Source organism: Nipponia nippon, unplaced genomic scaffold (assembly GCF_047370975.1).
Source record: "Nipponia nippon isolate SJK-2023a ecotype South Korea unplaced genomic scaffold, ASM4737097v1 scaffold_4, whole genome shotgun sequence".
Lineage (NCBI taxonomy): Eukaryota > Metazoa > Chordata > Aves > Pelecaniformes > Threskiornithidae > Nipponia > Nipponia nippon.
Window position 1 is genome coordinate 107,533,926 of NW_028262358.1, and position 72,089 is coordinate 107,606,014.

The window sequence follows — 72,089 nt, forward strand, 5'->3', positions numbered from 1 at the left end:
TGCTATTTAATAGGTGTCATAAGAGGAGAAAACTCTGTTGGTATTTGACATTAATGAAAAATTCCACTTTAAGAATCTGACATAAAATAATCACTTCCTTACCCTAGGAGACAGGAGTGCATGTGGGCTTTGTATCGCACAGTGATGTTGCTACTGAACCATAGCACTGGAGACTGTTCTTCAGCACTCAGATTTGTTGGACACAAAGTCACACCAGGGCAGTACAGTCCTGATTGCTACAAGACATAGAAAAAGAAGAAAACAAGAATCATGAACAGAAAGACATTGACCTAAATCTGAACAACTTTGTATTGTAGTTCCCCGGATCCTTATGTTTGCATATAAACACACACATGTTTACGGGTATGTCCGTGTAAACCCACAGACCTGCTCTGAGGTTTGGCAATATTTTGCAGGTGAATAAACACTTCAGATTTTTTGCCTTAAGGAAACAGTGTACAAGTTGATATATAGCTAAATTATCTGACTATAATTAGGGTAATATGTAAATGGGTAAATGTCGACATAATAAGTAACTATTCTCTCGCTAGTACATGCATAGTACATATTGATCAAGCAGTTCTAAAAGTAGGCAAGTTGTTAATTTGGTTTTTTTCTTTCTTAATGTCTTGCTTTTGCCTACAGAATTACAGCCCTATTGCACTCTTCTGAAGAGTAAGATGATAGTATGCCTTTTGGAATAGAGTGATGTTAATGTTGCCTTTAAAGGCTTTAAAGTTACACCTTTGTTATCATGTTTTCAACACATTTTAAATGCTGACTTTAAATGCTGCTCCAGCACGCATGTAAAATAAAGAAATTATAGAATTTATAGTTTAAATGTGATGAGTCTGCCAAATTTTCTGTAATTAGTTTGGGGAAGATTTATGGTGATGTGCAGAAAACCATCATCTAATAGTACACAGTGGGCCTTACCCTCACCTTGTTACTTCCAGTCTCAGAATGATGCTGGTGGACTAGTATCTATGATATAACACAGACTACAGTAACATCTGCATTTCTCAGCCCAGATTCACTTATTTCTTCCCCACAGTTGTAAAAAGGCAGGAAAAAAGTAGTTCTGGAAACATCTTTCTCTTTTTTTTTTACTCATTCCTAGAGCTCACTTAATATCAAAAGTTGAGTGATTCCTGGTGTTTTAACAATCCCAGTATAGGATTTAATAGCAGTAAGCTCTTACAGAAGACAAAGGATAACCTCTGTCTTATAGTATCTGAGTAACGACACCACTTAAAATCAAGATTCACTTTCTGGAAAGTGGAGAGTCTGTTCAAGAATTCAGTTTACTTGTCAGTTCAATATAAAGTACAGTATTTTAGCTGCCAATACAAGTTATGTTTTGTGTGGGGACATAGATAACACAAGATATTGTAGCAGACACTAATTAAAATAAACTCCAAGGGCAGTTTTTTTCCAATGTCTTGTGCTATAATTCATTGAAAAAATGACTGAATTTGGATAAATAGATAAAGGATCTGTCTCTCTGAGGTCAGCTGAAAGATTTATATTAAATCAGTGTCTTCACTAATTTTGAACATTGCCTAAAACAATCTTCCTGCGTGATATTTACAGGACCTGATAATACTATATAAGATACTGAGCTGTGAGGTTCTCATTTTCATTTTTGTGGAAACTGAACAGAGATGTTCAGAAGAATCCAGTCCTGCCAGTCCAGATAAAGACCAGCAGATGGATACATGAACAAACGATGTGTTTCTGAAGTGCATTTGGGTGCAGAATGTTATAACCCTTCACAGAGCAGAAATGAAACTTAAGAGCACCCAACACTTAAAAACAGAAAAGCCATCCTTTTGTCACAGATCCAGTAATTAACTATTAATTTTTAAACTTTGAAAATTCAGAAAATTTATTGCAATGCTTTCCATTAAAAGCAGTTTTTTGGCTTATTTTTCACATCCTATAGCACAGCAACACGAATATGAGCCAATACATTTAATTACCCTTGAAGAGCAACCTCTGGTAATAGAAATTATTCCTACCCTCAGATACTTTTCCCTTGACTTCATTTGGGCTAATGCACATATGACAAAATCCCAGTGTGCCACTCCCTTGAATTTCCTTAACATCTGACCTCACGCAGCTGTTAAGAGATATTTGCCACTGCTGTGCATGTTGCCATGCACTGTCTCTATAGTCAGCATATATTTATCCTAAATACTTGAATTTACAAATAAGCTAGAAATGAATGCCTTGCATCAGCTTTAAGTTTATAATGCAGTGACCCATTCTACCACTATGTAATAACAGGTCCCACTGTGAGAATTAAAACAAATCACCCTACAGAATATGCCATTAGATACATTCATGCCTCATCAGTAACTGAATTGTCTTTTATGATATATTTCAAAGAAAGGTATATAACTTTAGCTTGGTTTCCCCAAAGCACAGAATGATTTATAACAAATCTGCCATCTTCTTGATTTACTATGAAAATGAAATATGGATGAAATGAAATAAAAACTCTAATTATGAATAAAAAAGCTGTTGGCCACTAAATAAGACACAAGTGTGTAGATAATTTTGAACGAATAAAAATTGATCTAAAATGAAACTAAGTTCCCAGACACCACTGCAGCTATTATTTCTTAGCTCTTCTATTTTGAACAAACTAGAATTAGCAACAAATAATTGGAAAAATGAATTCTGCTAGCTCATATTACATGCTGATCATTTTACCTAATTTGTGAACTTTTTTTACAATGTATTAGATCTCAACCCATCAAGTGACATTACCACGACTGTCAGAATGGCACAGTTTCCCCCAAGCCTAATCCCGTCTCTACCAGCAGTGCTGTGCATGTAGCAACAGTGCTACAAGAGTAGCAACAGTACTGTCAACTTGTCGGTGCTTTTTAAGAGGGGTGAAACTATTTCTCTGCCAGATCTTTACATTCTCGCTGCTGGGAGCACTTGGAATTAAAGTGTTGCAAGTGAACAACGTTTTCATTTGTATATTTAGTAAGCTGCTTCCAAACTCTTTCGCTGTTCCCGAGTGAGTAGGACACTTATGGTTGAGATTCATCTCATTAACTTTAGACATCTGCAGTGTAGACATCTACATCTGAACTAGCCACTTGAGGCTTACTTTGTAGTCAACAGAGAGATATAAACACTTTTAAAAGGGGATTCAGCTGACCTATTTGAGTCACTTGGTAGCAGGGCACCCATTAAAATAACCAGTTCACGATTAGGTGAGTACATTCAGGTGTCTACGCTTGGTCAGATGAATCCCACTGAGAGTTCAAGACCTATATCTAGGTGCTTTTGTAAATTGGTCAGTGGGGAGAAAAAGTGATGTTTTGCTCCCCTGTATCCTGTAACTTGCAAACTCAAGCTGTGCACTGTATCTTTTGGCCTTTTTTTTTTGTTTGCCTGAAATGCATACCATGCCAGTAAGTAATCAGGTATGTGCTCAATAGAATGGTTCCTGGAGCGAGCCAAGGATAAGTTTGCCTCTTTTCACAGGACAGTATCGAAGCCTGGCAGTATTTTCCTGGCCTGTCTCTGCTGTTCCATGAGGTGGTGCCTGAGAGCTGTCCCATTTACAGACAAGCAAGTACAGGCTGGAGTCACACCCATATTTCCTACACTCTGGATGCTCTTGGCAACATGTAACATGCATGCTATGAACTCCCAGGGCATATCCCTTCCAACTCTTGCCCTAGCTCATCTGTCTCATACACAGCTCATGTCCCTACTGTCCTACATAAGAGACCTGCCTGACTCTCACCACTGCTCTCCAAAGCCTTGTACTGCAGGAAAAGGGGAGAAGAAGGCCAGAACCAGGATAAATATGTTTGCTTTTAATTGGAGTTATCGAATCACATAATCCACAACCAATGTCACTACCTGTCTCCCCTGTAATGGCTCTACTGGATATGACAGGCCTCTTAAAAAAACCCTCTCACCGAAGAAAAATGGCATTAAAGTCTTTGTCTTTAATTAGGCTTTCCCCATTGGATTGGATTTCCTTGCCTTTCTGTGTACAAAGCCACACTGCAAAGACTGAAAGGGAAGTAAGTCAAAACTGTGACACTTTTCCCCTTTCACATCTGTGCATCTCTTGCTCTTCCTAAAAAAAACAAACTAATGGGTAGTCTAATGCTGTCAATGACCTAGCTAATAACTGGATTTACATTTCTGTACCTTTAGATGGATTCATTTAATTATTTTTAAAACTCTGATTCTTACTGCAGATAAGCCATCAGTGTGCTTAACAGGATATTAAATGTAGAAAGCAAGTGTAGAATAGCAGGTTCATTACACAACACTTATTCCAAATGTGGAAGCTGAACACCAGATGCCGTTTTGCATAATAAAAGCAGTCAATGATTAGCCCTTAGAGGTCTGTGATCCCTGAATAATAACCCATTTTTCAACCTTGTCTGTTATTTTTCTCTGTTCCCCTAAATTTTCAGCTTTAGGACTAGTCCATTTTAATAATCACATAAACCAAATGTGACTTGTAATTCTTAATACTGTTTTAAAATTAAGTGTGATTTTCCTGAATTTATGCAAAAGGGAAAAAAAAATTCTCCAGCAAACAACCATTTAGAGGAAAAATGAAAACCTGGGACACACCAAAACCATAGAAGACAGGAATAAAGCCTCTAAGTGAAAGAAAAACGCTTGGATGTTGGGCCATCCCAGCTGGTATAAATCCAGAGGGAGTTAAGAATACACAATCAGTGTCAGGCTCTCCTGACACTGAATTCCTGGCTTTGAGTCCCAGTGAAGAAAAATGGAGAATCCAGTTCTTTATCTCCAGGGAAGATGCTATAATCATTATCCTCCCTGAGCTCAAAAAGGGGAGTTTAGGCATATGGGCTACTGATTTCTTTGAAGAATGGTGGCTTTCTAATCTGTTTCGTCAGCTCTGAGTTTGGGAGTGGGTAATAGCAGACATGGTATGATCAAATCTGGATGATTTGGCTTTTAGCACTTATATCAGCTGCTGAACCTACCCAGGTCCCTCTGCTGTTAGTGGATGCTTCTTCCACAGCAGACCTTTATTTGACTCTTCTTCTGTATGAGGACAAAAGTGAGACTCCCCACCACAGGTGGGGAAATGGTGCCTCTTCAAAAAGAGGAAAGCAATAGAATGAGTGCAAGGGAAAATTGTCACAGAGGTTAAAAAAACCCCAACCTTCAGGACTTGGAAATTGCTGGGATACCTCTGTAAAGAACTTTTATTTTAAAGTCAATATGTCTTGTTTGCCATTTCTAATGAGCACTGCTCATTTCAGACTGATGCCATGCAAGATGAACATTGTACAAACAAAGACAGCAGAGCACAAACTCATGGCCCAGGAGGACCCTATTATGTTATCCTTTCAAGCTTCTGCAATTACAGGAACTAAAGGTTCAGTGCAATTATGGACAAATAGAAACATACTGCAACAACAGATTTGGTACAATCATCTGAAAGCCAATAAGTATTTTTGTTTTAGTGACAGTTATCTGTAGTCTGTTGTGTCTGCAAGCTGGTGGCAAGACACTAGAACAAACTTACCAGCCCATCTGGTGCCTGGAATGAAGTATTTCTGTGCTTCATGTTATTACAGCCAAGGCTGAAAGCAAGAAAACCTCCTGTGGTTCAGATGATGCTTCCATGTGAGGTCAAGAGAGTTGTCGAGCTGATAGGAGTTGTAATAACATTTTAATGGCTGATGGTCATTTCTTACATATATTTTGTGTGTATGTGTGTGTGTGTGTATATATATATATACACACACAATCAATATATAAGTGAAAAATAAATCCAGGGTGGCTGACTTGAGAAGGAAATCACCTTTGCAGGAGGAAATTCAGCAAAAAATGTTTTATAAAGAAATCTTTTTATTTTGCTATTCCCTTGCTTGGGATGACTTATTCTGAAGGTACTGTAGTAGAATAATTGACTAAAGTCTGAGTTTTCAGCTGACACTAGACTTTTGCTGAATTCGTTCACACTGTGCTTTCCCTCTAAAACACTTTTCCAGTACCTTTGTTTCAGTAGCACACAAACATTTATATACTTTTAAATTGGCAACTAGATATTAGGGCCTGTAATGAAAATATTTCAGATATTAGCAGTAACACAAAACATAATTATTAGTTTAATAGCACTGTCTATAATTTACACAATTTCAGAGATTTTCCTGTATGTTTTCAGTACAAATTAATAGCAATTCTCTCTCAGAATAAATCACAATTAAACCTGATCTTGGTGTAAATTGCAGTGAAAAAAAAATGGAAAAGAAGGCTACAGAGGAGTACAAGGGCTGAAACAACATATTATCTTATGCTTAATGTCATAAAAATATGTTGATTCTATTTGGTTGGTTGGTTGGTTGGTTTTTTTCATTTCATGTTAAAGCTTTTGTTTTGACAGGTAGCACCAGGTGGCACTGTTACATAAACATCTAAATTTTTTTTTTTTTTTAGCAGGAGAACAAGGTTCAAGTGTTGGGAAGACATGCTTTAACCAGGGGGCTGGTGCTAGGCTCTATGGAGGGAGAAGCTGCAGCAGGCAGCAGAGAATTTTGCTTTGTACCCACACTTCCCTTTCATTACAATTTTTATATTCAGTTAATATATTGTGCAGATTTATCCCCAGGCAAAAATAGGGAAGTCAAGATTTCCAGAAAGTAGCATTTCCAGTATGCTGTTTGTAAGTAACCCTGTTCAAGGACTTGTGCATGGCTAAACAAAATAAGATTTACTTAATGTTTATGCAGTTACTTCATAACAGTATTCTACATTAGTAGCCAGTTTTTCCAAAGCCCCAGGTATTTGCTAGTGCTTGACAGAAAGATGAGAAATGGAATACAGGTATAGAAAGAACCAGCGGCATTGGGATTAGGAGATTAATTCTGTCGCTTGGAGTTATGAGAGCACCACAATATTTTGTAGTACTGGGTACTGTGACTGAGTGCTTTCAGCTTCCCGTTTCTGAGGATTGTCACAGCTTTGGTTTTGCCACTTGCACTTACATCACTTTTAACACAGGCTTCAGTCAGTAAAAATAAGTAAAAGTTCCTTTAAAAAAATTCAATAAAAATATCAACTTTCCTAATGTTGGATAAAACAGGGGACAAAGTAATAGATATCTACTAATATTTACCTCTCCCACAAGTATAGCAAGAAAAGCTTCTCTTTCCGTTATCTGTTTCATACAACCTTCAGGTGCTTTTCTAGCTAGGAACTCAATTCTTATGCAAATTTTCCATCTTAGAGAGGACCCCAGTCTGGGAAAGCAGGCTTATCTTTACATCCTGTTCCTTTTCTTTTTTTTTCTTTTTTTTTTTTTCCTTTTTTTTTCCTTTTTTCATTTTTCTCTCCAGGCAGTTATATTTTTATCTTGTCTTAATAGATGTTAGTTTCATAACTATTGTCTGCATCCAACCTTTGACTCCTAACTGCCCAGCTCTATCAGCAAGTCATCAAGGTTGGATACTATTTTAATCTTATGCAGAGCATTTCAAATCCTGTGTTGAATTTCCTCACATGCAGAACTTTGCTTTTATTCAATACCTACAACTTGGCACAACAAGTTATGCAGCTGTGGATTTTACATACTCATTACTGGCTCCTGTATTGAGATTGCAATATTTATTGTTTTGACTTGGTAATGACTTTGAGGTGCCAAGACTAACTGTGTCTTTGGTTAAACTATGACAAGAATTCTATGCCTCAAATGTAAAAAAGGTATGTTGTCTGCCATGTACCCATATACTCTTTACTTTTTATATGCTTTAATAAAGCCTACTAAAATTTCAAAACATCTACCTTGCGATTCACATTTTTTCATGAAATATTAGAATAATGAACATCGTAGGAAGTCAAATAATACAAGACAAGTAACCAAATGACATGACCTGTCACTTGAGTCAACCATTAACCAAAATGACAGCTCAGAAAAGGGAAGGGTGGAGGTATCTCAGCTAACAGCCAAGGTGTCTCTGAGATACTGGTACATACAGGGTAATGAGGATTAAATGAATAACATGTGGGAATGGGAGACAGAAAACTAGGTTGGTAAAATTTGTCCCCCTTCCTGGATTATGTGAGATTCATCAGCTTTAAGGAAATGATCTAAAAATGTGAGGGCTGTTCAAGACAGAGAAAATACAGTCAGCCAGTGGATCAGGATCACTTTTCATGCCTATCAGTAGAACGGAGGTGTGGCTTCATTGAACTCTAGATTTACAACTGCCTTATTAAAACCTAGAAGTTGGGGTAGTGGGGCATACCTGAGACTAGATAATCATTGCAAGAAAAAGTGTGGTGTTTAAAATACCTTCTAGTTGTTTATAACAGCCTCTCTGTCTGAGTTTATTGATCTGGAGGCAAAGCCAGTGGAAAAAACTATGTGAACATTTCTCAGATGCCTTATAATCCACCAGTAAAAATAAAACCTGGTGTGTCCTGGTTTCGTCTGGGATAGAGTTAATTTTCTTCCTAGTAGCTGGTATAGTGCTGTGTTTTGGATTATGTTTTAGTTGTTGCTAAGCAGTGCTTACACTAGTCAAGGACTTTTCAGCTTCCCATGCTCTGCCGGGTGCACAAGAAGCTGGGAGGGGGCACAGCCAGGACAGCTGACCCCAACTGGCCAAAGGCCATATGACATCATGCTCAGTATATAAACTGGGGGAGTTGGCTGGGGGGCAGCGATTTCTGCTTGGGGATAGGCTGGGCATCAGTCAGAGGGTGCTGAGCAATTGCATTGTGCGTCACCTGTTTGTATAAATATTTTTTTTTACTACTACTACTACTGTTACTACTATATTCCTTTATTTTATTTCAATTATTAAACTGTTCTTATCTCAACCCACAAGTTTTCTCACTTTGTACCCTTCCAATTCTCTCCCCCATCCCACCAGGGCGGGGGAGTGAGTGAGCGGCTGTGTGGTGCTTTGTTGCTGGCTAGGGTTAAACCACGACACTGGTATTAAGGTTAAATGGAAATCCAAAGTAGGATTCATGGGAGTCTTGCAGTTAATTTGTTAAAGTTTTTGGGAAATGCTGTGTTTCCTGAAAGAATCTAGGACCTGATGAAATGTATGGCAGCCAAAGACAATAATGGAGGCAAATTGGGGAACACAAAAAAAAAAGCAAAAAGGGGGAAAGAATAATCACAGTTAATGATTCCAGCAAGAATCCCAGTCCAGGAAACTGAATATCTCATATTCCTTCCCCCAGCTTCAGACCAAGGTTTCTGAGAACTTGTCTACTTGTCAAACATAATCACCCCATTAAAATATAAATAGGCATCATCACTGTTTGCCACACTGGAAAAACATCAATATCATTAAAAGTCTCTTTTCTAATATCCATCATAGCAATGCAGCAGAAAAAGTGAAATAATATTGCAGCTATTCAGTCTTCTTTCCCTTTGCCCAAAGCTGGAATTCACTTTAGGAACTCGTTTGTCAATATTTTGATTAATTTGATCATGGTGCAGGAAGTCTATATTTGTACATAAATTCATTAAAAGTTGGATCAAATAAAACAACAGATTAATATCAGAATCTTCCCTTTTCAGAGTTGGTGTATTACGCAGTTACACAGCATGCTGGAGCAGAGTTGAGCAAGTGCATGATGGGACCTATGGGTGGCTGTCCTTGATCACCCTGCTGATTTGCCCTTTCCTGATGCATCTCCGATCAGGCAGAATAGGCAAAACTGTGAAATAAGCTGCTATTTTTTGATTGTTGAGTCTGCTGGCCTATCTCCTGGATCATATCACAGAAGCTATTATATACTATTACTATAATACTGTTGAAAGTATTAAGTCACTGGGAGGGAAAGCTGCACTGGAAGTGTGTTGCACTGGTAAGTGTCACTAGTCAAGAGGAAGAATAACCATTTCCTGCAGTATCAGTTATTCCTTAGAGCTCTCTCAACCATGCTTAGCACATAAAATCTGACAAGATTAGAACCTCAGGTGGTATGGCTTCAGGCAAAGGAGAAATTCGGTTACCTGTCAGTAGTAATAATAAAGAGATGAGTGAAACCACCACAACGCTGTCTCTGTCTTTCCCCTGGATTACATCTCTTTAACATGCCCTTATTGAGCAGTTATTCGCTGTGTCTACTGATGAAAGAAAAAGCTAATGTTGTGCAAAGAAAAAGCAAGCCTTAAATCTATTTTATGGGTTGACTAAGTTTCTCTGAATATTTTTATGACATTATTACTTTTCTGTTTGCTCTCTTTTAAACTGAGCTATAAAAAAGTAACAGCTTCCAATGTCATTAGCAGATATGCGATACTCAAATGCATTCCTTACTTTTCTTTTGAGTAACTTCCATCTTATGAGGTAAATTAAAGATTTCAGCTGAACCATAGAAATGGCCTACTCCAGCTGCCACTGAAATCAGTCTCATTATCTTCAGGTATTCCTACATCAATATCTATTTCCTTTTAATAGAAACTGTAGACTACTTATTTGTCACGGCTATGCTGAAAGGCTACAGCTAAGCCCTATTGCTTAACCACCTACACCATCATTTTCCAAGAAAACACATATAATGAAAGGAATCTAAATATATTCTTTGATACCTATATTAATACTATAGATTTTAAACTCCATTTGCAGTGTGTTTTCAGATTAAATTATTTTTGTTTTTCCCAAGTAAATCCTCTCAGAATGTTCTGATTTTTACCCAGTTGGCCGCAAAACACATCATTTCCCGTCAAATGGATTGGGTCTTTTTGTTTGAAATAAGAATAATGGAAAGCAGATTTTCTCCTGTAGGTGGCTCAATTATCCTAAAAAGAAAAATCAGAATTCCCAATCCTTTAGGATGACAGTATTTTCATGTTATAGAGTTTGTTGTGAATTTTTGGTTTTGTTGTATGCCTTTAATACAGCAATGACTGACAGGCAGAGAACTAAAAAATGCAATGGCCATATGACTGCTACAGTACATTTACAACCCTTTGAAATGAAGGTTGTTTTGCAAAAACTAGGGAGAAAGACTTCAAGCTAGAGATCCATTTAACATGTCCCTACAGGAGGTGAAAGGATTCCTCCAGGTGGAATTTGACATATACCCAGTCAAGTATTTAAATGGTAAGTCTGGTGACTTGCATAGCAAATACACAAAGATAAATAGGGCACATCTTTGATGTAGGCCTTAAAAAAAAAAAAGACAGATTGTGGGCCACTTAACCAGATGCCACAGGGTCTACGCAGGGCCTCTGTAATCTTGTTTTTGTAACTGCTGCATCTATTAAAAACGAACAGAGGCCAGAATGCTTGTAAATGAGAACATCATCTTCTCAACACAGCCTCATTTTTGGAAGCTTTCCATTTGTTTATTAGTGAGTGATATCCCCCAGTCATAGTACATTAACATTTTACCAAGGAATTTTTAAATTTCAGTTTAAAATCTCCTTTTTTCTTTCTGGTTGGATCCCAGCTAGATATTTATGTTATTTCTTCTCCCTGAAGTACACAGTGAACTCTGTGATTCTGTGACATTGTGTCAGGTGTAAAAATGTGAGTCGTTTGTACAGCATTTTGAATGGTAGAACTTCTAATAATGTTAGATGAATATACGTGGGAAATCCTGTTGAGACTCAGAGTAACATTACAATAAGTACCTGTGCTATGCAAAGCCTTGGCTAAAGCACAGCTTCAAATGTGTTGAATTGTGTCAAAACAGTTTTGAAACTGTGTTAAACTGATTTATATAAGCTAGCAGAATTCTAAAATACACCTGGTTTTTCTTGTTGGCCATGTGGGTTAATCTTCCCATTCTTGCTCAGGATGAGCAATAACCTTGTTCACAGTGGGTACTTATGAACTGTAGTGTGACTCAATGTCAATAGGAGTACTGGAGTTCTATGCATAGATGTTTTCAAATACCAGTCGTAAAGATTGCTATTTTAAGTATATCTCTGAATGAGAATTACAGAATAAGCTATTTCAGGTGCACATGCATATGTATTTATTCATGTATTTTGCTTCTGGCCTGTCCTAACTCTCAGATTGCTTCAAGCCCTATCCTCTGGCTGAGGTCAGCATGATGACACTTTATTCATTCATCTGTCTTCAGGTCTTACCTACTATCAGTGTAAAACATACAGGACAAGAGTCTTTATATATATTTCTGCACACATCTTTTTACTTCTGTACCCTGGCATATAGTCTAAGGCATAACCTCTATCCAGAGATTCTTCCACGCAAGCTGATATTTTTAAAAATATACAGAAAATTTGAACTATTCAGTTAAAGAAATACCTGCTGTGGTGGGTTGACCTTGGCTGGCTGCCAGATGCCCACCCAGCAGCTCTCTCACTTTCCCTCCTCAACAGGACAGAAGGAGAAAATAAAGTGGAAAATCTCATGGTCAAGATAAAGACAGGGAGATCACTTGCCAATTACCATCATGGTCAGAACAGATTTGACTTGGGGAAAATTAATTTCATTTGTTGCCAATTAAAATAGATTTAGATAGTGAGAGACAAAGTAAAATTAAAACACCACCTTCCTCCCTTTTTTTCCTCAAGGCTCAGCTTCACTCCTTCATTCCCATCTCCTCTACTCCTGCCCAGAGCAGCACAGGCAGAAGGGGAATGGTGGGCTGGGTCAGTCCATAACAGCTCTTCTCTGCCGCTCCTTCCCTCTCACACATTTCCCCTGCTCCAGCGTGGGCTCTCCATGGACCGCAGTTCCTTCAGGGCATACCCACCTGATCCGGCATGGACCTCTCCATGGGCTGCAGCATGGATATCTGCTCCACCGTCATCCCTTCAGAGGCTGCAGGGGAATCTCTGCCCTGGCACCTGGAGCACCTCCTCCCCTTCCTTCTTCTCTCACCTTGGGTTGCTCAGGGCTGATTCTCACATTTTTTTTTCCTTGCTCCTATCTGCTAAGCAGCGTTTTGCCCTTTCTTAAATACATTTTCCCCAAGGCACCACCACCATGACTACGGGGCTCAGCCGTGCCCTGTGATGGGTCAGTTGGAGCCGGTTGGAGCTGGCTAGAACCGGCTGTGTCTGGCATAGGGCAGCCCAGCCTCTCCTCACACAGGCCTCCCCTGCAGCCCCTGCTGCCAGCGCCTGGCACCTGCACCCAGTATGCCTGCAAATACAAAATAGTGTTGTCATTTTTTCTTCTGACATTAAGGCCCCCATCTCCAAAAAACTTCTGTGAAATAAGGTTGTTTAAATACATCTATATATCTCCTAAAAGCTAGTCCGTTTACGTTTGGAAAACCCAACACATAGCCTGTGAAAAGGTTGCTAGTTTTGCATGCAGTTTATAGACCCAAGTGAATGTTCATCAGACCACCGTGGAGAGTTACCAGCAATTATTTGTCAGCTGAAACATTGGCTGCCTTGCTCAGCTGCTCTAGCATGGTCTTGGCATGGGTTCCTCTGTCATTATTCATTAGACATAACACTAGATTACATCATCCAGAGTGGATTTTTTCCCAAAATATGACTTAAACTGTAACATCTATCAGTTTTGCCATTTATTTTTCACCATGGGAGTGGAAGGGACTTTTCCATTCCCAAAGTTGTACAAAAGATTGACTCACTGCACCATTTATGTGTGACAGCTGCTTCTCAAAAGAGTTTGCATGAGACTTTCATCACTAACTTAAGCCCATGATTCATGTTTTGTGGAAGCCCAGTCATCAACTAAGAACCCCAAATGATGCTTCAACTTTCCAGCATATGAGGTAAGTCCAGTTGCTCACTTGATGGCATCTTGGAATACAAAATGCAGCTAAAGGAATTGCATCTTTAGCCAACGGATAAAAATATATTTTTTTTAATATCTGAAGTTTGACTGATAGTATCTTCAAGAAAGAAAATGAAAATTTAAAAAAGCCCATGGCAGAAGCAGTAATCACTGAGAATCTGACTTAATCCATAGCTACTTGGAGAATTAAAGAAATCATATGGTCTGAAGATGAGGAGAATAACTGGTTGCTTTTAAATGAAATCTAGTGCTCCAGAAGACACCAAGACCCATACCCAGTAACTGACATAAGTGCGTAATCATCACAGAAAAATCCACAGACATCAGGTAATCACACTCGCTCCCTGAAAAATCTCTAGATAAATGAAGGTGTGTGTGACTGTGATTCACAGCAGCCAGCATGCACAGCCAGGGATCACCTGAGCTAACCAGTAAGAAAGACTGAAGGAGGGTGTCTACAGTAATGCCACCCAGAACCTTTATGTCAGAAACTGAGCTGCAGGCAGCTTAATGATTAAATAACACTTGAGTTGGGATGCAAAAGTTCTAAATTTGAACCTAAAGAAGCTTAAACCAGACTGTGTTCCAACAGTTCACTATAAAAGTATAACTCAAGACTTTATACTACTTCTCTCTATTGATTACATGGGGAATCACTCCTGTCAACCACAGAAACAGATGATTTGAGATGGCATGTACATTAGTATTTTGGAGCCCATTAGCTGCATAATTTTGAAGCAAATCCCCCAATAGTGTCTGCTTACTGCATATGTGTTTGGTACGCAGTAACTCAATTCTTTCCAGAGGAAACTAAATCGGAAACTGCTTGAAGTGCACACCAAACAGATTGCAAATCCTCATAAATGTCTGATCCACTGTTTGGTCTTCTGGGTAGTTTCAAATCACACATGTGATGGAGACGCTACATTCAGGTCACTACACTAAACCTCATCTAGGTAAAACCTCCAAGACACATACAGTGTAAATGAAGAAAGGTGACTCAGCACTGACTGTTTTGGTCTACTAGTGTAATCCTGTTGCTCAAAAATACTTTTTATTGGAAGTTTATAGGTCAAGTCCCCTTGGCCCTCTTGAACTGTGTTGCCATAGGAGGATAAAGATGAAATTTGTCAGACTTCGTAGGTGGTCTAACAGCATTCTCTAAATCCTCATTTTTGAATCTAATCCATAATGACTAACATTCAATAGGCCGTTGCTCACAGATACAGTAAACTGCAGTGATGTTGAGGGCATTAGCTAATAAGGTGAGTGGGGAACAGGGCAGACTCTTTTGGTTTGTTCCTACTGAAAAAGAAGAAGAAAATACCAGAAACAAACTGCTACACAGTCTAAATCCACCTCTTTTTTATTCCTAAATGTGGGGTTTCATTTCTTTGCTGCAAGCATTTCACCCATGCCTTCATAGGTAAAAATGTTTGTGTCTTTTTATAAATTATTTGATGAATAAAGTGTTTTCCTAATGAAAGGCAAAAATAACAAGGAATGTCTTATTTTCAGACTCTTTCTAACAAAATCTAAAGAAAAAAAAAGGAATCCAGGGGAAAGCTCCTATCTAGCATATCCAGCCTTAAGTTTTCCCTATGTTAAAGAACGACCCATCAAAAGTTTAGCTGAAAGATTTCCAAATGTTATCTAAGTAGACAGGTGTTATTCAAATATTATCCATATACAATGTCCTGTGTGGCCAAGAATGACATAGCAACTAGGGCAGGACAGCCTATTTTTTCTGACCATTCTTTTGCTTCGTAAGTGGGAACACAAATTAGTGCTAATTTTTAACAGTAGCTCTTGTAATCTGAACATCTGTTTAATTGGTCTGAACTAAAACTGTTGTGCATTTGTGGAGACTCTTGAAGTATTCTTTATACTGCAGCAACTTTCAGGCACTTCACATCTACGCCTGTGATATATTTCCAACTGCTTCAATTCCTCTTGTTTTTCATTTATGTTACAAAGATAATAAGACTCTTTACACTTTTAAAGGCTCTAAAAATGTTTTGAGGTGTTCATATTTTCCCTTTATATATTATTATTATTTTTATTGTTTGTTGCTTTCTGACTGTCCTCTCATCACTGTACTATACAGCAAAAAAACCCTGAAGTGATATGCTTTGAACAGCTTATACAGTAAATGAGGTAGAGAAATCAGCAGGGATGGTACTACAGGAGAATTAATAGCTACAATTTCTTGCTTGAATTGTTGTGTTAATGCTGAATTTCTCCCCAGGACTGGATTTGACCCTTTTTGTGGTCAACTTGGCTATGTTTTTATGTATCTGCCATTGTGGTTGGAGCCTAAGGTCAGCCACGGATCTCTGTATAACTTCATCTAACAAAGCTTAGCTGGTCCAAATACATTTGTCATCCTAGTCACAGGGAGGGTCTTTCTGCTTGTGTCCATTACCAAGGCATTCCGCATTTCTTCTCTTTTTGTTGTACGTATAGGAAGGACCATTGCAGGAAATCACAGGGGAAAGCCAGCCTGGCAGGATTGCTTTCAGATTATGACTGGATTTTTGGCTGTCAGCTCAGGGCTAGATCTCATCTTCTGATGATAGTGAGAGAGGTGCTGTTTCATTTTAACATACTGCCCTGCTGAGTCTTGACGTGTTTCCTCCCAGAAGGGTATTCGGTCTCCCTAGCCAGTCTCCTTTAACAATCTCCTGTGGAAACACACTTCCCAGGAAAAAAAAAAAAATCAACTTTAATTTACTTTCTTTCTCATTATCCCATAGCATTCACATACATGCCAATCATACCAGTTGCATAAATGGCTTACTAACCTTTACTTACCCTAAGTTTGAGCACAGCCCTGGCTTCGTTTCTTTGCCATTTGGGTCAGCAGGCAGTTAGTGATTTCTCTCAATGCCTGTTGTAGCCCAGCTGTCTCCTGCCCTTTGGCGTGCAAACGCTTTACCTCTCCTCCCCAGAGCTTCCACAGGCCACCGTGCCCTGGGCAGTGCTTCTCTTTCAATTGACCATGCTGCTTGGGGAGTCGTGTCAGAGCTTCAAAAAGCTTCCCACAGCTTTATCATAGCGACGCTACTGCTTGGCTTGGCTTTCTCCAACTGGCTGCTTCACAGCTCCATTTCTGCAGCTGTCCATGCCCTACTGAGGCACAGCTTGCAGCCTTCTCTTCCTCTAGGTCGTCTGCTTTGTGATACTGCTCCCAGCTGTGTTTTTCTTCTTCTGACGGCTGAGGTCACAGGAAAAAGCATTCTTTTTAGATGCAGTTGTATCTATTTAATGTCTTCAAGTGAATACACAGTTAACCCCTCTGAAAATACAGTGTGCAAGTAATTGAAATTCTGCTTCATTCTTTGGAATAATTGTGCAAAAGTTTAGTTACAGTGCAGCTCTTCTACTGTTGCAGGGAGAAAGCACTCTGAACAAAACTCTGGCATAAGGCATGAAGTGTGACAGTCGGCAGTGATCCCAGTATGGAATCTAAAAGAAGAGGATTTCTTCTGCCTTTGTATTAAAGATCTAGGCGCTACTTAAGACAGTAAGATTTATATTAAGATAAGATTTTTAGTTTTTCCTTGTTTCTGCTACATCCTTAAAGGCAGTTCTGCATTCACTTTCAGTTTCACTCCTTACCAAATTAAATTTAATAATTTAAATACTGATCAGTAGCAAAGCATTTGTGTATAAAATCAGCATATTTGTTCTCAAATGTTTGTCATAGGTGGATGAATGTGGCTTTGTAGCATGGAATTTTAAATTGTCTTTGACCTAGTTGGACTGTGGCCCAGTTCATTTTGAGTACAGCTAGACTAAACTTTTGGTTTATTAAAACAAACAAACACAACCCAGAAAAAAATATTTTAGTTATTTCTACTGAGATCTCCTCTTCTCTATATAATGTGTCGCGTCATGTATGTGCAGTAATATTATAAATTCATGTATCACAATATGCATTATGGTGTGACCACATGGTGGACGTGGAGTATTACCTTCAATTTCAAACCAAGGATTAAGTTTATGCTGTTTCCTGGGCTACTGCTAAATAAAACCACAGCTAAGATGTGAGTTTTAGAATTACATGAGATGATAGTCTTTACTGTTAAATTTTTAACGTCTTCCCTGGCACGGCTTTGGCCTCTGCTAACTAGCAAGCACTCTTGCAGGAGATGCAAGGCATGATTCAGGGTAGGCAGTCTGGACAAAGGCGATCTGTCTTTTATCTGACGTGGGTCTCCAGCACCAGCAGACTTTGTACCTTCAGACACTTGTGACTGTCCATGTGAAATAGCTATAAAAACACCATTTGGATGGGCTGTCCACAGCTTTCAAAGCATTTCAGATCCTTTAAAATGAAAAAAAAAAAAAAACCAACAACCAAACAAAACCAAACCCACAAAGAATGCTATTTTCCCATAGTAGTAGAAGTTTACTGTCAGGTACCTGTTCACTGTGGATGAGACTAATGTGACACAAAGGTATGAGTGATACTGTCACAAACAAGTTGTTATAGAGACAGAATATTATCAAGAAATAAAGTAAAAGGTAAACAGATACTAATTTTACTTCTATTTTTCCTTTTCAAGAATATTTAAGCACAGTCAATTGCATGTTAAAAATATTGTAGTTAATGGAAGAAAATACCATATAAGAAGGGAGTTTATGCACAAGTAAGGTGGTGACTGAAGGACAAAGAACTATTGTGCAAGTCACAGTAATCCCTCTTGCCTTGCAATTGGAAACCTGGCCAGAGGTTGTGAACAAGAAGCTACTTGTCCTATATGTAGTGTATATTGTTTTGTTACTTGGTCTTATTTAATATGGCAACAAATCACTTCTCTTATGAAAGGAAATGTTGGGATTTATTGATTATTACTCCCCATCTACCTACAATTATTACTGTGACAGTCTGAGGACAGCACTTGCCTTATATCTCTTTGGCAAGCCCAGCAATTACCAGTTAGTCGTTGTGTTCTTAAACTCAGAGGCTATGTTGGGCATCCTACCTGGCTGTGTAAACAAAGCTTATGGTCTCCATATCTTCATAACCCATTACCTTGTGCAATCATTTACATCAGTATAAAGTTGTAGAAAAGTATCAGAGGTTCTTCTATATATTTTGTTGTGGCTGCATTAACCATCTGAGGTAGAAGAAAACTGCATTTGCTCCATAGTAAGAAAGCTTATACTAGATTGTAATTAGTGTGTTCTATTTTAAGACTCAAAACCAAACAATACTCAAAAGCAAAGAAAACAAAGCTAAATTAAATACCTAGCCGAAACACTGTTATATTGATTTCAAGGACGGATAATTATAGCAGAAATGTATTTAGAAGGTTCTTGTTCATCATTTTTTTCCATCCACGTATGAAGGCACTGCACAAATCATGGTTCTATATAACATTTTTTATTATCATTTTACCAGCTGGGAAATGTCACAGAATGGTGAAAAGGCTTGCTTTTGTTACACTGAGTCACAACCTCTGAGTTATAGTTGTCAGCTGCTTCTCCCAGATCTGCTTCTACAGAACTGCTGCTTGCTCCACTATTCCCTGTCTTACTTGTGCAGTTATTCTTGCAGAAGTAGTACAAGGTTTTCATTTGTACATGTGAAACTTCATCCTGGTTTCTGCACCCTTTCTACAATATTTCAGGGTAGATGAAATTCTAACCTGGCAACCCTTCCCAATTTGACTTATCATGTTTCACGTAATGTAATATTTGTAGTCTCTACTCAATCATCTAATAAAAATAATGAATAATACCAGACCTACCTTAGACCCATTTGACACATCTGTCTGGTTGGAAAAGTGGACCACTGATAACTGCTCTCCAAGTATTTTTCTCCCAACACCTGTGCATTCACTTTACGGTAAATTCTTTTCTAAACTATGTTTTGTCTGTTCTTATGCGTGTATCATCTGAAACAGTGTAAAGCCTGAGACAGTAATGTATGACATCTGCTGTTTCTCTCCTGTCCGCAAGACGTGCTACCCTGTCATAAAAGTAAATCAGCTTGTTCTGATATGATATGCTTTTGACAAGACCACCCTGGATGCTATTCACCTCCTTGTGGTCTTTTAGTAACTTACTTTTTTTTTCTCTGTTGAAAAGTTCCTGACTTCTTCCAGGAACTGAAGTTAGGATAACTGGTCTACAGTTTCCTGGCCTGCCAGTCTTTGGAATTTCTTCTGTCTTCCACAATCTCTCAGAAAAAATATTACTAATGGCTCTGAAGTTACTTCAGCCAGTCCTCTAAGTATACTAGAATGAATATCCTCAGGTGATCCCATTATGAAATGATTCAGTTTATCTAAGATTTGAATTTGTTCTTTTCTCATTTTACCCTGAATTGTCACCCTACTTTAGCTTCATATAATGCAATAGAGGCACAATGTGGGTGAGAGTGAAAGAACAGATTTCTGAAGGCTAGATTCTGCCAATTTTAAATCTGCTTAGTTTTTTACCCATGCAACATTGTTCCTTAATTCAGTGTGACTGCTTGCAGAGTAAGGGAAACACCTCTGAAAGAGATGGAAGGACAAGGACAGTGACACAGATGGCACACACTGAGGTGTACCAAGCCAAGCATATCTGTACAGAAGGAGTCATTTTTACACATGGATATAGAGACACACACATAAAAGAGTGGGGAGAAAAAGTGATCACATACACAAGAACAAAAAAACCCAGGTGGAAGGACAGAACAGTGTGTGCAAATCTACACAACTATAGCTTACTTTGTGCCATCTGGGTATTTGCAGAACTTAGTTTGTACTGCTGGGTATTTGCAGAACTACCAATAACAACACAATTTCTTTGAACCTCACCCTCAGGGAGACAGAAGCTTAATCTTACCTGAATTTAGGCATTTTTTAATGCAAACATTCATCCTTAACACAGTCCTCTTAAGCTTCCTTTTAGACGGTGGGGGGAAATACTTATGGCACTGGTGATGTGCTTCTGCTTTAGCCATCTATGTTCAGGTGGGAAGAATCATGTTCTAAAGCTGTTCATTTCTCTCCACTGACTGTAAAGGGAGCATAGACAACTGGCTTGGATGAGGATATCCATAGTTCATCAAATTAATCCCACTCTTTGCTAAAGTTCCATTATTGCTAATAGTTCCATCAAGCCTCACATTCCTCTTGCATATGGCAAGTGTCCATCTAAACACATTGCACTTTTAGTGTTAGCTTCAAGGAAGAGGAGGCTGAGGCTTCCTGTCCTGAGCAACTGGTTGGCCAGATAGAGGACAAATCTGCTCCTCCTTCTGTAGGAGAGGATTAAAGGCCTGTGCTCCTTATACACTCCAAACACGCGCATGCGCATGCACGCACGTGTGCACCTCTGTGTATATGTATATGCATACTTCTTAGTTATGTTTAAAGAATTACTTTTCTCAAACTTGCGTACATATACACTGTTCTTAGCAACAGAAAGGAAGTCCTCACTTTCCCTCTTTATGTATAAGAGCTTCTGCTTCCATCAAGCCTCCTGTCAACACAAGAGAACAGAGTATATGTAAACCTCAGCTTCGGAAGTCAGAACTATTTTCTCCCACTTTGACTTTTTCCGCACTGTCAGATGTTCCTCACTTCATTTTACATGGATTCAATATCCTTGAAGTTTTACTGGGAATTTACGGTTTTAAACATAGATTCAGGCTTAGTCAAATCCCTTCCAAAACAAACATGATAAACAATCATATTAACGTTTTTTGGGGGGGAAATTTCCTTTATTCCCCACTCCCCTCAATTTCTTCATATTCAACCAAAATTTGGCCCAGATTAATCATATAATATCATAGGTTTTGATGAAATTTTCTACTTGTAACAAACAAGTTACATAACAAAATATTCTTAGTGTCTCTTCTGTTATAGATCTTTCATATAGCTCTTGTAACATCGTATGACTTTGAAATAGATGAAATTTGCCTCTTGCTTCAAATAAGCTTAAAAATATTAACAAACGCATTTGTTGCTCACGTCATTAAACACACTCTGTAAGTCTTATTAAACCAAAGGAAGATATCTCAAAATCAAATACCTGCTCTTCAAATTCACTAAATAGCAACAGAATTGCAGAGCTTCCCTCACTTCAGTCTTAAAGTCTAACATGAAACATCTCTTTAAAAAAGTATTCCTGACACCAAGAAAATCTACTTCATATAAGCATGCTTTTAATAACATTAAGTGAAACCTTCTCCATGTTCAACTTCAATGCATTAGAATCAAGAGTAATGCCACTTTTAATTAAACTAGGTATTGCAAAGGATCTGTGCTCTCTTACATTTATTCTTATAATCTTATTTCATATTTTACCCACTGAAGTATGTTTATTAATAGTACTACAGAGATTTTGGCAGCAGGGCTTCTTAGATCTTCTAATAACCTTTTGAGCCTAAGATTGCTTCCTTTCATACTCAACCAAATCCTCTACCTTTAAGGAATGTTTCACTTTATTCAAAGCCTTTCTTTTTTCTTTGACTACCCTTTAATAATTCTTCTGCTAAAAAGGACTGATGAATTGCTTTGCTCCCCACACAATCTAGAAATAACCAAAACAGGCCACAGATGTACCCAGAGAAAAAGCTTCTTTGTATTGTCAGTGACAGTTTCCATAAATTCCTTAAAATAGAGAGAATAAAAGGAGATCCAGACAACCTTTTGAACTCTATTTTTGTCTACTGCTGTATCAATTTAGAAGGCAGCTGTAGATGAATAAACATTGGAAAATGGTCACTCCACCTCTAGTAAAATCAATTTTATACTGTAAAGCCAACCTCTAACATTTACTTCCAACTTTCTGCAAACTTATGTCTTGTCAATGTTTGAGCATTTAGCAGTAAAACTGTTAAAACTGCTCCCTACCCACCATTTCAAGTGGATCGTATTATAACCATCTATTACTTTTTCTCCTCAGAACCTTTTTTCCTGTGGATAGTTTTGCTCACAACCAAGATTTGTGTATTAACTTCTTATCATGAAGTTATGAAATGTTTTTATATGTTTAGAGCTAAGTTTATCCTGTGTGTAAATGACATTTAGTTGGTAAGGATTTGCCCTCTTAATAGACAGCTTCTCAATTTAAGTTTGTTTCAATGTAATCATACTATAATTTCAATAATTTTTAATATTCAATTTGAACAATCTAATCAATAGATATATTTCATAGAATCATAGAATCATAGAATCGCTAAGGTTGGAAGAGACTCAATATCATCGAGTCCAACTGTTAACCTATCACTGCCAAGTCCACCACTAAACCATGTCCTCAAGCACCACGTCTACCCGGCTTTTAAATACCTCCAGGGATGGAGACTCAACCACTTCCCTCAGCAGCCTGTTCCAATGCCTGACTACCCTTTCCTTGAAGAAGTTTTCCCTAATATCTAACCTAAACCTCCCCTGGTGCAGCTTGAGGACGTTTCCTCTCATCCTATCCCTTGTTACTTGGGAGAAGAGACCGACCCCCACCTCGCTACAACCTCCTTTCAGGTAGTTGCAGAGAGCAATAAGGTCTCCCCTCAGCCTCCTCTTCTCCAGGCTAAGCAACCCCAGTTCCCTCAGCCGCTCCTCATAAGACTTGTGCTCTAGACCATTCACCAGCTTCATTTCCGTTCTTTGGACACGCTCCAGCACCTCGATGTCCTTCTTGGAGTGAGGGGCCCAAAACTGAACACAGTACTCGAGGTGCGGCCTCACCAATGCCGAGTACAGGGGCACTGTCACCTCCCTGGTCCTGCTGGCCACACTATTCCTGATACAAGCCAGGATGCCATTGGCCCTCTTGGCCACCTGAGCACACTGCTGGCTCATGTTCAAGCGGCTGTCAACCAACACCCCCAGGTCCTTTTCAGCCAGGCAGCTCTCCAGCCACTCCTCCCCAAGCCTGTAGTGTTGCATGGGGGTGTTGTGACTGAAGTGCAGGACCTTACACTTAAACTTGTTGAATCTCATGCAGTTGGCCCTGGCCCATAGATCCAGCCTGTCCAGGTCCCTCTGTAGGGCCTTCCTACCCTCCAGCACATCAACACTTCCACCCAACTTGGTGTCATTTGCAAACTTACTGAGGGTGCACTTGATCCCCTCATCCAGATCATTGATAATGATATTGACCAGGACCGGCCCCAGTACTGAGCCCTGGGGAACACCACTCGTGACCGGCCGCCAACTGGATTTGACTCCATTCACCACCACTCTCTGGGCTTGGCCGTCCAGCCAGTTTTTAACCCAGCATAGAGTGCACCCATCCAAGCCGTGTGCAGCCAGCTTCTCCAGGAGAATGCTGTGGGAGACAGTGTCAAAGGCCTTACTAAAGTCCAAGTAGACAACATCCACAGCCTTCCCCTCATCCACTAAGCAGGTCACCTTGTCATAGAAGGAGACCGAGTTAGTGAAGCAGGACCTGCCTTCTATAAACCCATGCTGGCTGAGCCTGATCCCCCGGTTGTCCTGCACGTGCCGTGTAATGGCACCCAAGATGATCTGCTCCGTGACCTTTCCCGGCACTGAGGTCAGGCTGACAGGCCTGTAGTTCCCTGGATCCTCCTTCCGACCCTTCTTGTAGAGGGGCATCACATTTGTAGCAATTATTGAAAGTATTGACTTGTTGGTTTCAATTTACTTATAACAATACATTTATTAGAAGTATTTTAATACTTTAAATACTTTAAATACTTTAAATACTTTAAAATCCTAGTCACTTACTTCCCACTATAAAAATTCTAGGTTTAGATTCCACACCCAGACTCTCCATTCCCACCTGCATTGCCCAAACCAGTCAAGACCAATCGTAATGCTCTTCTTCACTCCCCTGCATTTTTGATGAATACCAGCCAGGTTGTCTTTCAGCACTTCTCTAGACCATGTAAATCCTGCCCTTCCCTCTCCCCAGGAAGAAGCAAGGACAGCAGTAGTCCAGTACGGCCTCTACCTTCTAGAGGTGCACTCTGTCCCAACTCTGGGCAATTCATGGCAGGAGGAAAAGTTTCCTTGCATTTTGTACCTGTTAGTCTTCACACAGGAAAACAGGGACTGAAGATAAAACTAATCACTTCTATGCTTCGGAAAATCCATGATGCTACTATTACAGGAAAGAGAGAAAGAGAGAAAGAAAGAGAGGAAGGAAGGAAGAACAGAAGGGAGGGAGGAAAAGAGGGAAGAAGGGAGGAAGGGAGGAAGGGAGGAAGGAAGGAAGGAAGGAAGGAAGGAAGGAAGGAAGGAAGGAAGGAAGGAAGGAAGGAAGGAAGGAAGGAAAAGAAAGAAAGAAAGAAAGAAAGAAAGAAAGAAAGAAAGAAAGAAAGAAAGAAAGAAAGAAAGAAAGAAAGAAAGAAAGAAAGAAAGAAAGAAAGAAAGAAAGAAAGAAAAAAAGAAAGAAAGAAAGAAAGAAAGAAAAAGAAAGAAGTGATTCATGACTACACTCTAATTCTTAAGTAACAATAAATGCTGGAATGAGTTGAAGATTTCTTTCCTTTTCCTTTTGCAGAGAGAATCCTTAGGTGGAAGAAAGCCAGCATAACTGTATTTCACCACCCTGTTACCATCCTTCCCTGTAGGAAGGAAAGGAGCTTCTGAGATGTATTTCCTGGGCAAGCAGAAGGACCCCTTGGTGTCTTAGACTGCCAAGATAAACTTATGATCAGGTGACCTAAACTGATGATCAACCCAACCTCTTGTTGACCCCAAAACACACTATCATAAAGTTTGTTTAAAGCCATATTTGTCTTCCCCTATGACCCTGCTGTAGACCATAATGACTACAGCATTCAAAATTCAAAAGCTTTAAGACCACCACCCTCTGAATATGTTAAGAGACCAAATGTAGTTCTCTATATTCCTGAAAGCAATACAGAGAAGGAATTATTTCTACAAAATGCCAATCTAAATTCTGTTAGGCATTATAATCTCAAACAATGAAATGAAGAACTCAAACGAACAAAGCCACGAGCAACCTGGCCTGATTTCAAAGCTGGCCCTGCTTTGAGCACTGGTTTGGACTAGAAGACATTCAAAGGCCCCTTTCAACATACATTATTCTATGACTCCATGATTCTATAGCCTAAACATTTATATACTAGTATGCAGAAATGTCTTGCACTAACCATAGCTTAGGAGCATCATCTCTGGATTTTATGTCCTTAAATCTCTATTAAGAAATGGCTCATACAGTTACTCTCTGTTTTACAGTGACATCATAAATCATCTTTCCTCCTCTTTCAAATCCAACCATGCCCTGACTCCTGGGAGGACAAGAAAAAGAAATAAAACCTATTTCAAAGGAAAACAAAGCACAACAGTGTTGCATGAAGTGGGAATATCTGTCTTCTCACTTTCCGGGGTTTAAAAATATCAGTCTGCTGCTCCTTCACAGACAAACTGAGCAAATTTTCCATTCTCTCAAAATTATTTCTGTGCTTATGTGGCATGATATCGTTCTCCTGTGTATCCTAATGGCTTTTCTCATGAGACATAACACTGAGGTCCAGGCTTTAGCTAAAGTGGAAGAGACACTTATTCAGCTTCCAAACAACTGAGTAATGACTCCCTGAAGGAATCATTCAAGGATAGTTTCAGCATGAACCCACCTGTTGGTCATGTTGTATATGTTTCTGAGCTCACCAGACATGAAGATCTCAGTTTCTGTAGTTGATATCTCCTCTAAGTAAATACAGATAGTTTTTGTTTTTTGGGGGTTTTTTGTTTGGTTGGTTTGGGTTTTTTTTTAAGTTTTGTAACAAGACATGCTAAATAAACAGGATCTCAGAATATAGCTAATTTTAGGCCATTAAAAAGTGCATTTGTTTTTATGCTAGTAATACAGTCATATCTTTTACAGGAAATTAGATTCTTGTTCCCTCAAATTTTCTTTACCATTTACTCATTATTTGAAATCCTCATTCTCAGAGTAGCTGTGTTACAAAAGGATCTAGAAAGGTACTGATACACACACTCAGGATTTTTAGCTGTAGCTTCTGGGGAGTAAAACAGAATGGAAAAACATCCTGAAGTACGTTTTAAATACAAAAAGGTTTTCAAAGATAAGAATGGAGAGCACAGAAGTCACAAAAATATTATGTCTGCCACCAGCTGCTCAGATGTCTTAAAATCTCTGGAGCTCTTAACTTCAGGACTTGGAAAAGCCAGCCCAGTCTCAAGTTATTGCTGCTAAATACAGAAAGGCAATATTACCCAGCTTCAGGACACAGAGAGTCAAGGATCAGCTCCTTTCTAAGCCATGGATCTGTTGTGTCACTTTCCAGCTTTTTGTGTCTCTATATACCTTCCAACCCTTTGTCCTTTTTTACTGTTGGCTTGTCAGTGCCAAGATGATAACCTGCTGTCATTCTTCTCAGTGACTGGCCATAGTAGAGTACTGATTTTGGCTGGGATTTCTAGGCACCTCTGTAATACAAATGATAGTAATACTGCTGTGTGAATATGTTCCGCATGTGCAGAAATGTCCCGAATCCAGCTTTTTTATGCTACTGCTCCAGTACCAGTTGAGCAAGATCTGAGCATAGAGCAGAGGATAATAAAAGGAAAAAAACAACTCAGGAAACAAGCAGTGTGCATACAATATACCATAACTGTCATATTATGCTGGCTTAGGAAGAGAGAATGAAGAGCTTGAATTTAATTCAGGAAATGATAAAGGAACCAGTAGAGGCAACGTAAGAGTGAATGGATGCAAAAATAAAATCATAAAAAGTAAGTGATTTTTTGCAGCAAAGTAGAATGGCGACTTTCCAAGCAAATACCATTGACAAACGCCAAGGCCATTTCTTATGGCATGCAGCATTAACTGGGCAAAGAAATTTTATTTGGCCTTAATATTCATAGTGTGTAAGTAAGAAATGTTAGACAAGCTTCTGATGGTGGCGGAAATCTCCAGGAAGGAAAAAACGGCTGTATTTCTGGATTCCTCCCCTTCTTATGTGCTTTATATTCCATGTGAAACAAGGAACATGCAAATTTGATTATTTGTATGACAGTCGAGTGGATTTAATGGTAACATGACACCAACATTACAGTCTTAAAACCTTTAATGAGTGACTTCACAGTATAATAAACCTGTGAATTAACGAGTCGTTCTTACTTTTGATTTCTGCAGTGAGGGTAGCTGAGAACAGCTTCTACAAATTACTGATATCTTAGCCCGTCAGGACTTGTCTACATGGGAAATTAGTTCTCAGGAAGTCCAGGTGATAATTTACTGGAAACTAGCTACACTGAGCTATTCTCTGCACCTGTGCCTGGGTATTCATGCAGTGTGCGACATGTAAGGCATCTCTGTTTTCAAAGAAGGATAAGGTAATTCGCAGAAAAATCCATCATACTATGCTAGTTTAGAAGATGGGAATGAAAAGATACATCAAACTAGCCAGAAGGAGTGAGCTATAGTCTGGAAACCATGCAATTGTTTTAGAGATAAAGTGCATCCATTTACTAGGAAAGCTTTTTAGCTTGGCCATAACCTGCACTAACACCTCTGTTTAACATTTGGAATGGAAATGGCTTGTTTGTAGCCAGTTCAGATTATGGACAAAAGAATAAATCTTCATCTGCATCAGTCCTTGTAAATGTACCCTCAGAGTTCATTAAGGGCAATCACAGGAGGCAGAGGAAAGGAAAGGTAACAAGACAGAGTAGCTAAAATACTATAAATTCACTTCTAGTGGTATAGACAAATCCAAATTTATTCTTAAATGCAGCAGAGTCCGGAGTCTATGCTTACTGTTGCAGCTGTTGTTTGTTATAGTAGTTAAGGATTTAAATGCCACTTTATCATTGTTACACGAGATGAATTCATAAACTGTTTAACCACAGGCATCAGTGCATCCAGCAGTCTAGTAATATTAAATCATCATATTTAACTCTTCTGATAAATTAAAGAAAAAAATAATAAAATAAATGTTCTTTTGTTTCAACTATGAGGAAACCAGTTGAAGACATCTATGGACTAAAACTCGTATATAATTTCATAATGCAGATTTAGGATCAAACTCATGTCTTAACTCAGTGCAAACACTGCTCTTTTGATGTCCTGTTGTCTTTGATGCTTGGGAAATGAGATTCAGAAGACAAAGAATGGAGACATTTACACTGATTGAAAAAAAGGCAGAAACCACAAAACGAGAATAAAACACAAGCAATTGGAAGAATCTAAATGACAAACACAAAAGATGAAAATGCAAATATGAGATCTACTCAGATCTACTCAGCTCTTTCCTGTGTAGAAGGGATTTATTTAGATAGTATGTTGTTACACGCAAAGAAGTTATATATTGGTTAATAGAAAATTGCTCTATTTAGTTCCAAGACTATCAGCATTGCTGACACATAAACAATAGATCATTGCAAATGTATATATGAACCTTCATAAATTGTGTATTTCGAATATGCATTCACTCTTTTAAGCAGATAGTAATACTGTATACCTCACTGTATATCATACCTGAGTACGTACAGAAATAAAATAGAGTCATAATTAAGAGACATGTGGCTACACCAGGCAGAAACAGAAAGTAATTTTTGTTCTATAAAGAAATCTAAAATAATTTTTTACTAAATGTTATTTTAAAAATTGGGGTAGGAGAGAAATTGAAGTTTTTATTTCATTTAAAATATTTATAGTGTCTTTGAAAATAGTATTTCCAGTTATAAGTGGAGACTTTTGTTCCAAAAGCTGAAATAAAAACTGTTGCCATTTAATAAAATAAAAAAATCCAAAATTATTTTTAAGTTCTTCCTCCAGCAAATATGTTTATATGGCATTTTCATAGTAAAAATTATTTCAACTAAAAAATTGTACTCTAGTACACTGACGTGAGATAGTATTGCTGAAGATGAGACTTTTAAAAGCTGTGAATTTTAGCTAGATTAAACATGAGATACTTGTGTTCACTTTCAGGGCCCATCATGCTTTTCTTCATAATGCTTGCTATCCTATGTCTGGTATCAAAAATGTAATTTCCAACCAACTTATTTTGATTCAAGACAGAATTTCAAAATTCTTCATAACTTTCCTTGTGCTTCAGAAAATACTCTGTAAATATCTTTAAAGGAATCTCACTTTCCTGTTATTTAAATTTTACAAATTACCGTAGCTTTTTTGATATCAGCCAGTGTGACACTTGTGTCACACGTCAATGAAATATTGCTCCTTAATCGATGTTCCCGATTTGTGCATGTGCTGAATTTCTGACATTATAATCACTGTAATTAAAAATAATTAATTATAACAATTGTAATAAATACCAATATAAAATAATTTAAATTAAAATAATTATAACAATAAAACTAGTGGATAAAAGTAATTCTATTTGACATTATTTTGTAACCTTATAAATGGATAGGAGCCATAAAATCAGGTCTACTAATTCAGGATCCTTCAGATTCATACTGACAAAAAGAATTCCCAAAACCAAAATCACACACAAATCATAAATTGTTAATCTCTTGGGTCAAAAACTGTTAGAGAGGAAAGAGGTAAAGCTCTTCATAGATCAGCCTGTGAGCTTGCAATTAGAAATATGGAGGGAAAACCAAAAGAAAGTCTATAGTGATGATTGTTTCATATCACAGGTGTTTGCATTTCTGTGGTGAGGAAAGAGATTCCTACATAGTGGGTATACGTTTGCATACATAATCAAGAAAAAGAAAACCTGCTATATAAATTTATGCATGTTGCTCTGGATGCTATTATTAGTACAAGTGTGGGACTTAGGTCATTCATCTCCACTGCCTTATGCCTAAATAATAATTCTAGATAATGGCTGAGGGGACATCCTAGGGGCTTGGGATCAAAGAACATGGAATCATAATGGAGTTTTCAGAAATCAGAGTGGGATTTAAGTGAGACATACCTGCCAAGGCTCATATATTTTTGGTGGTACTTAGTGCAGGCATCTGTGCCTCAAATACCAGGCATCCTATTGAAACAAATACGTGGCTTTCATCTGCTAAGAATAACTGTTGGAGTCAGTTATTTTCTTCCCTTATTTTTCATTTGCTGATAACTCAGCAAATACAGAAATTTCACTGAGAGAACAACAAAACACTTTGCTTCCCTAGAAGTGTGGGTCAGTGATATAAGTAACTACAGTTGGTTTGGTTTTTTTTATTATTCAGTGTTGCCTAACAAACATGTAAGATACCATTATCCTTCCTATAGTAAACTGTATAGAATAGCTTTTCTACTGTAGTCTTCTTTAGTCCTGTAGACACTAACCAGATGAAAACAAACAGATTCTTATTTTACTCTATATTACTATTCTGTTCCTTTAGAGGAACTTGCCTGTGTTTACAATTTCTTATTTATTTGGAAATTGTTGTAACGCACATAGTGAAATAAGTACTTTTAGAGGGAGACAGTGGAAATTATTATCTATATGTGTATGTGTGAATCTGTGCGTACACAGTGCTGCTAAAATTAAAGTAAATAGCATGTCTGTGATTAGAATTTTGATGCTGGGTACTAGTGTGTGTTCAAACTGTACTAGGGAGAATCTCTTTTACCTAATTGTAAAATGCTCCCATTTTCTAGCTCTGTGAGGTTTTCTAGCCCATCTACTTTTAGGCTGATTTTTGCTCTGAAGCCCTCAGGTTTATATCTCATCTAAAAATCATTTGACTCTATCTAGTGGAATCATGAATGTTCTCATTATCTGTATAAATACTGAATGCAATTCAAAGCCCACAATGCTTCTGGCCTCGGCGATTTAAAACCATAACACAATTAAGGAGAAAGTTACTCACTTTCTTTGAAATCATTGATCAGCTGGGTATTCTTTGAGCGTGGTGGGATATGTAGACACAATCATTTTTGTTTTTTCATACTCAGATGGTAATGTTTTGGTGGTAATTATATTCTGTGTAGTTTGTTATTGAATTTCTTTACTTACTTTTGATACATTATTCTTGCTCCAGGGTACTTTTATCTGTTCAGACTTTTTTATTCATTATTTATTGTTATACAGTAGCATTGTTAGAATTATATTAATTAAATTCTATGGTTCTTGTAATAAATTCAAAGTTTTATAATAGGTAGAGGCAACACATAGCAGTAAAGAACACTACTAGACTAGGAGAGTTAAAATTAAACTAAAAGTACATTGTTCCTTAGTGTCTAATCTGCTAAATCTTTAATGTTTTTTCAGACAGCTTGGTTAAAACTTAATCCATTAAAAATCAGTGTAGTACAGAAACTTACAATTAGACAGGCTAATAGTGTTAGTATGCTTATTAAGTTTATTTCATGCAGCTGCTCTATTTGAAGTTCCATTTACTTCTAGAACAGAATCTAGGATAAGAATGCAAAGGTCAATAACTGATAGATTTACAATTTGCAACAATAATTGATTGGAAAAGAGGAATATAAATAGACTTATGCCACTGTTAAATACTACCGAAACATTAATAAAATCGATTACAACTTCACAGCTCCCAATTCCCTTCCATAATTAAACCATTCGAGACACATGCTCACTGTTTCTCTCAGTGGGCACAGATAAAAAACCCAGAGAAGGAAAAAAGTATTTTGTTTTGATTTCTTAGCTAAATGATTGCTTCATTCACTGCAGAAATGTGGAGTTTCAGGACCAGCTGAAGAAATGCTGCACTGGGAATTACTTTCTAAGGCTGTCCTCCCTTAGAGACTCTGCTGCAGTAAGTTCTCTCACAGGGATCTCTCCCCATTACATTTAGTTCAGCAATCGGTGTTCTTGTGCTTGCAAATGGGTGAAAGCTTATGTGTAAGGCCAAGGTATGGCTGTGTAATCTCCTGAAAAGAAGGTGTCAGTGTCTAAGCAGCTTTAGCAGCATAAAGGCATGTCTATGCCTTCTCCTGCAAACCAGAGTAACTCATACGGTTACTGAATCAAGCAGCAGTGTGGCTCTGCTAGTATGGTGCTGTGCCTGAGTGGGTAAACCCTACCCCTTACCTGCTGTCAGAGCTGTAGTGAGTGTGTTTATAAATTTTCTGACCAGTGTAGCCAGAATGAATTTGTGTCTCCTTAAAAAAAGGCCTGATAGATATACCTTTAATCTTACTGAAAGCTTTTGGGCTATAGGAGCTCTGGAGATTACATCAACTTTTCAAAATAAGATGTATGCTCCTGTATTAGCTGAATATAGTGGAATACATTTGTGACCTTATTAGTAGTGCTTGAGTTCAAATTCAGTTACATGATGGTAGACATTATTTTTAATGGCTACATCTGTTTTAGTTTGAGATTTGACTGTGTAAGCTTATTTTAGGAGCCTCAATTAACTAGTTGATGTAAAGATAATGGTATTTTTCTCTCCTCAAGTGTGACTACTATTGATGAGTGCAACTATGTTATTCCAATGAAGAATACATGTCTACATGTTTTAAAATCAATGATTCTTGTCAAAAGCATAACTGGTATATTTTAGTTAGTATTGCAACAACTGCATGTAGTGTCTCTATTCAAGAGGGCTCAATGTGTCTTTTGAATTAAGACCATGCTAAACCTGAAAGCTAGATGCTTGATATCAAAAGTATGCTTGATACTTTGAATAATAGAGATATGTTGATAAATTTTGCAGACCTGACCTCTGTAAGGACACATAGTACACGGTTTTGGAAAGATATTAGTTTATAAAACCACTTTGGAGACAATTTCACTGAGCTGAGAAGACTTTAGTGGTTGGATCTTAAGACATATATACATGTATATATAATGGGAAACAAAGTTCTGTCAATTTGATAGGGGTTTTTTGAAAGGACAGATTTTAATTTTTCATTTTGGGATGCTTTTCTCTTTCTAATGACTTTTCATTTCTGTAGGTTGTATTTTGTGTTGTTGATATACTATGCTATATTTCCAACTTAAAGCAGAGCTTTTAGAGTCACCTTTAATGATCTGCTATATCAAATTTCCTTCTTGGAAAATGAGGAATTTTGGATTTTAAAGAGTTTCCTAACTGGAAAAAAAATATTCATGGATCCTTTTCAAACTGGAATTTTCATTTTCTGTGCCATTATCTAAGTCTGTCAGTTCATAATGGCCAACTGCTTCCAGCAGAAACTCTGTTTTGATGACTACTATGAACGGTGATAGTGGATACCTGATCCCAAAATGAAATGTCATGTTTGATTACATCATGTCATGTTAAACTGCATTATATTCAGCAAAAAACAGGGTGCAGTGTTATACAATATCAAGTGAGAGCTAGCAATAAGTGTTTTCCCACCTCTCCCTACATTAGATTTCCCCTAGATTTATGGTACTGTTGTAGTTAGAGTAACTTCAGGAATCATCTGTTCCGATCCTTTTCTGAGTGATAGACACAAAGCAGAGAGCAAGCCCACTGTGCCGCTCACATTACGATGACTATTCATTATGAGAAGTCCAGCAGGCCCCTAGTGTATGGTGTACACTCAGCAGAGTCTCACTTCTCGTGGTCACCCACTTTGCATGACAATGTAACCATTAGGCACATCTAGTGTCTAGACAAAGACATCTCTGAATCAGAGAGGCATACACATCTTTTATTAAAAACACCTCCTCTGCAAATATAGAAGATGATAATGATGGCATCTGATGACAACATCTGATTTTGATGTGGTCTTAGAGCATTTGCCTTTTCTGTGTTCTTAAGAAGGCTTCTTGTTCTTTACAGGACATAATCTGATTCAGGGAGCTACCAGGATTTTATACAACAATCTGTTTAGATTCCATTGGATACAGTAAACAAAGAGAACTCTGCTGTCAGTTGAAAGTTATGAAGTTTCTTTTAAAAGCTTGCTGTAAAAGTTTAAGAAGAGGAAAAACCTTTAAACTTATTTCTCTTCTGCCTTCTTCTATTACTAGGATGAGAGTAAGGGGAATTGACGGCTGAAAAGTGTATTTGACTGGGGCATTTTATGGGATTTGATTCTCCATTTAATCCTGGCACTTTCTTCTATAGCTCTATCTGCAAGACTTGATTTTTCATTTTGTAATACAATTTTGCAGAGAAAAAGTTTTGTAGAGATAATGAAGGATGGATTCTCATACATACACTTCTGAGGAGGCAAGAGCAGAGAAGAGCCAGTGTAAACTATTAAAGGTGTTACAAAGAATGTGCACTAGTATGTCCTGCCAAACTAATCGAAAATTGAGGAACACACATTATCTCTCAGGATGAAGCCATGGAAAATAGTATCTCTCCTTCTGTGGGAAATACTCTGATGGGAGAAATTAATCTCGAGTAAGTGAGAATTTGATTTTATGAGCAGCTGATTAAAAATACTTTACCCGTTGAAATGTTCTAAAAGGTGGATTAACGTCACTCTCCCCATTTGACTGACTGATAAATTAAAGAGCTGTGGGATTAAAAGCTGTACTCAAGAATCTTCATTTCACGGACCCTGAAGCTTGAACCCAGACTGAAGGTGAGTTCTCCACTGTATGTATTCAGCTCCTTAGAACAAGGGGAACATCGTCCCTGTAAGCAGAGATACTCCTCAGGACAAAATCTAGTGTAAACCCAGAATAAATTTTATACTTGTGAGCACACCAAATTTTGGGGCTTATAACTTATCTTCATTTGTCTTCATTGTGCCAGTTACAGAGAGTTGTGCCTGATTGATACACAAGTGAGACAGTCGTTCTCCTGTGTAGCACTGAACAGATCACTCCAAGTAGCCATTTCCCAAAGGCATAGGTATGGGAAAGAAACTAGATTGGTGCACTATTCCCAGACCATAACATACTGATAAAACACACGCTGACAAAATATCTTGGGTGTATGGACAGAAAAGGTTTGAACTCACTAGGAGATGCTGTGGTTTAGATATGATGTCAAACAAATGTGCATGGACACATTCTGGGTTTGATCCCCAGGCAGAAGAAGATGCTGAGGGAGGCATACAGGTTATTTCATAAGACTGAGTGGTTAGCTCCTCTATCTGTGTCCCTGTCTCTATTTATTTATGGATACACTCCAGACAATATGATCTCAAGCTTTGCTATAGTAGACTAAGCACCAACTAGGGAGAAAACTTATTGAAGCTAAGGGATACTGCTGGCACAGGAACAATGGGTATAAATTAATCAAATCTAAAATCTACTTGAAATAAGAAGGAAGTCCCTAACTATTGTAATAATGATGTGCTGGAACATCTCAGTTCCTGCCACAGGAGGAAAAGGAAAAGCCTAACTGTTTCTTTGACTAAACTTGACAAGTTTATACATGGGCTACATGATGCAAGACCTGGGGACTGCATTCAGCCCTATCAAAACTCACTTCCAATCCTGTGTTCATGTTATAGGCGTGACTTAGGATATTGTCATCATTCATCGAGAAAGCCAAGAAAATTTAGCTGTGGTTTCAATTTAGCTCTAAGTCTTCAGTAGGCAACACCAAGTAAGAAGGCAGATCTGTGAAATGAAATGACAGGGAAAACTTACACTAGTCAGTAGAAACTGCATCTTTAACAGTCTTCTGGTTTTGGTTCTTGAGTCTTATTATACTTTTTTAGCTTGATGTCCTGGGTTGTTTTCAAATGCTGCAAAAACTCCTATTCATTGCTCTGAAATTACCTGATATGTTGGCTATAATACAATAGGTAAAAGGTCCATCTGACTCCCTTTAAAATATTTTAGGAGAATACAGATACCAAAATGTGGTGTGAAAGAATCTTGAAGACTTCTTTTTCTTGGCTGATATTCGAAATTATTTGTTTGTGCTTTATTGTTTAAAGACAGGAAGAACTATGATTTAAATCACATATCTCAAGTATTTTCATGTCTTCTGTAGAAAGAGATCTAAGTTACAGTGAGACATAAATAAAATGCTAAAAGATTCAGGATTTCAAATTTGTGTAGAGAAGCAGCAGCCCTAGAAGAGACCTGGACTCAAAGTGCTGGAAGAGAGTAAGATGCTAGAACCAGCTCTCCAGAGATGAATTTTTGACACCTTTGACTCACAAGTTACTCTTAATTTAGACTTCCAATCCCTGAGGCAGCTGAAAATCACATTAGCAGTATTAAAGATAATGAAATTATACCTTTTAAAAAAAAATTCTGTACATATAGCCTTAGGTTATTGCCGTGTGATACAATGACTTGATCTATAAATCTATGCCAAAAGATCAAACTGATTTCTATGTATATTCAGGGGTCTGATAAGAAAGCTAATGTCATGTAATGTTATAATTAAGGAGCTCCATAAGCAAAAGTGAGGAAAAATGACCAAAGGATGAACAGCTTGTGGAAGTTTAAAGACATTGCTTCACAAAGGCGAGTGAACTTGACCATTGCATTGGAGGGCTTCATCATTTGAGACAGGAGTTGATCAGATTGCATTTGTTCCTAAAACAAGTAAAATGCAACAATTACCTAAGACTATTGCTAAGGCATTTAGAAGAAATTCAACTTTATTTGCTGCTGTGAAAAGGAGAAAACCCTCGCTGGTTAACTATATTTATAGTCTTCATATTAAGAAAAACACTTCTCAAATCCCCCAAATATAATTTTCTACTTAAAAATCATATTCTCTTTTTTGTACTGATCATGGAGTGAATTCATATTATCAATTGGTGTAGTCATTTGAAGAGAGGAAAATAAAGTGGACATTCAGACAACAAAACCTTTTTTTTAAAAGAATGGCCCATTGCTGCAAAGTGAATGTTCCTCAGCAGTGTAATGATATTCAGGAGAATGAAATGAATTATCTTCAGAGGTTACATTTTAAATATATAAATTTGAAAAGTGCATAAAGATCTGAGGAAGAATTCAGGGATCAATATGCTGTATTTTATATAACTGTATATACTACCCAAAAGGGAGTTCCAGCTGTAAGTCAGAGGCAACCTTTTTGATAACTACAGCAGTAAAAACATTTTACCTGCAGTCTCTATCCTGATAGGTTTATAAACAATAAAATAATTTAAGAGGAAATAACATGGCATTCTTCTTATTCTATTGTCTACTGTCTTCACAAGATAAGCCTCATCTTTATATAAACTTATTGCAGGAGTGAAATATTGAGATACATACCAGTGAGATGGTTAAAGTTTCACCAGCATAAGATAGTCAGAGAAACAAAAAACGGTATTATATTGTGTATCTTTTCTTTGGCAGTTCCACCGATTGATGGCAGTCCCTTGTCAAGCAAAAGGACAGTACATGGATATAGGGTCATCTCTGTCAAAAATGACTCATATGTTACAAAGTTTAACCAGTCATCAGAAGTGACCTGAACATACATACAAGAACTGATATTTGTTGACTTGTCAGGATACAAACTTCGACAAAAGAAATTGATATTTTTGGCATGAAGGACCAGCTACTGTGTATGCTTTATATAGGTGTATAAATCTGGAGGAACATTCACAGTCATAGGTCACCAATAATAGTTGGGATTGCTGGGTTCCTCTAACTACCAGGAAAAAAAAAAAATCAAGGAGAGATTTTTGTTGTTTGTTTGTTGTGGTGTTTTTCTTTTAAAATATGAGATATTCATTTGCTGTGATAGAAAGTCAGTGGCAAATCTGGGGCTAGCACAGAGGGAGCTAGAAGCCCAGATCTGCCTCTCCAGCTGTTTAGTCACAGGTGTACTCCTACATTCCGTGCTCCTGCCTACTGTAAGTGGAGAGGGTTGCTGAGGGCTAACTTACGGTTACGGTTGCTCTGTCACAGCTAGAGCTGGCAAAAACCTGCATTTCTTGACAGGAAGAACTTAGGGAATATTCATCGTTCAAGTCTAAGACAGCTGATTCTTTTCAGGCTGGCTGGGTGGACAGCTGAGCAAAAATATGTAGATACATCTTTTAACTGCTTTTCTTTTGGCATTTTCTAGTGGTCCCAGTCACCCATCAGCCCCCAGAGTGCTCAGCACTGCCAGTTTCCCTGCTGAATACTCTTGCTACCTAGCACCCCACTGGTCTGTGTGAGAGTATTTACTGAAGAGCTGATGTTGCCCTTGTATCTGTCTCTTGTGGATGACAGTCATCACCACATCCCACAATAGCTCACAAAGGTATAGCACCTTTTCTGTGCTGTTACAGGGCAGACAGAGAGCAATCTCACTTTCTCAGTCCTTTCTCAGTCTGAGGATCTCCTATGACAAAGAAAAATGGTGTTCAAGGGTCAGACCTTAAAAGCACTGGTAGAGGGCTAACACAGACTAATCATCACTTTCACTTACAGAAGAAAACTTTTACCGCCTGTCTGATTGCCTAGTGATTTTGAAATCTTACAAACATTTTTATTTTAACTTCTGGTAGGAGAGTTGGATTTATGTTAGATCCAAAAGTGCTCTGATGATAGTTTTATGGAATGATATAGATCATTTACTTTTGTAAGTAACAAGCTGAGCTTCTGCACTCTGTCTCTGTACTTCTAAACATGGTAGGGGAGATGTGTTAATATGATGGCTGATTGGATAACTACAACTTATCACAGGTCTTGCAGATTTAGAACTGTCTGTAAGTGAACTAAGAAGTGTACTACAGAACAATCCCACATGTAATGTTCTGATAATTAAACCCCTCTGACAGTTACATCATACATTATCAGGATTAGCCAGATCCATTACTCATCACTGGTGCCTCGGACAAAACAAAGCTGGTACGCTAGGGACTGTCAGCTGAGCAGATGCTCCTATGGAAGAAAGCCGCCAAGTACTGTTTATGTAATACGAGCACCAGCATGCTGGAGAAAGATATTGCTTCATCTTACACAGTGTTCCTGGAGTTTAGAAACCAGGAAAGGCAGAAATCTAAAGGCACCATATTGACTATACCATATTTGAATACCAATTTATTTGTATGTTCTGCTTCTCTGCTATAATTATGTTTTGCTGAAATGTTTTTTTTATGTATATAAAGCACACAGCTTTGCGTTTCTTCTGTTTATAAAAATTAAAGACAATAATCCACAGAACAGAAGAAAAAAGGGAAGAGTGTTAGTTATTATGAAGGAATACTATGTTAATTGCAGGAGTTTATACTGAACACTGGGGTTAAAAATAAAATGTATAGAGACATTTTTACTAGCACTTTAGTGCTGGGGGTTTTTTGGGTGGTGGTGTTGTGGGTTTTTTGGGCTTTGAGGTTTTTGTTGAGTTTTTGTTGTTGTTGTTGTTTTTCATTTTGTTTAAATGGCAAGATAATTGGAAAATCTGGTAATACCAGGACCATATTATTTCATATTGCTGTTTCTCCATTCTGCAGAACAAACTTTCCAAAAAGGAGGTTTCTGAGGATAGAAACTTATTTCCTCACCCTGCTCCCACTACCAGCCTTCTGTCCATGTAAAGGTGTGGAAAGCAAAAGTCTGCATGTAATAAGAATGTCCTGTTTCCATAGTGTTTCACCCAGCCAGAAACTTTCCTAACAGCTTTTCATTTTCTGAAGCAAAATATTTTATCTGAATGCTTGGTGAGGACTGTGGCAAAGCAGATGGGTCTAGGGGACCTGTTCCAGCTAGGGAGTGTTCTTCAGGAACTAATAAAGATTAAGCATCCACATTTTAGAGATGACATTATTCTGTCCCAGCCTGATAAGACTATGCAATTCTCTTCACAGGGTAACTGAGGGCTCCATATGAAAAAGTATGTGTGTGGGGGGGTGTCCTTTTTTTTTCTTTAAGGCATTTTTCAGGTAACCATAGTCCTTTGGGCTCCAGAGAAATTCTAGAGACCTGTGCAACTGCTAACTAGTAAATACTGAAAAGCTGAAGGGAAGTCTTATATTGAGTTGTGTCAGTCACGTGCAAGCTAAGGAAATTGGGATTTATCTGTATAAGCATTGGACACTGGGAGATTTAGGTACATTCCCTCTTAAAATCTGGAAGATTTTTAAGTTGGAACCTTTTCAATAAAGGTGTGTCCAGCCCTATAATGGGTGAATCTTTTAATTCTAATAAACATTTTCCTTTTAAAAATTTATTCTTTTGTTTGCTGTGGTATGGTGATGGCTGATCATAGCCACTGATGTGGGCCCTAGGAGTCACACAAAAAAACAGTACATCTGAGCAGTACAGCACATAGACTTCAGTAGATGATCTGTGTCAGTTTAAAGCCTCAATGTCCTGTGCCAGAATAGGGTCGGGAAAATCTCAGATGCTGCAGTTCTCAGCCTGGTGTCTTTAATGTAAAGCCATCTTCATCTATTGGTTAAACTGACAGGCTGTGAACTGTGTTGGGTGGAGTGTAGCTTCATGCTTAATTTCATACTCATTTCCGTGGAGGTGATAATCACTGGTAGAAAAATAGGGTAAAGAAATGGGCACAATTTTGCCATTAGCCACTGTGCTTTGACAAATGTAGCTGCATTTACAAAACCTCAAATCATCTTCTATTATTGAAACAGTATTTTCCAGTCATCCACAGTCTTTCAGTTATTACGGAGCTTTCTCCCTGTTTACAGATGAAGTCACCATGCTATTAATGAAGAGGTAAGGGTAAAGGAGGGAGATGGAAAATGATCAAATACTCCTCTGAGTATGGGTAACATTTTGTATCAATGATTGCAGAGCCTTTACTAACTTTATGACAAGAACCCACATTATACAACAATGTGCTCATGCTGCTTTTCTTTAAAGTCTACTAACACTGGCTGAATAATAGAAAAAAAGGAAATTAATTTTGTCACTCCGTAATGAGTCATGTTATCTGTTTGGCATTTTTTTGTGGATATTTGGATTATACTAGTTTGGGGTGTGAAATATTCAGATTCCCAGGATTATAATCATGCATGATCTGATCAAGTATGAGTGCTCATAACCAGAAGTTTATAATTCATCTTTTGTTATTTTGCTTTCTTTTTCTTAGCTAAAGTCACCTGATATTAATTCTTTTCCCATATATGGTGCGCTCTATATCTATTTCCATTCAGGGATCTGGATATATGCTTTGGATTCAATTACATTAAATATTGCACAAGATCCTATTGTACACCAACATTGGCCCTAGTATCTCATGCTCTTTTTTGTTTTCATAGTGAGAAAACCCAAATATACAGAGACTGTAGAAGGATCATCTGTTGTGTGCTTTAGGTATAACCTCAGATGATCAGTGGATGACCATAGACATAAATCACAAAGGAGAACAGCACGCAAATGGTCTTTAGTTTAGAAGTTGAACACATTGGGGAGATGAATCACAGACTAATTTCAGCTGCTTTAAACAAGGCTCACTGTCTAAGTTTGATATTTACACTTTCAGTAGTCACTGGCGAGAGGAAAACCTCTGCGGAGGGTGATTCTGCCATTCTAGGGTAGGTATCCCAAACAGGTGGAACAAGCCACTTACCTGGATGTGGCTCTCTCACTTCACTGACTATAGATAAGTCTGGATGATGAACTTAAACCAGGCAACTAACTTTCAAACAACTGTTGTAAGGTGAGGTGAATCCCATCTGCAAATTATTGTATGGTTACAGAAAAGTAACACAGTAGAAATCAGGAACACTTCTGAATCGTTGGCGACAGGCATGTTTAATGAGATGTCAGTTAAAGCTTGATTAAAAAAAGAAAACAATATTTAAAGCAGGAGAAACTAGTTAGTATTGCAGGGCTGGCTGCAAGTTAATATGCTTGAAAACCAGCTATTTCTACATTGCACAGAGCGGAGGAAAAGGAATATCTAATGTAGGCTACCCTGTTGGCTGAACTGTGGACATTCAAGAATTTTGCCATTTTGTCTTTTGAATCCCATTTTACAGATATTTTTTTTTTGTCTTTTGAATCCCATTTTACAGATAAGGAGACTGAGGCATGAAGTAATTCTGGCACTTGGGAATATTCTTTATGAGACTGCTATTAAAATTTAAGACAAATCCTTTGCAGAATTAGGAATGAATACTCACTGAGTGCACAAAGCCAATAAAAGCAGCAGCCTTGCTGCTGAGAAGCTGGCTGCCCTGAGTTCCCTGGCTCACTCTGGGAAGTGGCACATCACAGCTCCTGTGTGCCAAGGGCAGGCTGCAAGCTGGGGGATGTCTAGAGAAGTAACACACTCTTCCCTTGCTTCCTCAGCTTGTTCCATCGCTTCCTTTGAGTTTTCTAGCTTGATAGAAAGCAGGCTTTTTAAAAGGTAAATATAGTTCACGTAGAAGTTAAATTCCCTGGGGCTTCTTTCCATTCAAGCATGATTGCTGTGCTGTGCATTCACATGCAGCATGATTTTATAGTCTCATTACTTGGTGCAAGCTATGAATAAAGTACAGCTTAGCCAATAGGTGTGGGAAGAAATGCAGTTTAAACCTTTACTCTTGCTATGGTGGCATCTCCTGAGGAAAAATCAAACGTTATGTTTCTGGGAAGAACAAAGACAGAATGCATTCCCCTGGCTGTTTGAGATGATCCCATGACAACGTGTGGCAGCATGTAGCACTGGCCAGCTGCAAAAAGGGGTCTAGGCACCAGCACGATGCTCCCGGAGAGAGTCTTGCTGAGCTCTGCACCTCACCTCGCTTCCGGCAGTGCTTATGAGACACAGTCAAGCCCAATTAAAAATGTGTCTGGAGGGTGTTGCCAGAAAGAGCAGGTTAGTGCCTGCAATTAAACTGGTTGCTAATTATGTGGTAGGATTTCTTTTTTTTTCAGTGGTTAATTTGTTTCACAGAATGCAGTCTGTGCGCACATGTGTGAGTGCTTCTGTGTGTTTGCAGAGAAAATACTGCTCTAAAAATCCTTTTTTTTTCCTTTAGCTATTTCCTTTTCCTCTTTGCCTCTCTTAATTCTCAAACTGCAAGTTATATTTATTTAACATCTCTATCATAACTCAAATTTGCACCAGCATCGCTCATAGAATTTTTACTTTCTTGCAGCAGGGCTGCTTTAGTCTCCTGGTGCTCATCTGTGGAGGTCACTGTGGGCCTCACAGTCATTTGGCTGTATGTTAATCTTGAATCCTTCAGCAGACTCTGGACCGTTATGGATAATTTTCTTTTTATTGTTGTTCTTTAATTAAACAGAAAATGATAAATTGTTTATATCTATTGTGCAGTCTACAAATACTCACTTCCTGGTTCATTACCATTATTATATGACATATGAAAAGAATGGAAAGGAGTAGATTAATGAAGCTGCATGCTGATCACAGTTTTCCTTGGAAATCTCAGATATCTGCAATTTGACAGCCATTCAGAGACTGCTATCTGGCCTGATCAGATGTCTCTGGCTGTGATCAAAACCCAGTGGCTTATTTTTTTTAACAACACAGTTTTCAAAATTATGCATTAAAGAGATTATTGATCATTGTTGTGTGAAATATAATAAATGACAACACTACTTAATTCCACTAATGTGAAAAAGATAATAAAATACAGGATGAGATCTTTAGACAAAAGAAAAGCAAAACTGCCTTCTACAAAGCACATTAAGCATTAGTCAGAACTGTAGCCACAGTGCAAAATCCTGCTTTCTCTGATGTAGGAAGATTGTGGGCAGCAGCAGTGATTGCAGGACATTTAGGGCTCTTTGAAGGTGCTTTTCACAGTCAGAAAACTTGACTGTGTCCACTTACCTACCTTTTAATACTGCTTTTGACTTTTTCCCTTCCACTCTTATCAGGAATGCTCTCAGCCTTTCTTCTGTGAGTGGATGAACTCCTGTTGGTTAGTTTGCTCTGACATGTGTTATTCTGTTGAATACTAGGGATGTGAGTTTCCATCACAGAGGTATTTACATCAATGCAATGGGCGTATAAAACATTACTGTTTTGATGTGGTCATACTTACTTCACTCTTGTGCAAATGAAGAAAGTGGAAAAAGAAGACCAACAGTTGCAAAATTAGAATTTTTAACAGGGATTAGCATATATATGCAGTGATACACGTTTTTCTAACACGTGGGCAGTAACCTGCTTTTCTTTCCTCCTTTCCCTGTTTTGTAGAAGTATTTCCATCGCTAATGTGCCTCTGTTTCTGGGCCTGCCAGTGGCAGATACAAATGGTCCATTAATTGTGAAGTCAGTTGTCAGTTCTTCTCTCCTACCTGTAGTTTGACACACTTCTAAGTGACTTGCTTCATTGATTGCACAGTGATTCTGTACTGCAGAAATGAACCTTGTGTCACAGATCTTGAGATTAATTCAAACTATATAGTATTTTCTGTCAGAGAAGTTGGCATATTTCTTTCAATAGAAGCAGACTGGTAACGAATGCCCGATGATGATTTGCTATAATAGTAAATGTCCAGATTCATGTTTAAACTGAGATGGACAATATAAAGGTCAGGATTACATTGGAGGGAATACGCATTCAAATAGGTCTTTTTGAGCTTAAGGGACCATGATTGTGGATAGGCATGTGATTTTGTTGTGCAACTTGCAGATATAGTATAGTGTGTTTGATTACATTTAGTGGTTGCTTAATGTTTATGGGAAAGATGAGAATAAAATGCAATTCTAGTTCCTTCCCTTGCCATCTCAGATCTTCTCTGCACAGTTCCATGGTGCAGACTAAGATTGTTTCTTATATTGAAAGTAGCTCATTAGAGAGCATTGAGCCATGCTCTAGATTTGATAGAGAAATAAAAGCAGTATCTTGCTATCAGTGGACTCTACAGTGATTTTCTTCCCTTAGATGATAGTTTCTTGAACATACTGATTTTGTTCTGCTTTTAAACTTCTTGTCTTTCCCCACATTCTATAAGTGCGTGTGTATAGGATGTGTCTGTCTTCTCTTTTTTCCAAAAATGGTTTGTAATGTTAGTGCACACCTTCCCCAATGCAGCAGGGAAATGAATGAATTTTTACTGGTAAAAAATGATTCCTATATACACTTTGATCCTGCAGTTCATTATTATACTGTCAGTTTGGTTTGGTTTTCACTCTAGGCCACTGTTTTCTTGATTGCTTCAAGCTTACAAATTACTCTGTTCCCAAGATCCACTGTAAAGTGAACAAAAAGATAAAGACAACAGGGACAGAAGTCAGTTCTGGCACAAGAGCTAGGCAGGAAGATTTTCTCCCTGGTATGGATAACAGCGATACTTTTTCAATAATAAGATCAGGACTTGGTATTGCCTGGACTGTCTATAAATCAGGCTGTATTGACTAATTTTCTGAAAATACTTCAACTTTAAAATAAAATACTTCAGTGTTGTGACCTTTTCCCAACATATGTGGGAAAACATAAAGAAAACTTTGAAAAGCTGAATAATTTTTATATTTATAGCTTTCATAAGTACAGAGGAGATAGGTATTATGGGAAAAAATATCCACATTAAAACAAACAAATAAGAATACTTTTCTCCTATCAGTTATTTTTTCTTCACTTCCAAATTCTTGTATAAACATAAAGAAACAGGCAATCTCTTCCACTTGTAACTAGATATTTTAAATATTATTGTTATGATTATGTATTTTATAGACAACAACAGCAGTGGCAGCCTGTTTAGACTGTGGGTTTGTTAGGTTTTTTTTCCTCCTCATGTTCAGCTCTCTTTAGAAAAATGTGCTTTAATTGATTTGGAAAAAAAATCTCTTTTCCCACTGATGATAGCAAAATTTTGGAAGCTGTCAAATAGCTAAGAAGAGAAAATTCATTCATGAAAATAGCTTTGCTCAAAAGATTGTTTTTGTCCTAGGTCTTTCCTCTTCCTCCTACTCTGACTTCCCACAGGATATTCCTATCTCAAAGACTTACTTTAAAATAAATAAGTAAGCACCATTGTAAGTCTTCATTTGAAAAACAATTCATAGAATACAAGAATGCATATTTATTTAACAAGGCTCAGCAGTACACTTCAGGTTATTTTGTTCCTGCATTCAACTTTTTTCATTAGCAGGGACATTCAGATCACAAAGGTGTCACTGCACAGTGTCATGCACAATTGATCACATTTATCTTCTGTCTGATGAAAGATAATGCAGTTCATCTAACTGTAAGCATTGCTCAATGATGTACACACAGAATCACTATAGTTTCAAAAAAAATCCACCTCCTAATAAAGTAAATGATCTTGCTGTGTTCTTTTCACTGAATTTTCGTCTGCTTTAGAAAGGTTGTTATGACCCATGATATTGATGGGCAACTGAGGCACAGAGAATGTCTCACCCAAAGGTGCTACTCCAAATGGTTTCATCCTTAGGTGCTTTTCCATTTTCATTTCAAGTAAATTGCTATATCATTAATCCAGGAATTAACTAACAGCTTATCAATGGTATGAAGAGAGTCCTAGAAATAAGGACTTCTCCTCTTTAGCTGAGGATCTGTTTTAACCCTTGTCTGACATATGTAGTATAGTTTACAGGAAGACATGGCTATTTCTTTGGATTCTATAATTAAAAACTTGGGAATACGCATACACTCAAAACACCCTTCTCCTAGATATTGCTATTTAATATGCATGTAAATTACCCTTTCTAGGTGCCTAAAAGCTGGATTTATAAAGCACAGTCCCTGATGAAGATGGTTGTATACCTGGAAAACAGTGGTCCTGTAGAGTATAAGGATGGCTTCCTCTTTTTTGTGAAGGTGAGTTTGCACCCTTTCTGTTCCCCATGGCCCTCGATTTTATTCAAACTTGCTCCTGGAGTCAGTATTCTCCTTGTGGGAATATACTGAAAATGTTAAGCGTAATGCTATTTTTTTTTTTTTTTGGCATGACACTTAAACCAACATTTTTCTCCAGAGTTTTGAAAAAGCCTTTTGTTTCTTTTTCTTCCCCAAACAATTTGGTTATTTCACTGTGGTATTATTCTACCCATAATCTGTTTCTCCTTCTCTAAAACTGATCCATCAACCAAGAAGAAAACAATCTTAAACCTCTGTAGGGAAAATATAATGCAAATGACCAGTTTGTCTGTCATTCTCATGTTAAAACAATCTTATCACATTTGGTTTTGCTAATGCAGCAAAATTGTAGAATATGAGTTAATCATACAATACATGTTGTGTGAAAGCTATCCATATTCTACATTTTCTGAGCAATAATATAATTGAATTTAGTTATGATTAGATAGACTCAAGACAATAGTACTATCAGTGAAGTAGATAGTTTTGTCTGCATCTTCATGAATTTTCAGAAAATGACAGTAGAAGGATTTATTCTTAACTGACAACACAGATCTGGTGCTGTTATCTAGCTTATTTACATAGACAACTTATTTTGTACAGGTGTGTTGCTAGGTTATGATAATGCATGCAAAATTACGTCTAAGTAGTTAGGTACCAAGATATAGTGTTCATGTGTGAAGACTGTAGGGTCAGATTCTGATCTCCCTTATACTTGCTGACATATTAAACTTAGTGAGGATGACTAGGTATAACTGAAGATAAAATTTGTCTTGTGCTTTTTTATTTATTTTTTTTTTTTTACATTTTCCTTTCAAACACTGGCTAAGCTACCTGTTAAATTTAAGGAAGCTTATTAGTGCAAGGCTATATGCAATGTAGATGCAAAGGAATAAACAGCCATTTTTTCAACACATGCCCTGGCATGTGTACGTGAAAGGGTTGGGAATGGGAGGGGCTCTTCTAGAAAATTTTTGTTTCAAATCTAGTTTAAAGCTGTTTCATACGCAAAGATTAATGTGTAGGTCCACTGTGATCCCTTAGTATGACATCTGCTGTAATAAAGAATCCATTAATTAATTTCCCTTCCGTCTAAAGACTGTCTTTCAAAAACTAGCCAAACATATCTAGCTTCAAATTCTGCCTATTAATCTCATCGTGAGTGGGTTTTATAGATTCAGGAGACTTCTTTTTAAACTTCTGCTCTATGTGGACAACAGAAATTTAATAATGTGTATAGAATGTGATCAAGTAATGTTTTGTCCTTCAGTTCTTTAAGGCAGACTGATCATCTTTTGACTTTTACAGTGAAATATCTCCAATTTTTCTATGTCCTTGGAACTTTCCTGTGGGGCTTTTGCAATCTATAACATCCCTGAAATGCGCTCAGACAAAATGAGTTAGGATTCCAATGCTAACTGCTGCAAATGCAGATGCAATCTGACCTCCCTGCTGCTGCTTCACCTTCTGTAATTATACACCCACAGAGTGCCTTTTGACCCTACCATTGCAATTGCCTCTACCATCAGCAATTCCTTTTCAAAGGCCTCATCTAAGCTTACCTGCAAGAGAACACCAGGAGACACCCCAGATCCTGCTTGCTCCTTGGATAACAAGATCAGGTGCTTAGATTTCACCTACATGGAGACAGGGATGTGGGAAATGGCTGGTGCATATCCAGATAGCATGCTAATGGAAAGTTAGGATGCGGCAGGGGCCAGCACCTGCATCTGGGAATTCAGAAACACTCCTGGACTTTAGATTCCAGATATAATCAAAGAAATTTCTTCCTGGGATTGCCTCTTACGTTGTTTGATTCTGGGTATTGTATGATTCTTGATTTCCTGAACTGCTTACTACTTCTTAAACAAAATCTGGGTTTTGTCCTCTGCATTATTTACTTTTATGCTGTGTTACCATTTATCAACAGTGTTTTTGTGTTTTAGTTCAGATAACTTCAAAAATTTCTCTTATATGTAAATATATAAATAAAACCTCCATATATTTAGTAGGAATTATGTAGCACGTCTCAAAATATAACAGAGTATAAGTTTTTAATCCTGGTTTTTTTGGTTTGCCATGTCCATTTTATATTCCTTTAATTTAATCAGAATGTCCTGCATTACCAAGTGTCCTGGTTTTGGCTGGGATAGAGTTAATTTTGTTCCTAGTAGCTGGCATAGTGCTGTGTTTTGGATTTAGGATGAGAATAATGTTGATAACACACAGATGTTTTAGTAGTTGCTAAGCAGTGCTTACACTAGTCAAGGACTTTTCAGCTTCCCATGGTCTGCCAGGTGCACAAGAAGCTGAGAGGCGGTACGGCCAGGATGCACACTGGCCAAAGGGCTATTCCATACCATATGATGTCATGCTCAGTATATGAACTAGGGGGAGTTAGCTGGGGGGCAGCAATTGCCGCTCAGGGAAATGCTGGGCATTGGTCAGCAGGTGGTGAGCAATTGCATTGTGCATCACTTGTTTTGTATATTCTTTTATCATTATTATTATTGTTTATTGTTATTTTCTCTTCCTCTGCTGTCCTATTAAACTGTCTTTATCTCAACCCACGGGTTTTACTTTTTTTTTTCCCAATTCTCTTCCCTGTCCCACTGGGGGCAGGGGAGGGTGAGCAAGCGGCTGTGTGGTGCTTAGAGGTGACTGGGATTAAACCATGACACCAAGTCAGATGCTGGCAGAAGCATCAATACTCATGCATTTATTAACTAAACTTTTAATCTTTTAGATAAAAATAGCAAGTTAGTTTGACAAGAGTTGCTTTTATAAACCTTTGTTGATTGGCATTAATTGCCTTACATATCTTTATTTTTTTATTAATCAAGTCCCATATTATTCATTATATTATTTTGCCTGCTTATTTCAGTCTGACAGCTCTATAACTACTTAGGTTATACCACTTAAGCAGTGGCACACTTTTTCTTCCTCAGGTCTTTCAGAACTTTCATGGTGTCCCAAGATGTACTAAAAATGAACAGTGATGGTCCAGATAGCTCCTTTCTATGATACTTCTTTAAAGGTTCTTTTACACAAGTTTTCCAGACCTGCTGATCCTACACATGTTTTTTAAACTAGTGTTCCATGTTTCCTTACTAATGGCTGAAATAAAAATCACCATTCAAATCTCATCAATCTTTTCCCAAGGGCACAAGATATTTATTCACTGAATACTCCTGCCCTTCCTAAGGTCTTACCATTATTAATGAGAATGTTACCAGCTCTAATAATGAACTAATGCCACTGTTGGAATTTTTTTGTTTCTAAAAAGTCCCCTTCGTTCTCTTGCTCTTATCTCTGTTGACTATAGATTTTTCCAAGAGTTATTTTGATTCCTTTGCCCATTTTCTACAAATCCAGTTTTCCGATTTGTATTCACAACCAGTATTTTTCTTTTTTTCCATTTTGTTACATTTTAAAGCTATTGGTAATCCCCTCTAAATTAGGCTGTTTTATTATTTTTTTAAGTTGTCCTTTGTCTGCTATGTAATAAAGTTCTAGTTATCATTCGTATATTTATGATTGTTTTCTATCCTCTCTGATGTTGTGCATATCTATTTTAAGACTGGTTTATTTATTTTCTCTAGAGCAGCAAATATAAGTGTTACTGATAACGACTTTGGTGTCTTCATGTGATTATGGCAGGAACACTGTATTGAAGATACTGCTGTACTTCAGTTTTGTGATGAGCTGTTACCTAAGTCGGGGCAGATAGTAGAGTGTTCTTCCATGGCTTGTTTAGGAAGTCATCAAAATTGTCTGTGGTGTGTCGAGAAAAAATAGCTAAATATAAGTCCAGCATGTGCCATCCTAATGTGCTGTGTGCTCCTGGGATCTTATTCAGAACTGACACAGCACTCATATGCTCAGAGCTGACATGATTCTGTGTAGCATCATACTCTGCTGTATGAATCGACTCTAAGATACCCAGCGTTAAGGAGTGTGCCATCCATATGGCTTCATTTCTGATATAAAAATATGTCTCAACTGAAAAATATGAAAATATCTTTCAGATAATCGTCTTTATTTTCTAGGTTACCCTCATTCCTATGGAAAATACAGTCAAGGTTTCAAGCCAGGAAATGCCATGGTATTTGACTAATATGCCATAAATGTAATGAAAACAAATCTTTTTCAAAGGTTTGCTCAACAGTTACAGACAGAATGCCCAGAGGCTCAAGGAACAGCAGAAGCAGTCCATGATGCTCATTGTTAGGGTATAAGTGTGGATTTCAGATTTGCGAATGATTCGTGTTTGGTGATGAGACCATTTATAGTAATCACTAGGCTATTACTTGAGAGTTGTTGGGATGACATCTTAAAACGCAGTCTTGTCATATGAACATTACCTTGGATGTGCAAAGGTCACCACAGAGGCACTGGGAATGTGATCTAGGACTGGTCTGGCACAGGATCAGAAAGCAGCTTTAATCAAACAAGTTATTTTCTTCAAAGAAAGGAAGAAATCCTATGCCTTATACCTTGTAGGCCAACATGAGTTTATCAAGTAGTATCTTCTTGCCTTAAAAAAATCTTTGTGAATTTTTTTTATGCTATGAATGAGGGTTCCATCCTGCTCAGTATCTTGTCTTCAGCAAGTGATGGTGCAATTTCTTGAGGAAAGTCCAGTAAAACTTACGGGAGCTGCAAGGTTTCCTTATGTAATCTGCCAGGTTGCTGGCTGAGGGAAGAAATACTGTTTTCTAGTACTGTCCTAAGGCTTTACGACCAACGTAGAGACAGAGGGGATTTTGAACCAAAGTTGTGTGACCTCCTCTTCCTACTCCTCTCACAAAAAAAACAACAACAACCATACCTAGCCACTGTTTAAATTCTATTTTTCTTTTTAATCTATGAAGTAACTTAACTTTGATGTGTGTAGTGGTTGACAGGTAGCGAACTCAGCCTGTTTAACATTAAGTTACTTGATGGACCACCATATGGAGCTGAGGGGAACTTGGCTTGAAAAAAACAGAAAGTGGTTCCTCCTGCAATGGACAACAGATCTGGGAGGATCATTGCTAAAGGGCCCTGTGGGTGTGAGGAGCTTGCATGGGATTGAAAAAATCCCCTGAGATGAAAACAGATGTTGGGAGAATATTGGGGGGGGTGGTGAATTAGGACATATGCTTGTTCTGATTTTATTCTTCTGTAGTTATTCAGTAATGCTACTGTTTGAGACAGGACACAAGGGAGATGGGCCCTTTGTCAGTGGACCCCTAAGACAGTGCAGCTCTCTTAAATTATGTCTTAGAGGTCAGGGAGACAACAATCAGTGTCTTTGTTTCATGTCGTCACCAGTGCCTGATCTCTTTTGTGAGAACTTATGGTCAAAACCTCTGACTAAATTAATTTAGCCTTGATCACACACGTTTGTTAAAAGAATCCATTTTAAGTCTTTGGGAGCGCTCCTGAAAATGCAAATGGATTGTACAGTGAACACAGAAGAGGTGCTCTTCTCCATCTGCTCCATCCCTGGGGAGTGGTGCACTAATTCTGTGTGCCCAAAGGAAAACAAAGTCCAATTTCCATTTACCTTCCCTTCAATATATCTGTGTTCATGTGGGTATAGGATGTTGACTTGGGTGGATGCGGATGCATACAGCACTTTTCAAAATGAGATTTTTTGCCCAGGTTTAAGACCGTAATATGTCTTCTGACAGTGAGTTATAACTTACTCTGGAATTTCACAGATTGCAAGTGAATAACCTGTGGAGTAAGAAGCTACTCAACATCATGCAGAGTAGTAGGGTTAAGCTGGATAGAAAGCCTATATTAATGAGTAAGGATTCTCTAAGAACATGGTATTGGCATTATAAACAAAAAGCTGTTTAGGTCTGAAACAATAGTTTATTTTTCAGTCTTCCTTTACTTTCCCCTCTTTGGACTAAAATAGGCAGGTAGGATTTTTTGTTACTACCAACCAGAGCAGTAGCTTACCTGGAAGATTTTCCTTTTGGAATTTCTGCCTTGTCAAACAGTGCATCTCAAACGAGACCCCATCTCCTATAAGAAAAACACCATGTATTGCAGTGGAAATTGATCTAGATTGATACTCTAGAAAGTGGGATGCCAGCAATGACCCACCTGATCAGACTAATCTGCCTGCTCCAAAACTGTCAAAGGGTATGGAGCTGTTCAAAGAGAAGTCTTCAAGAATTAGCAAACTTCTTTTTTCCACAATTTGCACTCTTTCTTAAATGTTGCTTTTCTAACTCATGTCAGAAGGACCATAATGGATACTATCATTAAAAGCTTTCCCTTCTTAAAAGGAAAAAAAAAAAAAAAAAGCAAGATATTATGTATGAAAATCGCAATAATTTAAATTGGGCCTTCTGAACTGTCCAAAAAATCTAAATCAACTTAATTATTCCTAGTGTTCAGCACCTATGATTAACATCTCAAGGAATACTAATTTTGATGACTCTTTTCCAAAAATAATCACTTGATGTTTAACCATAGTGAATTGGAACATGTCTATATGGGAGAAAAACTAAAACATTCAAATGAGCTTACTGAATTCTTCTGCTCAGTGATGTTATATGGATTGGAGATTTGTGATATGCTTGTGCACAAATAAAACACATTCGCATAAACGGACACATGCATGTGCATTTCTCTGCCTGCGTGTATATACATATACATGCATACCTCAGGAGTTATTGCTGTGCTTCATAACTTTGCACTCTCACTTTGAAAGTTCAGATTGAATGGTAATGTACTGATCCAAAGCTAATGTGAAGGGATTAATACCTTTCCTGATTTTTGACAGGGAGAAGGAAAAATCTATGTTCATAATAAGCTAAACCATATATTTTACTGAAAGTGACATATGCAGAATGGTTTTATAAAAATGAGGCTGCCATTCTTTTCTGATGAAGTTCCCTATCATATGGCATCAAATTAATCTTTTATAGATTAGTGTTTGTGATGTTGGCTCATAATGTTTTGTGGTTATTTTCTTATAACAAAGTGAACTCCTGTTAAACACAGAACTGGCCATGAGTGTTACAACCACAGCAGATAAAATAAATTCTGCTGTCTGTTTGGGGCTGATAGTGTCACGCTGGGGTGATTGTCTTGGGCCAATTAAACTGTGTTGGCAGCTATTCCTTCACTACCATGTGTCTGCTACCAGTTAGCACCGACTGAGCTAGTGGCATCTAAAGGAAACCTGTCAATGTGACTCCAGAAACTCAGGTGCCCTATGGGAAACCTCTCTGTAAGGAAAGCAGAGAATTCTACTAAGGACACATTCTCATTTCTGCATCCTTCTTTGACGTTTCATGGAATACTTGGAGCACTGGGAGGGATTAAGTATCTGTTTTCAAAGACCAGTAAGCTCTTCCCTCAGAAAGACTTGAAGAACATATCACCTCTGAAAATCAGACCACTGATATTTGTTTCCTTAATAGTGGGATTACAGGTCTAAATTTAAGTATTCCTGTTTGGCAGTTCCCATAGCAATCTCTGTTCTTGGCCCTTCCATAGGGCAGGTATGCCCTCACCTCTTGTGACAATCCTCACTGGGCTAGTCCTCGATAGGATGATGGGACCTGAACTCCACTGACTCCATGGAACCATGCAAAGTCAGTTATATCAAGACCAAATAAGATAGTTTATAAAGTATGCTTAACTTTATGAACTACATTATTGTAATGCAGAGGTTTCAACTTTTCTGCTAAATCTTCTCCCTTGTGCAGAGATGGAGGCTGTTCCTTATGGAGGGAAGGGCAGGAGGGAGGGAAGAAGTGAATCCAGGCTCTAGGGGTCCTGCAGGTTTCGGGGTGGCATTTGCCACAGGGATAAGCAGCATCCTTTTCTCCTGGCTTTGTGCAGGGCACAGATTCTTCCTTCCTATTTCCAAAACCAGCTGAGTTCAAGACACAGACAGAGCTCATCATTAAAATATGGTAATTTACCCCTGTGTAAGAGGTAGCTCCTACCCCTACAAAAGCTCAAGGCCTCCTATCCCTGTTGAAGTGGGTGTACTCTTAGTCTGAAAACCTCTGTTTTAAAGGAGAAGATAATGCACTTGCTGTCAGGATGCCATGTTCTTCCACACCCTCCATGCTGTATTTAAGGGTATAACTGAAATCTATGGTCTGATTGATATTTACAAAGATCAAGAGTGGCTTGCTTAATACTTTTTCTCCCCTAGGCACTAGGGTGATAATTCTCCTGTCCAGTCACTGTCCAAACTGGTCTCACTTCTGTTTTTTTCCTAAACATTGCAGTTGAAGATCAAAAAGATTGAAGGGATACAATTTGTTTTGTTATCTCCAAAAATGTTCTTTTACCTAAGAGCTACTATAAAATTTAAACTGTTTTGTTGCAACAGTTATCAGTACATTAAAAAAAAATCTTTACACAAACATCTTGTTTTTTCCGGATTGAAAACTAATGTTAAGAAATAAAAATAAATAACAAGTTTGTCCCAGAAAATTGGTAGAGAGTTTTTTCTTTTTAATAGCGATTCAGAAGATTTCTTTTAGGCCTTTCCAAAACTAAATTTTTAATGCATTTAAAACCCTCCTTAGTAATCCTTTCCACAATACTCACAATAAGTTTTAAAACTGATAATCCAAAGAGTTTTGGAAACCTAATGTAAATCGCTCAAAGGACAGAATGACAGCATTAACCATATAAATCATGCTAGGACTAAATGGTGTCTTTTTATTCAGAAGAGACTTCCTTGTATATTATCCTAAACTGTACTAACAAGCAATATCCTTATCTGACATAATTTATAGTGTTATGATGATCTTTTTGTCATATCATATATCCACCATCCACTGCCTCCTTCCCATTTCTTTTAATTTATCATTTCAGCCTCTAGCTTGGCATCCTGTCTGATCAGTACTGACTTCTTCCTGGCTGCATGAGCAATTCCCTTGCAGATGGTACCTTTGCCTACAGACAAAATTATCGCCCTGCAGTAAGTGTGTTGTAATCAGGCCCTAAATTTCAACAGCTACGTTTGAGGTCAGACTGTGCACATGGGGGCGATATCAGAAAAAGACAACTGCTCCCAGATTTAGAGTCAAGTGCTCATCTTGACATTCAGCCAATGGCTACATCCATATTAATAAACTAAATAAGGCCAGAGAAAGTATGGGTTTGAGCCTGATGGATGTCTGTGATTGTACATACTGTTTGATTATCAACATGTTCACTAGCAGCTTTTTGACCTATGCCAGCTGGCATTTTCCTAGGTCATGACCAGACCTGACATAAGGACACTACTCCTGGGAGGCAATATGGACAAGGTCCCCCTTCTTTAGAGGGTGGAGAAAAGAGCATTTCCCATGCCACTTTTGTCTCAGGGTTTGCCCCCCCCCCACTTTATTTGCTAGTGTAGGTGTAGTTTGCATCCAGAAAAGTTAGTCTTTCTGCACACTCCTTCATCCTACATTGTCCAACAAAGACAGCAGAAGAAGAAGTAGTAATTTTCTGCTAGGATGAACAGGAGAGGAAATAATTTGCTACTCAGGCCATCCGCCTTCTCTGGAGAAAAAGTGTGGTAGAGTCATGTTTGAGGCCTCCCCCTGAGGTAAAACACAACACGCTGGGTGTACACAAACCTCATGTTACAACTCTCTGTCTTCTTGCTTTATGTGGTTTTGGGTTTTGGTGTTTTTTTTGTTGTTGTTTCATTTTGTTTTGTTTTTCTTAAAATGAAATAATTGTGTCCAATTAACCAATTTGTGCAACATGAAAATATGAAAGTCAAATATTTAGGTGTTATCTGGGAAATTTCTTAATTATTGTGCACATATTATACCCATGTGACCATTTTTGTTGTAAAGCCACTACATTTATATCATATATTAATTAAATGTTCCTTTTAAAGGTATTTAACAAAATATCCATACATGCCTACTCTTGGGATTACTGACTTTTATTACCTTAAGCATGTCATAGAGGCAATTTATGAGAAAATTCAATGTTTGGGTTCTTTTTATTCCCTTTGCGATCTTGGATGATAATTATTATTAAAGTACTGTTCAGCTTAATGGCTTTGCAGTAAAAAATAACAATGCAGTGGAGAGAAAAAGAGATTTATTGGAACCACAATGCAAATAAAAAGATTATTGCCAAGTTTGGTATTTTTCTAAAAGCTATGTCTATACTAGTAAATAAAATGGGTCAGAGACTATTCTCTGTCCCTGAGGACAAATGATACGGTACAACTCACTTTAATAAAACTAAACTCTCTTAACTCTGAAAACAAGGTAACTATATCCAAACTGCCTATTGGGAGAAATCCTTAAAGCATGCCATCCCCAAATCGTGCTCCAGGACTGTTTGGGATGGTGTTAATTGGTTTACATCCAAAAGTCTGCCAGGAACTGTGCTAACAGGGTGGATGCTTCTTTGTCCTTGCACAGACTCTGTTGCTTATTAATATAGTCATGGCCTTATTTCTACAGAAAACTGATCTCACACTGCAGTCAGTGATCAAGGGCTGTGGTAACTGCTCATGGCACTTGTTCAGGTTCCAGCTTACTACTAGGACTTTTAACTCAGGATAAAAAAATGATGGATTTGAACACTGATATTCAAAATAAAATGTTTCCTTGGTTTACAGCATCTCTTTGGACAAAGGAGTGAATTCATGTCATGTGGCTGAAAGATGAGTTGCCCTCAAAAGATTGCTAAAAACAATGGATAAAGAGAAATTAAAACCCACGGAGCTCTAGCCTTACTAGAAACACCTTTATTTTTAATATTCTAAACACTCTTAAGGGACTCTGTGAAATCTAAGTCAGGCTTCTAAATGCAGCTTGGCTTTCATTGCACTTTAACCCTTAAAGAAGAAGAGAAGCAATAAAAGAGGCAAATGAATCTGCTTAGAGCTTGTGCTGAGGCAAATGGTCCTGAGACTGGTTTGCTGAGAGCTAGTTAAGGTGTTTCTGCACTGTGGTGAACTGTGCAGTAGAAAGGCACCCTGTGCAAGACATAAATCATTCCCTGCTCACCCATCACTTCAGGAAAGAAGCAACTTTCACATTGGTAGTATCAGCATTCATGTTGTCTTGCAGGCTGAGCCGTGGCATGCTGAAGCGTCAAGGGGTGAAAGTTGGGCAATGCCCTATTTCTCCCACCACTCAGGTGAGCGGCGTGCCAGGCACTGAGAAATGCGCAAGGCACATCCCATTCAAGTGAACAATGCAGTTTATAGGGAAGACCATTGCCTGTGATTCAGGAAAGTGCTTGAGCACACGCTCAGCGTTCAGGTTGTTTGCATCTGACTATGAAACAGAATTTCAGTGGTTTCCTGGACTGGGCTCTGAATGTGCAAAGAGTAAGAAAAATCTCCTGAGAAGCAGAGATAAAGGCACCAAGATAATAGAAAGAAGACAATTATGCCAGTTTTTATTTTAAAACACTGAGCTCTAAATGTGAACAAGAGTAAAATGGAAAAGCAATTCAAAACACTGGAGGAAGCAGGCAGCCAAAACATTTGTCTGAAAATGTAACTTCCTTGGTATTCATCAATTAGAATGGTTTGTTTGTAGCTTGCTCTGAGTTTTGTTTGACTTGAACATGATTTTGCTTTTGCAGTCAAAAGCAGCCAAGGCCTAATGGATATAGTACATTTTTTTTAGTCTTCTGCTAAAAAAATATATAGCAGTTTAATTTTTTTAGAAATGAGGGAGGACAAATTGGTCTGCCTCAACAGTAAATCTGATGGACTGAGTGACTCTTCTTTTTTTTTCAGAAAAATCAAACTTATGGTCCTATGACATGGGTTAGAAGGAGCAGTGTGCACATCTGTGGTAGGTACCTGTTTTATTTAAACTGGCTATGGATCTATTCAGATGTTTTTCAGAGAGCTACTCCAGTAGAAAATCTTCAGAGTGTTCCCACAGCTCTGGACAGTGAGTCAGTGGTTAGGGAAGGAATGACAGCCATAAACCCTGCAGCTAACAAAGACTCTGCTAGCTTCGATGCTGTGATACAGCCCTGTTTGATGCCTCTTATAGCTATCGCTAGCACAGGTCGAGTAGTTTCAGCTTCCCCAGTGCTGGAGAAGTCATTTTACCCACAGCAATTCTTCATTGCTAGAAATGGATTTTCATCTGAGGAGCACAACAGAAAGGACATAGGTTTTGGTCACATATTGCAATGAGTGAAATTCCAACTGGATATATACAAAAAAGGAGCAAAATGATCACAGAGGCAGTACAGTCTTCACCCTTTAAGATTTTTCAAACTTGACAGGACAACTCTCTCTTCATTTATCTTTGAAGTTGGCCTCTTCTGAGCAGGAGGCTGGACTTCCAGAGATCCCTTCAAACATAAATTATACTATGATTCTGAGTTTAATATATTATAGAAACTTAGCAAAAGGAAATAAAAAATAAATAATTAAATAGAAAAAAACTATCCTTTTCAAATCTGCTATATTTATGATAAATACTCTCTGCATTTCATTTAAAAACAAAAAAAAATCCTGGTCTTAATAATTCAATGTCTCCATAATTCCTGTGAGTCATCCAGATATAGACACAGCTAGATGAAACAATCTTCAATTAGCATTTTATTGGCTCCAGAATCTATTTAATATTGTCTGTGGAAGACACAAACCAACATTGTTTTTTAAATTACATATGTTAAGAGGTAAATTACGAAAATTATGCTGGACCTAAGACAGATCCAGTAGTTTTAATACCACACACTATGAATTTCTTTTTCAGTTTGAAGGCCTGAACTTCAGCTTTCAGCAGACTCCACATTCAGAGGAAGATTAAGGAAAATTACAATGTTTTCTCTGCTTCCTAGTCAAAGCCATTAATCCCACTGAGGTTTTCATGGCTACCATGGTACAACATCAGCTGCACTGAAAAAAATATTTTATGAAATCAATGAAAATATTAAAGAAAGGTAACATGAAAGAAAAGGCTTCTGCTTTAACAAATTTGCAATATGACTGTTAAGATGAAAGAGAACCACACACACAGGCAGAGAGCAGGCCAAGTGGGTACCACAGCAAGGTATTTCCAAACAGCTTCATAAGCAACTACACTTCATTTAAATGGGCTTCTCATCCTCCCACAAGCAGCATGGAGAAGCTCATGTTTAAAGGTGGCCCTGAAAGATGGTGAAATGAAAAGCACAGTGACTAGTGCAGACACTGATTTATCAGCTAAATGAGGGGATCTAGTAGGTCCCTGGCTGTCATTAGCATTACAAGAGCGCTGGCCTCATGCCATGGCATGACCAGGGGTTTCCAGGCAGGTAAAAAATTTTGGCTGAGTTTTGTGAAGGAATCCAGGTCTTAATCACCACAGTCTTGATACTTTCTGTAAGCGGAAAATTATCTTCTCTGGTGCCACTTTAACATTTAATCAATTTCTGAAATGTAAATAAGCAAGTCAGAGTGTCTATATATGAAAAAGCTGTAGAAAGAGTGCATGCAAAGGAGAGAGTGGATGCACTTGAGATTAAAGTGGTTTAGATGACTAGGTAAGTGCATGAATCATCTTTTATCATTGCACAGTCACTATTTGTAGCAACTGAAAATGCTGTACTAGACTTCTATTATAACAATTTTGTGCATAGCATTAGTAATCTGCCAATTTACTCCTGCTAAAAATCTGGTCCTTATTAATATTTACCACTATAAATTAATTTCATAGGAAGTTTCTCTGCTCATTGTTACATTTAATAGATGATAAACGTATTTCTTTCTTCTCTCATTTCTATAGAGCAAGGTCAGCTTTCTGTATGGTTCATAGCAAGTCAGCGTGGAAAGGCAGTATCATCCATCATTTAGGTGTGTTTCCTTGTTAGCTACATGGGTATTGCTGTTGTTGGCTTTATAGTTATCCTTGAAAATTTCAGCTGGTTAGACTGGTCTCCCCTGTTCTACCCTCCTGAATTTCATCTTTATTTTACTCCTCATGGAAATGAGAAATATTTACACTGCAAGAGAATATTAACATTTTACCTTTAAAAATAATTTTTAAGCTGAGCAGATGCCACCATTTGTAACCAAGCACATTCGCAGAAACTATGTCTCTTGTTCAGATGCTTTGGGAGGTGATATAAGCTGGATGACGTTCTGGATTGGCATCTTTTTCAGTGAATCCTCTGACTTTGGCAGTGTCAAGCTCTTTCAGCAAGCTTTCTTGGTCTCCCTCAATTCCTTTAGTGTGAACTGAAAATAATGTTTTTAAAGTGGAATAAAATCATAGCATTTTGATCTTGCAACTCAAAACATCTTATTTATTATTATTATTTCGGATTTTCTTTTTATTTTATTTTAAAAAATTAAATACCAGATTCTCGTATTCAAGGCAAACACTGTAGTTCAGGTGAAGCAAAAGATTATTTTTTAAGTATTTGGTTCATATAAAGTATTTCAGCTGTCTTATTTTAAATTAAATGTTGTTAGGATTAACTTTACTTTTATTTTCCTTAACTGAAAAAAAAGAAGCTGGCAGCACAGCTTTAATCTTAACAGGATCTTTAGTAATGAGGGCAGCTGCTCACTAGAAAAATGGCTTTCATTTATTCACTCATTTCATCTTGGACACCTAATGTGATTGACAAATGTGTCTATTCCGGTTTTTCACTTGTTCTGACATCCTAGTGCTGGCAGAACTTCATTGAATTACTTGAGAAAATCAGACTCTGTTGCCACAAATCAACAGGTGCAAACTTATGAATGTTGTTCGCACCAAGCACTGCGGAAATAATCTTAAGAGAATAATTATGCGAGAAGTGATGATGGGTCTTTCTAATAGAGAGCCAGCAGCCAAGTCATGGATAGTTTGCAGTGGGTTGCGGAGATCTGACTGACTGCCCAAAGCCAGTGATGGAGCATGAAAATTCTGCTGCAATGTCTCTGATATTCAGACTTGAATTTATCATTTCATTTACTCACTGACTGATCTGATTACGTGCCTTAATTCTCAGGCTCTGTAGCACCTTGCTTACTGGTGCATAAATTAGTACTTCAGGGCAGTTTTGTTAGATAGCCGGAGTTAGTCAGTCCTTCCTCCGTGACCCCTGGCAATAGTCCTAATGATGTCCAAAACCTATGGAATGGTAATCCCTAGAGTACAAGAGCATAAAGTGGTATATTAAGTCTGGGTATCTAACTGTAAAACTCTAACCACAGAATTCAAGTTCTATTTTTGCCAAGATTTCTTCTTCCAAAGTAAGTTCAACACATCAATCATGTTTTTTTCTTTACCCAGGATCTTCAGGGGTCCCTCTACTCCCTACAGGATTATATTTCCAAGCCATTTGCCTAGAATAAAGGAAAACCCTTATGCTTCCTCCATTCTAGTCCTTCTCTTGCAAGTCACAGCTGAAAACTCCTGAAAAAACCTTCCTGTTTTCTGCTGCTCTTCAGCTCGCTCAAGCTGTTGCTGACTGTTATGACCCAGACCTCTTCATGTTGATACTTGACTATGTGTTCCTGGGCAGTAGCTGTATCCTAAAGTACAAGTAGGTGACTACACAAGCGGCTGAAGTTATTTTCCTTTTGACTTTTGTATAACAGGTTTTACTCCTAGAGATTGTATTCTCTCAGCATGAAAAGTCATAAGAATGAGTTTGACAGAAAACTTACACTAGCCTTATGGAAAATACAGAGCTATCAGTAAAGGAGCTATTTCAGAACAGTGTAACTAATGAGAGCCTTTCTTGATTTTGATTATTACTACAGCCATTTTTTTCCATGCCTGATCTAGAAATGATCCGTATCACCCATTTGTTGCTCTCCAATGTTGTATTTCTTCTTCCCTTGATTTTCACAGGAAGTCTCTCATCTGCTTGCCAGACCTGACAGCAAGAAATTTCTATCCTCACCACAGTGGGAGTACTTAGGTAAAGTCTGTGAGCTTGAAAGACGTAGCCATTGCGAATGATGTTATCAGTGATAGGTAGTGCCAGAGATTACAAAAGCACTTAAAGCAGAAGAGAGGATGAAAGTGTGGAGTCTGTGTTTATACAGCAGCATTAGTTTTCTTAGGAAGCAGATGAAGGAGCGAAAAAGAAACAAAAGACTTTAGCCAGAGCATAAGAGTAGTTGCCACACCTTGCTGAGGATAAAATTGAACCCTTCATCTGGATCTTTCAAGGACACTGATACACAGTGTGATGTATATGGTTGTCTGCAGGAAAAGGTCCTAACAAGACCTGAAGGATTTTGCTGATTCCTGGAAGGAATGAGAAAAATTCATTGTTTTGAGTAGCAGAGATCTTCCTGTACTGTATGGCTATGGTTTATCAAAGCATGGAAACAAATAGTAAATGCAGCCATGGAAGGAGTCAATATACCATCGTAAATCTGGAAGTCAGGTGTCTGTCTAATTATTTGCTTGAATTAGGTCTAGTGTGCTCTATTTCTCACAAGATCAAGTCAAAAGATGAATGAACAAAGCAAAAGATTATCTTCGAAAATACTAGTATCAACGTTAAGACTTTGTGAAGCACATGTATATCTTAAGTAAACAATATTAAAAGGACTGTCGTTAGGCTAAGCAGTTTATATCAAGCATATTAGGCATCTTCTCCTTATTCAGTTTGCTATCAAAGAAATTATTTAATCTTAAATCATAATGTTTAAGTAATTACTTATTCTAATTACTTTAGGCAATGAAATATATTTATACCTTTTTAACAGCAATTTCTTCATTAGCATATTTTCATTAATCAAAAAACTGAATAATTTAGAAGCACAGTAACAGATGAATTATGCTAAGAGAGGTTTTGTCTGTGAAGAACAGTTTACCCATTTTTCCCATATAAAGTTCTGGGCACCAGCCCAAGAGCTTTGTTGTCTGCACTATGGAAACCAAAGGGCTGCAATATCCTTTAGTTGGCTCCTTTGCTTTGGATCTGTTAATGAAATGGTTTCTGCTGCTTCCAGATTCCCCCAGCTATGACTGATCGAAGCCTGCTGCAAGCTGGAAAAGCCTCAAGGCTGCTTTAAATTATAAATGGCATATGATCCCAAAAGAAACTTATTCCATAGGGCAATGTCTTATTTGCAAGTAGCCAATGCTCTGTAAATGAGATTGTGGATAGTCGCTTCCCCCTTTGTCCTAAATGAGCATCCTGAACAATGATGGTTGATTCAGAACTAGGCCAGGCAGCAAAATCCAAATTCTGAATATCACACTCTCTGAGGTAGGATTTTGTTGCACTTACTTACTTACTCACTCCTTTGAAAATATGCAGTAACTTACATTACTAAGGTGCTAGAGTGTGTCCAAAGAAGAGCAACGAAGCTGGTGAAGAGTCTAGAGCACATGTCTTACAAGGAGCAACTGAGGGAACTGGGGTTGTTTAGCTTGGAGAAAAGGAGGCTGAGGGGAGACCTTATTGCTCTCTACAACTACCTGAAAAGAGGTTGTAGCGAGGTGGGGGTCAGTCTCTTCTCCCTAGTAACAAGTAATAGGACAAGAGGAAATGGCCTCAAGCTGCGCCAGGGGAAGTTTAGGTTGGATATTAGGAAGAACTTCTTCACCAAAAGGGTAGTCAAGCACTGGAACAGGCTGCTGAGGGAAGTGGTTGAGTCTCCATCCGTGGAGGTATTTAAAGAACGGATAGATGTGGTGCTTGAGGACATGGTTTAGTGGTGGACTTAGTGCTAGGTTAGCAGTTGGACTTGATGATCTTAAAGGTCTTTTCCAACCTAAATGATTCTATGATTCTATGATTATGAACCCTAAAGAATGTACAGTCCTGAAGAATTTTCATCCATTTCTCGATGTGAGTTTTATGGCAAAAAAGTCAAAGTAGAGAGAACCAGATTCCTTGTTTAGTATAAAAGTGTGTTGGAGTAATCCAAAAGACTTTGTGGACTTCAGTACTGATAAGGAAAAGATATCTGAAATTTATTCTTTTGGATTCTGAAATCTGTAGAGCAGAGATTTTATTCTGTGTTTCATAGACTGACTTGTGGCAAGCATGGCCACTTGTGGAAAGTTTAGGGAAAAATTACAATAAGTTATTAACTGGCCGCATAAAGTAGGTCTTCCTCTTTGTTTGCAGGAGTTTCTAGTGAACTATAGAACAGGTGAATTCATAAACAAAACATGTGTAGGTGGTAGCATGCTCTGGTATGGAGCATGATATGAGGCTCTCTGTAGAATTGCTACCTTCATTACCTACCACACATCTGTGCTGAGCACTGCATTGGATTTTATTCAAGGATTTCTACCCCATGCTCTGCTGCATACCATAAACCTCTTCTCAGAGTCTAAATCAATAATTAAGCACTGTTTAGATCAAAAGAATGACAGGATTCGACCCCATAAATACACACACTCTGCTGTGTAGAATACGTTATCCTCAAATCTGTTATCTCTACATCTTAGCTGTAAATCATACTCCATTTCAAGAAAATGGATACTACATGTGCTTGACACGATAGTTCCATAGGAGAGAACGAGACTATGAGCACACAGCAGGATCTGTTAGAACTGATGCCAGACAGAAATCAATGCAGATTTATGCTATCTGAGAATCCAGCCTATAAATATTTATGAAATAAAAAGTGAAGAAAATTGAAAACACAAAGATCCAGATTCTGATCTCAGTTATGCTATTGATAATATTGCACAATGTCATTGGTCTTGATTTCTCTGTTGTGTAGTTTTAAATAACCAGGACAAGGTCATTGACTCAAAGTTACTTCCGCTTTACCCATGTATTTTTGGAATTGGGAGTAGAATAAAATAAAAGTTCATCTAGATTTACGAGGATCAAAGTGAGAAACTCTGATTCAAGAGTGCATCGTAAAGGCCATCAAAGACTATTCTTTTTCCAAATAAACTCAAAAGACAGTCTTTTATATGGTGACGTTGTCACCCAGTCAGAGCAGCTGTGTGGTGGTTTAACCCACCCCAGCTGGCAAGTAAGCATCACACAGCGGCTCACTCACTCCATCCCCCACGCCCCCCGGTGGGACAGGGGAGAGAATCAGAAGAGTAAAAGTTAGAAAACTTGTGGGTTGAGATAAAGACATTTTAATAGGTAAAGCAAATGCTGCACGCACAAGCAAAGCAAAACAAGAAATTCATTCACTGCTTCCCATCAACAGGCAGGTGTTCAGCCATCTCCAGGGAAGCAGGGCTCCATCATGCGTAATCATTACTTGGAAGGACAAAACACCATAACTCCAAACGTCCCCCCCTTCCTTCTTCTTCTCCCAACTTTATATTGCTGAGCATGACGTCTTATGGTGTGGGATATCCTTTTAGTCAGTTGGGGTCAGCTCTCCCAGCTGTGTCCCCACCCAACTTCTTGTGCACCCCCAGCCTACTCGCTGGTGGGGTGGGGTGGGGTGAGAAGCAGAAAAGGCCTTGACTCTGTGTAAGCACTGCTCAGCAGTAACAAAAACATCCCTGCATTATCAACGCTGTTTCCAGCACAAATCCAAAACACAGCCCCATACAAGCTACTATGAGAAAATTAGCTCTATCCCAACCAAAACCAGCACAAGCTGCTTACTCATGCAAGAGAAGCATTGCTGCTGTTAAAAGATCAACAAGACTCTTTAGTATGAGATGCTGTGCATTGGAAAAGAAATGTTGTAGTTGATAAAGCTTTATCACCTCCAGGAATGACATTAAATAAATTTACAAAGCTTCTTGATTACTGCAGTTTCATCCAAGGTGACAAAAATGTTTTGACTAAGTCATTTAACTCAGAGAGCTTTCTTGGCAAGGACTCTGTTGTAGACAAATCCTCTGAAGCTTTCTTCATGTCACAGGTCAGCTCATCAGTGTAAAGTATTCTAGGGAATAGATGGTAAAAGTGTTTGCTCTTCCACATTCTAGGCACTTAACCAACTCTTGAAGTCCAAAACCAGATACATAGGGCAAGAGGGGCATACTGTGTTTTTCTTTCAACTGTAGTTCAAGGCTTGCTAAGAGAGGAAATGGTTGTGATTGTTTTTAATAGAAAATTACCTTCCAGAGGAATAAAGATGCAAGGATCTTCTCAGTGGAACATATAGACAACAAAGTCAGATGTGGTCCAGAAATTCCCAAAGCCAAAAGTTTAATGATCTCAAGTGAAGAGCTTGGGTTGTCTCCATCACAGGAAGAAATAATTTATGTAACATAAGGACAATACAAATTTGGCAGACTTCTTCAAAATCACATCTGTTCACCATGTATTATGTTTGGTGACAGAAAGAACAAACTGTAAAACAGTATATGATAAAACAGTGAAAGCATGGCAAGTTGGTTGACTAAGGTCGCACTGATAATTAGCAGAACGGGCTTGCTGATTGTCATCATGTTCTATAAGCCACATGGACCTGTGATGGCTAGCATTTAAAAGATCTTCATGCAGCAACTTAAATTACAACATAATTTGTTTCCTATTACTAAAACTGTAAGAGTATTGTCACATGATTACACCATAATGAAAGATATCTATTATCCTATTAACAGTTACTACTACCTTTAAAATGCTTATTTTTTGAATTACAAACATAACATCGTCAAACTATTTGTATTATTCAATGGAAGGTTATTCTTAGTTACCTGTGGATGCAAAGAGAAATTCTTATTTATCTTTCTGTCATTCAGTGTGATGCAGCATCTAAAACAGATTACTAGTATGGGCAAGACTTTTCTCCAACAGGACCTTCACACAGCTTTGCAATTGTCCTTATCTTTCACTTCTGTATAAGCAGAGATTAGAAAGCAAGGAAATGGTTGGGGGAAATTTAAGAGAACTTTGCAATAAATATGGATTATTAACTTAATTATTCTTTCTTTTCTTATTTTTTTTTAATTGTTCTGTGCTTTCTTTTTGAAATTACATTTCAGGTGCTTATTTTCCTGGCTGGTTCCAGGGTGCACCTCTCTACACAACACACAACTTCCTGTCCTTCTAAAGTGAGATGGTAAAGCACTCTTGGCATTTCTGATTATCGTACATTTTAGGGGTGTATCTACCTGAGAACCAAAACTATTGAGATAACTGTAACATAGAGCTCCTCACTATAACTTTTACTAATTGCAAATATTTCTGTTTTCAAATGTTCATAGTACATTTTGAAATGTGAAAATGATTGCTTATGTTCATTTAAACATGAAGCCACAGTATTCTGTCTCCAAACAGAGGTCTCCTCTTTTTCTAAGCCACTGACTATTTGTGCTAAGGAACAGCCTGAGTCATGCATGAATTGGTGTGTTACACACATGCCATTGTCAGATTATGGCTAGAGGTCACCAGTTAGTGAATCCAGCTCCAGTGGTTGCAAAGCTTATCCGTTGAGTTAGAGCTCACCACACCTTCAGTGGGAGTGGGATTTAACCTTTGAAGATTACTAGGGGAAAGAAAGCAGGGGGGAGAGACAGGGGAGAATCCTTTTGTATTTATTCTGGTCATCAGACAGACAAGTCAAACCAAGCTGACCTCCAGGACAGAGAACAGAAACCTTGCACCAAATTTTTAAAAGTGTAAGGTAAGGAAGATCTCTCTGGTACACAGTAACCTGGTCTTCCCTCCCTTCTTCAAATGCCTGGGCTTCCAGTGTCCCTAACTAGCCTATTGACTGGGCCAGAAACACCCACAAATTATACTAGCTGTATTTTTCCCTCAAAACAGCTGCATTTCACTGATGGATAAAATGATTGTTCTCAACGCATGTGGTACTTTTCCTGGATGAAAGGTGCTGTAAGCCGTAAAGGCAATCAGCTATCATTATTGTCAGGTCTCTTTCAATCTGTCATGACTTTTACAACCCCAAAGTTCCTTGTTTTGCCAGAGGACCTCTCCAAATATGCCCCTTTTTGATGAACACTCTGAAAAAAAATAAAGGCAAGCACATAAATGTGTTCCAATCTTCCAGTCCATTTTTTTCCTTGAGCCAAGAGGACATTCTCACTAGGTCAGGTAATAGGTACAAGTTAGCTCAAGCATTATAGCAAGTACAGGGTTAATTGTGTGCTTCATCCTTTTTTAATGTAAACCAAGCCTTGGCACTATAAAACCGGAATGTAGGAGGGAAGGGAGTTACTCCTCTGAAGTGTAGGAAGAACATAGAAAAGGGAAATGCTCTTGGAGATAAAAGAGCAGGGCCCATTGCAGCACATAGAGAAAACGACACGGAAAGGAGGAAGCAGGTGGTGGGTTTTAGATTTCAATTGAAGTGCAGGACAATTCAGTGACCTGTGAGAATGTTTTAGCACTTTTCATGAGCCTGAGAATTTTTGCAGTTTTATGTTTGCTACTCTTACACCTTATTGGCATGCATGGTAATCTCTGAATTGTGAGAGACTTCAGCTTACAGAACAAACATTTTATGATGTTTTTTAAGGTAAGAGAACATTTGTTTGTACATTTCTTGCACTGTCTAGTTAGTTTGAGTGGTTTCTGGAGCAATTAAAGTGAATGATATTATACATGTAGAAAATCAAAGAAAAAATAAAACTTTTTAAACAGCTTGTCTGGGAACATTTTTCATATATTCTATAGTGCATTGTAGTCCTACCATCAAAATGCTTTAAGCCCTATGTTGCAGAGGATCCAGAAAGGCCTCCTGCAAAAGTTTGTATCTGCAAAGAAAGATGTATTTCTGTGTATGTTTGCATATGTTTGTATGTTTATGTGTGTGTACATACAGAGCTCAGGTTCTCAGCCCTAGAATTATTTTCATATTTCACCACCAACTACTGTATTTATTTCTTTTCTTAAGTGTTTGTCAGACTTCTCTTTAGTTCCATCCTTTAGACTTCCTGGCAGAATGAAGTTCTAATCCTTAGATAGGAAAAGGGCAGTGTGTCATAACATTGACACCAGCAGGAAATTTGCCCCAGGACCTGTCCAATAGATTTTTGAGTGCAAATATCAAGGCTGTGAAACAGAGTTTCCAGAGTTTTCATGGTCAACTGACAGTGTAAGTGAAGTTCAAATGGCCTTAGTTGGAAAAATTTAGCAAATCTTTGCTGTTCATCTCCAACACATATTCAGATATATGTGTTTGTTCTTACAATACAACTAATTTTTTTAAAAGATAGTCATAACAAGCATCCAGACTATAAAGGAGTCATTTTGCATAGGACTCAGCATGAAAGTTCATTGATCGCAAAATTAACTTTAACATGCAAATCTTTAGCAGTTTATAATTTAGGTAGCATCAAAGAGCAATCCAGATTGTTTATGTAAAAAAATTATCTCCAGATTGTTTAACATGAAATGGCTCCAGCATATTGTGGATAATTTTATTTTCTTACATAAAGTCTTTTGCCAATGTGAACTGTGAAAAAATGATGGGTGGGAAGTGAATTGCCAAATCTAATCTTTGTTTTCAGCTCTTTTTCTTTTTTTCTTTTTCTTTTTTTTTTTAAATCTATAATGTCACTAACTCCAGCTATTTCATTTTTTCTCCAGGAACTGTCACTAACATGTCACTAAGCCAAATCCCTCTTCCCTTTATTATTGTTTTTAAAATATTCCTTAAAAATAAGACTTTGTGCCTGAACTGATTTTCTTTTTATGATTTAAAATGTCCCTTGCTTTTGGTAGGAAATTAATGAATATGTAAGCTTTTACTAATCCCTTAGATATGTCAGTTTAAACTGGTTCATATATTTATATTCAGGAAAGAAGAAAGGAATATTTTCGTTGACATGCTGGAAAATACTTCATGACCAACTTTTATGTTGTTCTTTTAGTGTGCTGTTTGTTTGTTTGTTTGTTTCTTTGCAACATTCCATGGGTAATCATCAAGGTTGATCTGTTTCGTGCAGTTTCAAAGAAGCCATCACAACCTCAAAATTGTGGGTGCGGCAATATCCTGTCATTTGTTAGTAGGTATCACTGGTGACAACATCCTCTGTGCTGTATGCTCCTGTGGCTCTTGTCCACCATTTTCCTGGCACTTGTGCACATGCACTGTCTGAAAGGTGGTGGCGTTGGTCATGGATTCAGCACTCAGGTAGAACTTAATACAATCAGTCTACTACAAGGTTGTTTAATCTTAAAGTGGAGTACCTTTTAAATGTCCTGCATCTTTTTATTTTATTTTTAAAAAATACTTTAATAAAAGTTTAGTTCTGGTACTTGAAAATATTCTATTTTTAAGCAATGAATAAAATAACCAACTAAGTACAAATACACCAAGAAACTAGCCCATCAAAATACAATGTTTTAATCAAGCCAAAATCAAAGCCTTTTCAGAGCATGCTGAATGTTGCTTTATTTAATTTTTTTTAAATATATTTTCCCTTCTGGTTCAAAATGAAAACATTTGATACATTAAAAGTGCATGCAATCACTATCTTTCCAACAAATTTCCTGAATCACTTATATTATTTCTGTTCCACCAGGACAATAAATGTTCAAGTTAAACCGGTATGCAACTGGTATAAATCCATTAAAAATAAGGGTTTCCAGCAGCATTTTCCTATTTCAGTATTAATGAGTGCAGAATTTTGTCATATGCTGGCATTTGTGAACTATTTGTTTTCGGAAAAACACACGTTTTTCTCTGAAAGCAAGGGGGGTCTGAGGATTAGGGAATATGAAATTTCTGCAAGGAATTACTGAGATATACTTTTGCCCTGCTCTGAACATTCTTGACTCCTATTCTTGGGAGAGGAAGCGGAACCCAGCAATTTTCCTGTTATCAGCAAATCCTTTATACATTTTAACTCCTTTGTGCTAGCTAAGGCTAATCTAGCCAGTTATATATGCTGCAAATTATTCTTTGTTTCAGTTTTGTTTTTTTTTTTTAAGGAAAAACAAATACATCATTAGTTTGAAAACCAATGTGGCAAGGGTGTAATGAGAAAGCAATATAGAGGTCACACAGGAGTTACTTGAAATGCATTCTTTTGTATTTAAGCAGTGAATTTGCTCTTTAATTTAAAAACT